The 57285-nt window shown below is 50.4% G+C and overlaps 2 protein-coding genes across 5 annotated transcripts in view; one reads left to right on the top strand and one right to left on the bottom strand.

Moving 5' to 3' along the window:
• Positions 1-5950: 5950 nt before the first annotated feature.
• SMOX (spermine oxidase) lies at positions 5951-47754 on the top strand. 4 transcript variants are annotated; one of them, XM_029916185.1, is made up of 8 exons: positions 5951-6124; positions 24374-24607; positions 28177-28334; positions 32585-32758; positions 32921-33680; positions 34185-34345; positions 36171-36260; positions 36710-37194. In XM_029916185.1, exons 2-8 carry the CDS (start codon positions 24400-24402, stop codon positions 36845-36847), a joined length of 1689 nt encoding a protein of 562 aa, XP_029772045.1. In that variant the 5' UTR covers positions 5951-6124; positions 24374-24399; the 3' UTR covers positions 36848-37194. The 4 variants fall into 4 exon arrangements, with proteins under 4 accessions (XP_029772045.1, XP_029772044.1, XP_029772047.1 ...); XM_029916184.1 differs by having other exon boundaries at positions 5952-6124; positions 28108-28334; XM_029916187.1 differs by lacking the exons at positions 36171-36260; positions 36710-37194 and adding an exon at positions 47438-47754 and having other exon boundaries at positions 5952-6124; positions 28108-28334.
• Positions 47755-56878: 9124 nt separating this feature from the next.
• ADRA1D (adrenoceptor alpha 1D) overlaps positions 56879-57285 on the bottom strand; it is a gene marked incomplete at its 5' end in the record, with an annotated part of 18036 nt that continues 17629 nt past the window's right edge. The window contains one exon of the mRNA XM_029917919.1: positions 56879-57285. This exon is cut by the window's right edge and continues 7 nt beyond it. Coding sequence (XP_029773779.1) covers positions 56908-57285 — 378 coding nt within the window.

The following is a 57285-nucleotide window of genomic DNA, read 5'->3' as shown; positions in this document are numbered from 1 at the left end:
CCTCCGGGCTGCGTGTAGCTGGGGAGAGCTCCGGGCGTCCGCCGGGCGCGCTCGGTGGGCGCAGACAAAGCCTGGCGCGGGCGCCCCGCGGCGACTCGGGCGGTCCGGGGGTTGGGCGCTGGGGACCGAAGAGAAAGCGCCGGGGCGACGGTCGGGACTCCGGGAGAGGCTGGGCCGCCCTCCCTCCGGCTGTCGGGGTGGTCTCGGGGGTGGGGGGCAGGTAGGGCGGGGAGCAGCTCTCTCCAGAGGACCAAATGGGGAGCCAGGCTGGGAAAGGGGTAGGGTGTGTTGAGGGCTCACTTTGGGGGAGGGGCTGGGGGAAGCCACTGCCTTGGGGGTTGGGGACTGGAGCTCTGGTAGGGCAGGTGAAGGGCCGGTGGACCCCCTCAGAGCTAGCGCTAGGAAGAGGCACAGCCCCGACTCGATAAGTGCAGGCTTGCACGAATGGGAAGATGTGCCCACAGGTTGTTTGCAGAACCTGCTGGTAGCGACACATTCCGTGCCAGTCCGTGGGGGGCAACTTGGTGTTTGGAGCAAGCAGCAAAAAACGGCAGGTGCCCCAGGGGTCGTTGGAGTGGGCACGAATGGAAGGTTGAGTAGGCGTGCATGGGAAAGTGTGTGCAGTGAAGGCCCCACGTTTGCTTCCCCCGTTTGCTTGTTGGGTGGGGGGGGGGCGGAGGAGGAAGGGCCCCAGTTCCCGCCACAGGCCGATGCCTCTACTTTGGCCCCAAGGTGTTCTGCTCTCTGTCCCACACTCACCGATTACTTCCCCTCTTTTCAGTGTTAGAAGTGGCTTCCTTTCCCCTGGATTCATAACAGGATAAGAACATGCCTTAACACCCTCCTCCCCTCATTTATAGCTGCTGCTTCTTTCTTTTCTTTTTTCTTTTTCCTTCCTTCCTTCCTTCCTTCCTTCCTTCCTTCCTTCCTTCCTTCCTTCCTTCCTTCCTTTTCTTCTTCTTCTCCTCCTCCTCCTCCTTTATGCCTTCATCCTCATTCTCCGTCAGCTAGAGATCTACTTCTTTACTTTTCACAGCAGAACTTTTGCAAAGAGCTATCTGCACTTGCTTTTCTGGAGCACATCCCTCTGGGCCTCCAGCCCACCTGAATGACCTTCTGTCCTACCACTTTACCTCAAACTACCCCAGTCAAGGTCTCCAGTGATTTCCATGCCCCCACAAGCAGGTATTCCTTGACCTCCCCCCACTCCCCCAGTCTTGTTGATATTCTCTCCTTCTAGAACCAGTATCCTCTCTTGACTTCTGGTTTTCTTCCTTCCTCCCTGGCTAACCCTTCCTTAGTCGTCTTTGGGGGCAACTCTTTTGCTCAGTTCTAAAGGTTGGGGGATCTCCGGGCTTTGTCCTCATGCCCACCTCTCTCCTGACTCCCTACTATTTACCTATCTTCCAAGCCCTCATTCTTTCTTCTGAATTCTAAAACCAAGCATTAATTTGTAAATCCACTGATCTTAAATGTGCATCATTTTTCTTCTCATGATTTTAAGTAGAGGATTTTGTCACCAGTCCCAGCTTTTCTAGCTAGTCACTCTTCTGATGATTTAGGGTATCCTGGATGTCTCATAGATATGAAAACTTCATATGGATGACCCAGAACCCTGACTGCACTCCCCAAATGTGACCCTTCCCATCTCTAAACAGCCCATAACTCACCTACCTTTTTTTTTTTTAATGTTTTATTTATTTTTGAGAGAGAGAGAGAGACAGCATGAGCAGGGGAGGGGTCAGAGAGAGAGGGAGACACAGGATCTGAAGACAAGCTCCAGGCTCTGAGCTGTCAGCACAGAGCCTGACCTGGGGCTCAAACCCATAAACTGTGAGATCATGACCTGAGCCGGAGTCGGATGCTCAACCGACTGAGCCACCCAGGAGCTCCACTCACCTACCTTTAAAGGCAGGACAGATGGCACCAGGGAGGCCTCCCTTTGCCTCCCTCCCCACATCCAGTGAAAAAGCAAGTCCTTTTGGCTCTTTCTGCAAACAGGCCTGTTCTTCATGCTTTGACCTCACTGCTATGGCCCCAGGCTATTGCCCCGGGCCAAGCTGCCTTTTGTGTCTTGTTCAGGTGCTGTAGTAACTGCTACCTGCTTTCCCCAAATTCGCACTTGCCTACCTCGAATCTATTTTAACAGAACAGTACCAATGATTTAGAAAAATAGTGATTACATAATCACATTCCTCTACAACCCTTGATAGCTCCCTATTGCCGTTGGAATAAAATTTCAAAGCTTTCCTATCAGACCCTCCATGATCTGGCCACTGCTGACTTCTTCCAGCCTTATCCTGACAATTGTCCCCTTTGCATTCTTCCTGATAGCCACATCTGAATCACTTCTGCCCCCTGGAAACCCTAAGCTTTTTCCTTCCCTGGGCCTTTGCTTGTGTAGCTTCCTCTGCCTGTAATGTTCATCCAAGGATTTCTACTGGGCTGGCTCTGCTCCTTCTTATTTTCAGGTCTCAACTTAAATATGCCTTCACAGTCTTGGTAGAGGCCACCTCTCTGTTCCCCTGTAATTTGTCATAGCACCTTCTTTCCTTTCTTCATTATATTTATCACAGTCCATACTATTTGTTGCAGTTATCTGTTTACTTTGTCTGGCTTCTCAAGGGCTGGACCTTGACTGAGTGGCCCACTGCTGTATCTAGAGCATCCAGCCCAGCTCCTGGCTGACTCTCAGGAAATCTTGAGCCAGGTGGGAAGGTCAGGGCTGGGTTAGGAAGAGAGACATGGGTATTGCAGTCAGTGCAGGAGCCCCCTTCAAACCTCAAGTGACCCCAAAGATTTGTATTTTCTTTCCACAAAAGCAGCTGTAGAAAGTGCTGTAAAAATTGGAGAGGGCCAGTGGGGTGCGAAGAAGGGAAATGGGGGAGGTACAAGCAGCTTGCAAGCAGACCTGTCTGCCTAGAGAAGATTGGGCAGGTCTGGGGGGTGTGGACTTGGTGTGGGTGGTGGTGGGTTGGGCATAAATGATTTTCTTTGCTCTCTTTGGTGGAAATCCAGGCTGGGTCCACAGAGGGCTCTGTGTGCGTGCATGCGTGTGTGTGTGTGTGTGTGTGTGTGTGTGTGTGTGTGTGTGTGTATTCTCTAACTTGGGAGATAGGGGCGATCTGGGCAGCCAGAGATTTATTTCAGGCCTATCCCTTGGGTGCCTGCTGGGTGCCCAGCCCTGGAGGGCAGGGAGTTGGAAGAAGAAACTGGAGCTGAGCATCTTTCTATAGACCCTTGTCTCTCCACCCACAGCTCTCTTCTCTGCACAAAGGAGCCAGCTGAGAATTAAATTGTGTGGCTGGTGATCTCAGAATGGAGAGCTTAGAGCTAGGGGAGCTCAGATATGGAAGGGCCCTGGATAGGGGGACTGGCGATAGGGCAAGGGACACTGTGAGAGGAACAATGGAATAGAGGCTGAGAGTTCAGATCTAAGGTCAGGCTGACATGCCTAAGAAAGGTCTTGAACTGGAATAGGTGGGAGCAAGGAGAATGTCCTGGGTGGGAAAAATCAAGCAGAGGCCAAGGGGCTGGGCCAGGGCCCTGGTACACTCACTGGGTGCCACACGATGGCCTAAAGACTTTGTCAGTGTTAACTCCTTTATTCCTCTTAACAGCTCTATGAGGTAGGTCTTATTCCCATTTTACAGATGGAACACTGAGCCATGATCATATAACTTGGTAGTGACAGAGTGAGGATTTGAACCCAGGCAGTGTGGCTGCAGAGTCCGTTCTCTAAACCACTCTGCTGTGCCACTTCTCCCCTGCCCCCTCAGATCCACGCCAGCTGAAGGCTTCTTAGCACACAAGTGCTTTTGCCTGACTCCAGGATGCCTGGTCTTGGAGGCTGGGGAGGGAGGAAAGAAGCCATACCTTCTAAGGTAGAAGGGGTCCTCACTCAGAGTGGGCAACTGAGGTCCTCTGCTTCATGCCCCATTTTTTTTTCTTCTCGGAGGGGCTCCAGGCCAAGCAGTTGGGTGTCATGCATGTTGTGGTTTTGGGGTGCTGGGGAGGTCAAGTACTTCTGGTACAAAAAGAGCTCCTTGGTTGGGAGGCCATTAGAATGTCACCCCTCTGGGTTAAGAATGGCCCTTTCTCCTCTTCATCTGCCTCTGGAGAGTTCAGGAGGTCAGGAGGGGGCTCTGCAGACAACCTGCCTGTTTTGGATTGCTTTAGAATGTTGTGAGGTGGAGTTTCGGACTTGGCCTTGGGGAGTGTGGAAGGATGTTTGAGTAGTGCCGGGTTGAATGTGGGAGCGGGGCTGGCGGAACAGAGAAAGGGGACCCAAATAGAGCTTATTCCACATCACCGTTGGTCCTGTCCTTGCCTCCTTTTGTCTCTCTATAAAATGGGATTGGAGAGACTTTTTCTTTGCTCCCCAGAGGTCTCAGAAGCTGGCAACTCCTGAGGTTGCATGCCTGAGTGGCTTTGCAGACCTGGCATAAAGGAGTGAGGACTTCCCAGGAGGTACCAGCCCCCAGGAACTGGGCCAGGAAGGAGGGAGGCAGGCGGTGGGTGTGGCAGCCCTGTCCTTCGAGGCTTTCCTGTTTGGTCATGAGGACGCCTCTGGGCAGGTCGCTTGGCTTCCCTGGGGCCTGGCTGGCCGACCATGCAGGGATGGAGTCTCTTTGCTCCAAGTTCTGAGCCCCACAGTTTAAGGAACCTGCTCATCTATCTCAGCAGATCCTTCCAGTCCCCCAGGAAGAGAGGGAGGCAGAGTTGGTGGCATTCTTTTCATTTTGGGAAACTGAGGCACAGAGGAAGCACATTGCTGCTAGAAGCTCACAAGCCCATGGGTCTTGGGAGTGCCCCTTCTCTGGCAGGGAGACTGGTCCATGCTGAGTCCTTGTCTGCTGAGTTAAGCTGAAGGCTGTGGCAGAGCCTGAGGCTGTCAGGCTGAAGCTGAGGGTGGATTCCCACCTGGGTGCTAGACCTTGTTACCCGTGGTCTGTGCCTGTGTCCCAGCCTGGTGCTGAAAGCCACTGGAAACACAAGACAAGATCCCTACTCTGTAGGAAATGAGCAAGCCATGCCAGATATGATGCAAGGAGGTACTGTTCTCCTGAGGTGGCTTTTAGAGGGTCTCCAAATCCTGGGCAGCATTAACCAACAGAGGAGGGGATGACCTTCCCAGGGTGGAGGGGGAGCCCAAGCTTGGAGTACTGGGTTGAGGCCAGGTCAGGGAAGGCCTTAACTACCAAGCTGCTGAGTCTAGACCTGATTCACTAGGCCCTGGGGAGCCATTGAAGGTTATAGGCCTTGGGTACAAGGACTTGATTAGACCAGTGGTCTATAAAAGTGCTTCTCAAACTCTAATATACACATAGATTTACATGGGCATCTTGTTATAATGTAGGCCTAATTCAGTAAGTCTGGGCCAGGGCCTGAGACTCTGCATTTCCCACACGCTCCCGGAGGGTGCAAACCTGCTGGTCCATGGCCCACCTCTGTGTGGTGAGGGTTGAGACTGGGGACTCTGGGGCCCAGGCCAGTAAGGTACAGGGACAGGTGCATGTCAGGTAGGATCATGCTGGCTCCCGTGGACTGTGTCGTGGGAGGTGAGGGGAGTATGTAGAGGGTGTGGGATGTGGGGGCCACTCTGCTGGGAGGTGGGGCTGGGTGACGGGCCTCTGGGAGTCTGGGTCTCAGAATGGTGACAGAGGTCTGAGACCTTTGATTTTCAGAGCGCCCGACTGTGTAGAACTCTCAAGACCACGAGAGGGTGTCCTTGATGACTGGGCCAAGGCAGGGTGACACACAGCCGGGACATGGGGCATCTTATCTTTGCCCACAGCTGAGCCCAGCCCTGTGGGCAGCCAATCTGGGGTGAGCACTCTTCCTGCAGCGAGGGTGGGGCCGAGAAGATTGGGGAGACAGCTGACTCCAGCCCAAACATGCCCTCTTCTCCTAAAAGTGCCCAAAGTCACCCCAGCCACTAAGCTGTCACCCCCAGTGTGTGCCGCATCCCTTACTTCTGGCCTGTGTGAGTCCTTGCAGCTGCCACCGATGGTTACGTGAGCCACTGTGGGGGCCTTATCCCACTTGGGCCGCCTCCCGCCTACCAGGAAGTGGGGAGGCCTGGATGCTTCTCTCTGCGCTGCCCTGGACTGGGCCACTACAGGCAAGTGTCTGCTGCCCTCTGAGGCCCTAGTTTTCTGTAAACTGAAGGACCTGATCCCCTCCCTGGGGAGCAGGGGGGAGGGTGACAGGATTTGCTGGGTGGGAACTGCATCTTCTCAGAGTGGCAGCTTAATGCGTTTTAATTTTGGTTTAATATTGAAACTCCATGGTAATGATGGAGTAGATTAAGTAATTTGCCCAGAAGAACTGTCCGGTCTGCTTTGGGGATTTCCCAAGGCCTCTTGCTCCCTGGGCCCTACATAGCCTGGTGGGGTGGGGGGTGGGGTGGTATATTAGGGCCCCAGTCAGATGGGGTCCCTCCAGATGCTGGCAGGAGTAGGCAGTCACCTCACCCAGAGGAAGGTGGCAAGGAGAGACACTGAGGACAGTGCCAAGAGAGGCTCTCAGTCTGAGTTCCCCAAATGTCCCATCAATGTCCTAAAAGGATACCCCCCCTGCAGTCCCTGCTCCTGTGCCCTCTGTTGTGCCAGGCTGTTCTGAAGAGGTGGGAGGGGCAGCATTTCACAAAGACTGTTCTGTGAAACCTCAAGGGTTTGGGGACAGATAAGGGGAGTATCTGTCTAATTCACTCCGTCAGCCTATGGGAGATTCAGAATGCACTGAAGAGAATTAAACGTTCTGACAAGTCCTTCAGAAAAAGAAACCTTTTAGTGTTTTCTAAACTGATTTGACCATGAAAATTTTTCGGGGGAGAAGGTGTCCTAATAATATGTTCCACTGGCCAGGAAAACACCCGGTGGGAAGGGCTCATGTGGAAAGATGCTGCTCCATAAAAGACCACAAACATGGGTGATGGGTGGGCCCAGAAGTGCCAGATAGTGAAGGAAGGATGGATGAGTAGCTTCCTGGAGGAAGTGGGCTCGGTGGGATGGGAACTATTTGGACAGTCAGTGGCAGAAAAGGGCACTGCAGAGGGAGGATTGGTCTGAAGGGGACGTGGGCCCAGAGTCAGCCCTGCTTCACTTCACCAGGTGCTTGAGGAAGGGGTCTGGGATGACCTGTGTGGTGCCTAGGACCCAATGGTAGCCAGGCCAGGGTCTGTGATACTGGGAGGACCACTTCCCCACCCCCTCCCCTGCCATCTCCTTGCTCTACAAGATCTCCTAGCCTTTCACCTTGGAGGGGGGAATCGTGATCTCTGGGCAAGAAGTCAAACTGCTCTGTGCCTCAGTTTCTTCACTTGGACCATGGGGATGATATTACCTGCCTTGTAGGGCCATTGTGACACTCAAATACTGGCTGGCTGCTCTTTGTGTGATTGACATGGCTGTAGGCAGTGTCCCCAGGGAAGGGGACTGTTGCCAGGGACATGAAGAGTCACAAAGGCCACCAGAAAGCCGGGTGAGGCTTAGGGTGGGGTCCTGATGAGACAGGAGGAGTAATCTGTAGAGGGGAAGAAAGAGGAAGGGTGAGGGTAGCACGGACCTGCTTCTTGGAGGAGAGGCTGGCAGGGTGGGGAGACTTTGACAGAATGAGCTTTCACAGGCCCCTGTCTGGGTGTGGGACTCAGACCACCCAGCAGGTGCATGTAGGGGCACTGAGGGCAGGGGGTGTCAGGGACCTGCCCCCTGGGGCCATCAAAGTCTTTGAGCAGCGCACTGGTTGAATCAGAACAGTGCTTTAGTGTGAAATATGGCGTGGGTGTGCAGGGATGGTGGGGTGGCGGTGCGGGACCCCCTTCAAATACACACATTGGATTTCCTCACAGAATAGCTGGGTCCCTTTGAGGCTCAAAGCACAGGGAGGGGTGGGGTTGCTTATGTGACCCTTATAGACCTGTGACCCTTTGACCTTTATCCTCAGATTCTCAGAGCTCTGAGTCACTTTCCCAAAAGGTTAAGAATCTCACCGCGTTGCTTTCCTAGAAGGGGTGTTGCAAGTGTAGAAGGGGGAAGGGGAGGGTCCCTCGTGCCCTTCCTTTCCCTCTCCCCTCCCCGGTGACTGGTGGGGATTGTCACTGAGGCTACCCCGCTCTGCCCCTTGCCACACCTCATTTCCTCTGAAGTGTGAGGACTCTTTGTTCAGGAACTCAGGTGGAGGAGATGGGGTGTGGCCGCTCACACACACAGTGACCCAGGAGAAGTCGCTGTAATGGCGCACTGGGGCGCACAGGCTGTGATGACGTGCTGGGGGCGTGGTGTGCGTGCTGGCAGAGGGTGCTGGGTGCGCTTTCTTGCTTGGCCCAGCTCCAGGCTCTTGTCCTTCTTTGTCCCGTCTCTTTCTTCCTCAAACAGGCGGGCACCGGGGCTTTTTCTGCTCCCTCTACGTCAGAGACTGAGAGGGACAGAAGATGAAGAAAAGGGTTCAGGTTCAGCCAGAGCAGGGTGGCCTAGCTGGGGGGAGGGGAAGGGAGGGGAGGACCCCCGTCCCCCTCAGTCTAGAGTCCTTTATCCGCTAATTGCTTCTTGGAGGAGAATGTTAAGCAAAGTGTGATTTAAGGCTGGAAGAAGAAGCGCTTGGAAATGTATTGTTATTTATTAGAAAACAGAAGAAAGAAGCTAGCTACTCTCTGCCAACTTTGTGCCAGGCCCTGGTGGACCCATATTTCCTGTCCCCTCCACATGACCGTGCCAGGCATGAGCTATTGCCCCATTTCACAGATGGAGATACTGGCCGTGCCAGCAAATGGCGTGACTGGGTCTCAAAGCCAAGGTCCCAGGACATCTGGTGTGATGCCCTATCTTTACCTCACGGCCCCCACAGAGACTGTCCCCCAGGCCTTCCCCCGTGCCTCTCTACCCACTACCATTTTTCCTCCAAGCCAGCACAGCCCTCCAAATGCCAGACCCCAGGGAGGAGGGGCTGATGGGTCCTTCTTTTGGACTGGCCCAAAACGAAGAGACCTCAGGTCAGCTAGATTTTAAGGTGACTTGTGGGGCATCTGGGTGGCTCAGATTGTTAAATGGCCGACTCTTGATTTCAACTCAGGTCGTGATCTCACAGTTTGTGAGATCGAGCCCTGAGTCTGGCTCTGTGCTGACAGTGTGGAGCCTGCTTGGGATTCTCTCTCTTCCTTTCTCTCTCCCCTTCTCCCAACTTGAATAAAAAAACTTAAAAAAAGATGACTCAAGCAGGAGAAACTTAGGATCACCAAATGGGCAAACATCCTTGGAAAAATTTTTAAACGAGGTTTTTAAATGTTAAATACACAGATGCCTTTTAATCTTTTTTACTTTAGAAAATTAACAAAATCATACACAATGCAAACTTTTGAGTTAATCTGAAAGTTATCTCAAGAAAAGACAATGAAATTGACTCATTTCTTGGTTTTAAAAAGTAAAGGGCTGCCTGCGTGGCTCAGTTAGTTAGGTGTCTGACTTTGGCTCAGGTCATGATCTCATGGTTTGTGGGTTCGAACCCTGCATCGTGCTCTGTGCTGACAGCTAGCTCAGAGCCTGGAGCCTGTCTTCAGATTCTGTGTCTCCCTCTCTCTCTGACCCTCCCCTGCTCACACTGTCTCCCTATCTCTCCCTCTCTCTCTCTCTCTCTCTCTCAAAAATAAACATTAAAAAAAAAAGTAAAGCCTGAGCATTAATATCTTACTAAGCGATTTTTGGAGCAGCAGGTTGTGGAACCTCTCTGAACCTTAGTTTCCTCCTCTGTGGAATAGAGATATTGGTGTGAGGATTAATCGATATATTCCACATGAAATGCTCAGCACTGCGTTCTCTACTTCACATGCGCTCAGCAAAAAATAGTGATAATGATGACAGAATAATAAGAATAGACATTCCTTGATTTCAAAAGCTGATGAGTTATTAAGTCTGTCTTTGAACTCAACAAAGGGACTTGAAGAATATGTTTATTGTCCAAGCTCAGCATCTTAACTCCGTAGGTGTTTTATGGATGAAGTCATGGGCTCAGGGCCCACGAGTCCATTTTGAAATGAACACGACTGGCTTTTCTGGGGCAGGGGTGAGGGTGGGGGTCCTGCCTCAGGGTTGAACTTTATGGAGCGCCCTTGAGTGGGTGATCCTGTGTTAAGACTTGTTAGGAGAGCACAGTTAAACTACTCTGACGTTACCAGGAGGGCACTGTCTTGGACCAGTGAGAAAAGAGGTGACTGTCTAGAGGGAAATATGAGTTTCACCTTTTCTTAGAGTTTTCTGTTGTGTGGGCAAAAGCATTTAGAACACCATCCCTGGACCGGGACAGGTGTTGATGGAAGACAGGTGTTCATGGAAGGGCAAAGGGCTGTGGCTGGCATAGCGTAGTGCCTGGCAAGCCTTAGGCCAAGCCTCACGGGGTAGGGAGGCTAGGGTGGCTGCAGTGAACCCCACGACACCTTGGCCAGGTGGTGGCCTCCCAGCAGCAGCTCAGGTTTTGGCAGTGCAGCTGGGCTGAGCCGCCAGGCTTGGGGACACCTCCGGCCAGCTCTGAGTGCCTGGCACAATGTGCTCAGTATCAGCCTGTGGGGAGGTCAGACAGAAGTGCCAAGCTGAGGGCAGCCTTCAGGCCTGCTGTCCTGGGAGGTGGAGTGGGAGCCCGGGAACCCAGCACGCAGTGGGCAGAAAGAGATGAGCTCAGTGTCCTGACGCCCTGCTCTGCCCCTCACTCTCTCTGGGTGGCCTTCAATCCATCTGGGAACCTTTGAGAGCCTGTTTCCTCATCTGTGAGATGGGCAGCAGGGTGAGTATTAAAGGATTCAGAGAATGTAAAGTCCCCCGCATGGGGCCTGGCACACCAAGGGCTCGGTAAATAGAAGTCTGCTGCAGAGTGTCTGGAGGCTGGGTTTTTTGAGGATGTTTTCCTTCTTTTCCTTTTGCAAATGGTACGTGTGCCACCTTTGCCCTGTGATAAGCTGTGGTGCCTGGGGGCCGTAGGAGCGGGAGCTTTGCCAGAAAAGAGTTTACAGCGGAGGGGACCGAGTCAGTGCTGGGCATTCCATGGCCCCCTACAAACCTTGCCCGGACCTGGCCTTGGACAGCTCAACTCTGCCATCCCGGGGCTGCCCAGTCTCTTTGTGGGCGGGGTGTCGTGGGCCAGGCAGCGTGGGGACCCGGTGGTGGCTCCGGAGAGGATGGGCTTGCCGGAGACGGAGACCTCCCTCCTCCCGGGGCTTGGAGCTGCAGCACAGACGGGCTTTGTGCAGTCACGAGGGGCCGGCCAGGGGGCACTGTGCCCGGGCTGAGCTTGTCTCACAGCCTCAGCTCTTGTCAGTGGTTTTGAAAGAGTCCGTGGAAAGTGCTGACTGGGCTGTCCTCCTTCACCCCAGAACCGAGGCTGCGGCTCCTGGCAGGGAGAAGGGAGAAGCCCCGTGGGGAAGCCACCTCCTCCACCGCCAGCTCACGCCTGCCTCCCGGGCTTCAAGTGCCCCAGCCGCAGAACACAGAATGGGCGGATCTCCACGAGGGGACACTAGGCCCTGGTCAGGGGACTGCTGCTCCGGGCAGTGGTAGCCCCCCGGGCCCTCCCCCTGCCTGAGAATCCTGCACTGAGTTCTCCGGCCTCTGTTTCTCATCCTTGCTCCCCACAGGCTTGTCGTGAAGGGGAGAGGGGACAACTAGTTGACACGGAACTTGTCAGGGTTGGCCATGTAATGACTGGTCGCCCAAGTCATCCTGATCCTGCCCTTGCCCTCACCCCCACATCCTGTCATCCAGCAAGTCCCCAGGAGGTCACCATAGCACTCTCATCCTCTGATCCCCTCCTGCCTGTCACTTCCTCTGTTCCAATGTCACCTTATCAGCCAGACTTCCCTGACCTCACCACACAGAGCAGCTGTGTCTCCGCTCACCCTGCTTTTCTTTTGTTTGGTGGCACTTGTCACCCCTGACCTGTTAGATCGTCTGGGGGGTTGGGTGGCAGAGGCCTCTGGCTCTTCCACAGAGTAGCACTCACCAAACATTTGTGTTGTGGTAGTTCTTATGGTTTCTACTGGGGTAAAGTATACATAACATAATATTTACCGTCTTCACCAGTTTGTAAGTGTACAGCTTAGTGGCGTTAAGTACATTCACATTGTTTTGCTACCATCCTCACTATCTCCAGATTTTTCTTTTAATGTTTCAAAACTGAAACTCTTCCCATTAAACACTAACTCCCCACCCCCACCCCCACCCCCTGGCAACCACCATCCTACCTCATGTCCACGGATTCGACCACCCGAGGTCCCTCATATAAGTGGAGTCATGTACTAGTTGTCCCTTTTTTTTTAAGGTTTATTTATGTTCGAGAGAAAGTGTGAGTGGAGGAGGGGCAGAGAGTGAGATAGAGAGTCCCAAGCAGGCTCCACACTATCAGCATGGAGCCCGACAAGGGGCTCGAACCCAGAAACTGTGAGATCATGACCTGAGCTGAAGTTGGAAGCTTAACCTACTGAGCCACCCAGGTGCCCCATGGTAATTGTCCTTTGTGACTGGCTTATTTCACTTAACATAATGTCCTCAAGGTTCATCTATGCTGTAGCAGGTGTCAGAATGTCCTTCCTGTTTTTTAGGGCTGAATAATACTCCATTGTATGCATATACTTTATTTTGTTTATCCATCTGTCCATGGACATTTGGGTGGCTTCCACCTTTTGGCTGTTGTGAATAACGCTTCAATGGACACGAGTGTCCAAATATGTCTTTAAGACCCTGCTTTCAGTTCTGTCACATATGTACCCAGCAGTGGAATTGCTGGATCACATTGTAACCTTATATTTAGTTTTTAAAGGAACCGCCACGGTTTCCACAGCAGTCACACCATTTTATATTTCTACCTGTAGCACACAAGGGTTCCAATGTCTTCACATCCTCACCAACACTTGTTTGTTTGTTGTTTGTTTGTTGTTTGTTTTTCTTTCTTTTTTTTTTTTTGATAGTAGCCATCCTAATGGTTATGAGGACAAAACATTTTAGAATGAATGAATGAATGAAGTCTGTCCCTTGCTTCCTCCCATCCCCATTTTGGCCCCTGCCCCCTTGGGTCTCAGTTTCTCTCCTACCTTGTGTCTGCTTATCTCTAGCGTCTTCCCCATTGGCTACACCCTAGCCCTGGAACATGCCCCCCTGTTTTAAAATGCACCTAAGACTTCCCATCACCCCCTCCCCTCCCTGCCATGTCCTGGGCCCACCTGGACATCTCAGTGCTCTCGCCCTGCACTATCTGGGTCTGCAAGGCCTGTATTGTTTGCTGAGTGAGTGTGTGACTGTCCTGCTCCTTTCTCTGGAGAGTTGGGATGCCGCCTGTGGAGTCTTGTGCCCTCTGGGGAGTCGGGGCCATCCTGTCCCTTTTCCTTGGTGCCATGGGCAAGCTTTCCTGTGTGGCCAACTCACCTGGGGAAGCTCAGGGGTACCTGTCATGCCTGCAGAGTGGCTTAGGTGGTGGCGGCTTCATCTGCAGAGGAAGGTCAGGTGAGTGTGGCCACGTGGGGCCAGGGGCTCCCTGGCTGGGCCAGCAGCTTGGGGGATGAGACCAGGAGGGAGGGAAAAGTGATGCTGAGAGTTGATCTCGGAAGCAGTCCCTCTGAGCCTTTGCCTTTCTCCTGCTGGAGCTCATTTCTCAGGGCTCCCCTGGAGATCTTCTCTGACTCCTTTCCCTGCTCTCGTTCGATGCCTGGCCCATCCTGTCCCCAATTCACCATCCCAGCTCTTATCACATCATGTTGTACCTTCTCTCTTTAATGCACTGCTGTGTTCTCCCAGGGGCTAATGCAGTGCCAGGCAGGGCTGCATGTGGGGGGAGAGAAAACATCTAAATCTCTCTGAAGACTTCTGACGAAGAGCTTAGGACTCATGAGAAAGCAGAACAGATATGAGGGTAATTACCATTTCCTAGATGGAAAGAGAAGAAATAGAGTCTTCCCCATAATCACTGAGAGCTAGACCCTGTCCTGCACACCCTCCCACCTCCACCAAGAGTCTGATTTAAATGACCCAGCACGAGGGCTGGCCATTTGTAAAAATCTCCAGGTTGAGTCTGATATGCTGGTTAGGTAGAAGTACCTGTCTTGTGGGCTTGTAAATCATGGGACCTCGGCCAGCCTCTCTTTTTACTCTGCCACAGCCCTGTTCAGAAACAAGGGAGCTCGGATCCTAAGTAGAATGGGGAGTTTGCCTGGGGGTCTCTACCTTGGGGGTTCTCTGGGGAGATAGAATTGCTGACTGTAGTTAGTTACCTATTGCTGTAACAAACAACCCTCAGATGTCATAGTTTAAAAGAGCAATAAACGTTTATTATCCTCAGAGTTTCTGTGGATCAGGAACTTAGTGTAAGTTTAGGAATCAGCAGTTTAGGTGGGTGTTTCTGGCTCGAGGTCTCTCAGGAGTTGGAATCAAGATGTCATTTGGGACCACACTCATCCGAAGGCTTGACTGGGCTGGAGGGTCTGCTTCCTGGTGGTTCACTCCCAGCTTGGCAAGATGCTTTAACTGGTGGTAGGATCCAGTCTCTTGCCTCACGGGCCTCTTGATAGGATTTCCGGACTGTCTTCACAAGGTGGTGACCAGCTTCCCTGCGGGTAAGCAGTCCAAGAGAGCAAGGTACAAGCAACAGTGTGTTTTCTGACCCAGTTTCAGAAATCATGCTCTGTACTTTCTATGATATCCTGTTGGTTACACAGATCAGCTTGGGAGCAGATTACATTAGGGCACAAGTAGTAGGAGACAAGGGTCATCGAGGGGCATCTTAGGGGCTGGCGACCACATGGATTGTCCTTTTGTTGTACTTACAGCCTCACAGGCCTTGCCTGGGAGGTCCAAGCACCCTCAGGGAGTGAGAAGGCCCTTCTCCCATTCTTCTGTTCCTCCCCTGTCATCAGACCATGGCAGCATCCCTGTGGGGTTGGACGATTCTCTCTGAGGCCTGGAGGTCTTGCTCTGGAGTTATCCTGTGGGAAGGTCTGAGACTTCTCTACTGGCTCAACATCCCCACCACATTTGGTCTCCTGGCCCAGGCCTGCCTGGTGACCCTGATTAGTACACACATGGGCCTGTAGAAAAACAAATATAAGACCCATTGCTGCTACATGCTTGGTTCTGGGCTATTTTGCACTGAGTAAAATAGCCTAGTATTTTGCACACTCAACCCTGTGAGGCAGGCACTCTTTTTTTTTTTTAATGTTTATTTATTTTTGAGAGAGCACAAGCAGGGGAGGGTCAGAGAGAGGGGGATAGAAGATCCAAAGTGGGCTCTTTGCTGACAGGCCGACAGCAGCAATCCTGATGCGGGGCTCGAACTCATGAACCACGAGATCATGACCTGAGCCCAGGTTGGACCCTCAACCGACTGAGCCTCCCAGGTGTTTTGAGGCAGGTACTCTTTATCCTTATTGGTCTAGGTCACTCATCTAATATGTGGTAAAGATTCAAACCACTGGTTTTAAAAAACAAGTGATCTGATCCCAGGGAGAACCTGTATGAAAACCATAATGCTATAACGTGTCCTCAAAGGAGGGGACTATTTATCAAGCTAGGTCATCAAGTGAACTATAAGGAAGTGTGTTTTTGTGATTAGGTGTGTGTGTGTGTGTGTGTGTGTGTGCACACTCGCACACAAGTGAGAAAGAGTCAGAGAGTAGGGGATGAAGAAAGGGAAGGGGGAAAGAGAGAGGGAGGTAAGTGTTTCTTTCTGGGGTTCCCCAAGGGCCACAATGATTTGGGTACCTCAGAACAGGGCTAGTGCCTTGGTCTTGAGGCTCATTTTCTCTCAAGTTCAGCCCTTGTAGGAGAACTTCCTCCCAGCATGTCACTGTGAGCACCATCTCCCTTCAGCCCTCCTCTGCCCACAGCCTGCTCTGCTATCACCAAGGGTAGCCCCACACCAGCATGGTCCCTAGGACAGTGATCAGTTCTGTGGTCTCTTATACATGTGTAGTTGATGGCTTCCTGGAGGGAGATTCAGAGTTTGGGTGTCAGGTCCTGCTAGGTGGGAGGAAATCCAGTCTATGGGGTCGTATCTTGAGGGCTGCTGAAGCGAGCCAAGTGAGACCTGTGCCTTAGTCCTAAAGGACTTTTCTGGGTGACTCTGGAGGCTGGCTAATAGGGTCTGAGGTCAGGGCTGGCCTCACTCAGGGCAGGGGTGATTATGCCCATTTTATTATTCCCATTTTACAGATGGGAAAAGTGAGGCTCAAGTGCTAATGGATTCTCCCAAGGCCTTACTGGTTGGGGGCAGAACCTGCTGTCTGGGTAACTTCATCTCCTCCAGGAGCATCTAGGAGTGGCATAGTCCGCATCTCAGACCCCTGACCTCTCCTTGGGCTGAGGGGGTATGGGGTTTGCTTGCATCTGGAAGCTCTGGGACCTGAGGGGAAGAGTGTGGGCCCTGCTGGCATGAAGGTGGCTGCCTCCCTGGCCAGAGAGGATGTCTTCCTTCGTGCGGTCATGCACATGTGAACCTGGGGCATGGGGGTGGGGAGCAAGGGTTGGAGACCAAAGCTGAGCTGGTCGGGCTGGCCCAGACTCGGAGAGGTTCACAGCCGAGAGGTTAGAAGCAGTCATGACTGCCCCCTGATCTGATCCATGGTGCTCGGGGTGGGATCTCTAGGTGGAGTGTGGGACAGAGCTGTTTCAGTGTGACTGTGGTGGCAGGAATGTGGTCCTGGGCTCTGCCCTGGCCCATCTCTACCTCTGTTGCTCCCTGGGTACAGTCATGGAGGCTGCCAGCTGAGGTTTATGCCCATCAGAAACATTCTGCCCTTTTGCTGGCTTCCTTCCAAGCTTGCATCCCCTCCTCCACCCCAGCAAGGCTTCTAGCCTGGGCTGGGTTATCTTCAAGGGCTGTCTCTGTAGGCGGCTATAAACTGGTCCTGGAACCATCCTCCTGGGTCCATCCTGCCTTGCGGAGGGAGCATGAGGGGAAGTAGGGGTGAGGCCACAAAGCTTACCTATCCAGGAATGCCTCTCCCTCCTGCCCGCCAGTGCCTGTATGGGCTGTGCCATTGGCTCTGTCCCCCATATACCAGTCGAGGGCTGCTTCTCGATGCAGTATAGGCTCCTCGCTTCTCCAAAAAGGCTCACAAAGACTTTTGAAGGTGTGCTTTTAGGGACTTGACTTTATGCATCTAGTTGCGAGGAAGAAATGTGGGTAACAAAGACATGGTGCTGGGAGAGAAGTCTAAGTGCCAGGAAGGAAGAACAGGCCCCCAGAGTCCCTTCCCCATGTGGGCCTGTGGCAGCCAGAGTATCCTGCTGGTGGGTGGGCTCTGTGGAATGAGGTTCCCATGCCTTGTCCCTTCTATGAGCTTGGGGTTGCCTAATGACCATCGTCTCTGATACCTGACCCTCTGGAACCGGGTCGAATGTAGGCTGACTCAGAGTTGGGGCCAATCAAACACAGGCTGTCCATGCACCCTGATTGATGCCAGGGATAAGGTCTGGTCTGATACTAGGGTTGCAGCCATTTACTGAGGCCTGGGTCTGAGCTTAGATGGCTGACTGGGGTTCTTGTATAAGTGAGGTGGAGTCCTGGGCCCCAGGAGAAGCCACTGGGCCTCTCATCTCTGTACTGGTTTCTTCAGGGGTCGTCTTCCCTCTCCCACTCTACCAGAGGTGGCCCTGGCAGGTAGCCACACCTTCTGTCTGTGCTGTCTTATTTAATCCTCCCAGCTGTCCTACCAGGTAGCGGTCCCTATGCCCATTTTACAGATGGGAAAGCTGGAAGACTCAAGGAGGTAGTTAAGCATCAGTTGGGGCTTAAACCAGTGTGTCTAGGAGGTGGGGTACCAATGTTGTGTCTTTGGGCTAAGTTCAGAGGTGTTGGCCGGCTGGGACCCAGAGAAGGGAAGACACTTGTCTAGGTCACCTGGTAAGGAAAAGACTGAGCTGGGGTCGAACCCAGGTGTCTGGGCGCCCAGGCTGCCCCTGCCCTGTCCCCATGCTTATACCCTCTCACTGCCCACCCTCATACCCCTGTGGCTGGCCAGGCTTCACCCAGCAGCCCAGTGTCTTTCACTTCCTGGCAGGCTGGCCTGGGCGAGGAGGGCTGGGGAGGGTCTGGCTGGGAGGAGTTCGGGCCCAGCCCCTCCCTGGGGTTGAGGAATGGGAGGGGCCTCTCATGCAGACACAGAGCCCCTTTGTCTAGGCGGCTGTGCAAAGCAGCTGGTCTGGGATTTCTGGGCATTTTTTACATTTGAAGAATAATTGCATTGTCTGGGGGGCCCAGGAGAATCCAAATCCCTCCCCAGACCTGCCAGGCAATCCAAAGAGATTCCCCTGGAATCTCTGGATGAGGCCCCCCCGGCTTCCCTCCTCCTCCCTCCCATCTGTTAGGAGCCTGAAGCAGAGAGGGGTCCCTCCAGGGAAACCGAGGTAGGGCGGCTGCCCTTGGGCACTAGGAGTATCTCTTTGGAGGAAAGACTTGTAAGTCGCCAAAGTTGGTTAGGGGAGAGCGCAGGTGGCCCCCAGAGCCCTGGGTAGGGCTCCTGTGAGCAAGCATGGGGCTTAGAGGAAGGAGAAGACCCCTGGCGGGAAGCCCAAGGGCCCATTCTGGAGCATTCTGGAGCACTTCAGCTGAAGGAGTCTGCACCCTAAAGGGTGAGGTGAGGTGAGCCAGGTGGGGTAGCTGCCTTGGCCATATTCTTCTCCTCTGGGAAATGGGTCATTCAGAATGAGGAAAGACCTCGAGAAAAGGATAGGAGGCAGACACATTTGAGAGTAGCCTGTGTTCAGAGGGGAGCCAAGGATGGGGAGAGTGTTTTGTTTCTTGTGAAGGGTGACTTTGGAAGGGGGAGAGGGGAGCACCTAGGAAGCTGGCCCTTTGTGGCAGTGTTTTTGTTATGGTGGCTGCTGTTGGGGAGGGAAGTGACTTGCTGACTGAAGTGAGCTGAAGTGGACTCCAGCCGTGAGGAGGAAGGGGTGCCCAACACTGAGCTGGGCTGCTGACCCTTCCTTGGAGTTCACTCCCAGGGCTTGGGGAGGGAGTCCCAGTGTAGCCAGGGACCACGCCCTGCTCAGTGACTGGTGGGCTGCTGCCTCAATTCTGACTGATAGACAATAGGATTTCCTGGGGTGAGATGTCTATGCTTTGGGAACAGAAGAAGAAGAGGGAGATGGGGACATGGGGGATAATTGCAGAGCCCATCCAGTGCAAGGAGCTCACCTTTCCAGGATGTCTGTTGCTTCAAGAAAGGTCAGTGGGAGCGGGCCTTGCTGATGCGCCCAACAACATCCAACCGTTCAGTCATACAGCTGCCCAGCCAACGCTTCGCACAAGGGTGTGTGCGTCAAGAGAACCCAGAGCTGGCTTCTCTGAAACATGTGAGGAGGGATGTTTCCTATGGGCCTTTATGTGGGCAGTGCTGGGGATCCCAAGCCTTCGGTGAAGTTGGGGTATGTGTGTATGTTTGGGGGCATCAGAGTGAGAATTGAAGCCAGAAAGGTCAGCTGGGTCCAGAGTGCAGAGGGTTGACATGCCAAGGCCGTCCTTAAGCCTGGTGCGTGGTTAGTGCGCAGTGCATGGCTGGGTTACGTTCCTGGCCTATGAGAGGCCTGGGGGGAACGTCACTGAGGGTAGAGGCAGCAGTGATTCTGGCTGTGGGGTTCACCTGGCTTGAAGTGATGGCTAAGAGCAGGTTGTCCGCTAAGGGTGCATTCAGCTTTGAGCCTTGGGACCGGTTGGCAGTCGTGTGGTTTTAACCATGATGGGGAAGCACAAGAAGATGCGTGGTGCCCTCCCCCCCTGCCCCACTCAGTACTGGGCATTTCCAAGAAGCCAGGACTAAAGTACATCTCTGGTATTTGATGATTGGAGGTGCTTCTTGGAGGGTAAATTTGAGGGTGATGATGAAACTCGTGGGGATGTTGAGAGCAGGTGGGGTGGGAAAGTGGCAGTGGACAACCTGCTTAGCTGCCCGTGCCCATTTCTGTCGCCTGGCTTTCTGGTCTTCAACCCTCTTTCTTGGGTGACCCTGCCAAAGGGACAGGGCCTTCCTTGCCTCTTTTCCTCTCTTCTGCTGCTGCCGTCTTTCCAGACTGGCTCCTTGGGACAGGTTCAGTCTGGGCCATGGGCAGTAGGGGGAAGTGATGGCTGGAAGGCCAGAGTAGAGCGCAGGAGGGGGCTGTGGGGCATCTCGAGTGGCGGTGGGACACTCATGCCATGGCCGGTCTGATTTCTTGAAGTTACCAGGCTTTGGCCTGTTGGGTACACGGGAGCCCCAGGCTCCCACCCTCCTTTTGCCACGGAAGCAGGAGCAAGAAGACAAGTGTCTGTTACCCTGTGCCTCCCTCCTCCCCCTCCGTCTCCCTCCTTCTCCCTGCCTGGCTGAGCCAGCACTTTTTTCTTCTCTCCTTTATCTGCTCAAAAAGTACAGGGTGTTCTGTTTCTCCTGTGCATACAGATCAAGGAGCGGATGTTATTTATTTATTTCCCAAAGGCGAGAGAAGGATAGGCAGGCACCGAGGAGCATTAAATGATTCTGCTTCTCCAGTAAGCTGTGTTCTCATACAATTAAAAAAAAAAAAAAGCTGAAAGGAAAAGATGCCACAAACCAACAGAAAACAAGTTGCTTCTCTCCCTCTCTTCTCCACCCTGGCTGGAGATAACAGGGCATGGGAAGGCCCAGTTCAGCGTTCAGCTGAGGGCCTGGCACAGAGCAGGCGCCCCTGCACGTGATTTTCTCTGTCCCTTTCAGTTTGGACCCCAGGGTGTGTTGGCTCCGTGAGTCGATACAGGGGCCATGGGGCAGATTCCTCAGCTCTCTGCCTTCCGTGAGCCCTGGGTCTGGCTTCTCTGCCCCATCTGGGACAAGGCCCGTAGAAGGAACTGGACCGTGGGATTTGTTTGGGGGATCACGGGTGCAGGTGACCCATATGGCCCTTGCTTACTGACTTTCACCCGTGCTGTCTGAGTTCAAGGTCTCTGATACACTGGGAACTCAGGGTTCTTTCTGTGTTCGTTTGAAAGGCAAGCTGCCCACCTGCCTTTCCCACCAGGCATTTCGGAGCCCCCACCCCGAGGCACTCTGCTCAGATTTTAGTTACAGAACTTTAAAAATGATTTTCACACTTGAGGCTCTTGAAAATATTGTCAGTCTTGCCACATCCATATGAGGCCTTATTTGACTGTCACAACAATGTAGTGGGGACTAGCTGGCCACTTCTGAGGAGAGCCAGAAGTTCAGGTAGCTGGCCAGGGAGGCGTTGCACCTCTCCCCCACCGGGTTTTCAGCTGGTGCGTGGGGGTCCCAAGGAAACTAGGGGTTTTGTGAAGAAACATCAGAGGGCAGTGGGACCCTCCAGTTTTAACCCAGTCACACCCTGGACCCCACAGGAACTTTTCAAGAAGGGGTTGCACTAATCATGTTTGAGAATTGCAGCCACCCCTTTACTGTATAAGCAAGGTGGTTTTGGAGGGTGGCCCCGGCTGCTGGGGGTGCGGATGGAGCCAGAAGCCCAGCATGCAGGCAGCTCCACCCCCCCCCCCCCCCCCCCCCCCCCCCCCCCCGCAATCCTGGGGATGAGGCATGCAGGCGGGGCAGGCGGTAGCTCCCCATCGCATCCAGGGGTGCGGGGCAGGTGGTGTAGAGCATCCTGTGTATTTACCAACCCGACACCAGCCCGCGTCTCCTCGGCGACCCTTCCTCCCACCGGCCGCCCTGGCCACTGGGTGCAGGCAGCCACACCCTCCCCTCTAAATTTAGTCCACCGGAAGGAGAACCTGGGGGAAGGGAGGGTGGAAGTGGGCAGGGAGGAAAGGACCCGAGCCGCTGGGACCCCGTGCTCCCCGACGGCCAAAGGAACCTCACTGGAGGGAGTGGGGAGGCACAGGAGAGGCCAGGAAACTGGAGGGAGGAGGAAAGGCAGAGCTTGAGCGGGTTCTTCTGGAAGGGGGCGGGGAGCCCCGGCCTCCCGCGGAGACTTGGCCTCCGAGTGCTCTGGGCCGTGGGCGCCACCTTCTGGCCGTCTAGGGAGCCGCTCGGGCACCGAGGCGGTCAGCGGGTGCGGGGAATTGGGAGGCGGGAGTGGGGGGAACACCCCGGTCCAAGCCCAGGTGTCCGGCTGTGGCGTCGGCTGGCCGGCGGAGTGGGTGGCGGGAGGCATGAGGAGCAGCTTCTCAGCCTCAGCGTATTTAGAAAAAGATCCTTTTGCTAAGCCTGTGTATGATAAAGAGATGTTGGGGGACGGGGCGGGGAGGTGCCGTTCCAGGAGGGACGGAAGCCTTAGTGGTCAGACCAGATGTGAGAAGTCTGTATGTAGTTCGTTCGTTTGTTCGTTCTTTCTTTCTTTACCCCTCTTTCTTTATTTCTTTGTTTCTCTTTTCTTCATTCCTCTCTCTTTCTCTCTGTTTCTTTTTCTCTTTTGTCTCTTTCTCTTTCCTCCCTCCCGTTCTTTCCTTCTTCTCTCTGTCTCTCCCTGTTTTTTTCTTTCTTTCTTTTAATTTCTTTCTCTGTCTCTTTCTCTTGTCTCTTACTCTCTCCTTCTTCCCACCCTTCCTTCCTCCATCCCTCCCTCTCTTCCTTTCTTCCTCCCTCTCTCCCTCCCCCTCTTTATTTTTTGTCCTCTTTTCCTTCCTCCTTACCCCCTTCCTTCCTTCCTTTCCTTTCTTTTTTTCCTCTCTCCCTCCCTCCCTTGCCAGGAATGAATATCTGAATGGTTACTGAGGTGCACACACATATGTAAAACAAATGACATAAATCCTTCCAGTCCAAGGCTTGGATCTTTATACTGTGTAGCCACTATTCAGAGTAAAATGCATATTCCTTCCACCCCAGAAAGTTCCCTCCTGACTGTTTTCAGTTACTCCTCCCCCTGGTTTCTCTTCTGTTACCACAGATTCATTTTACCTCCCCATGAGCTTCACGTAAGTGGAGTCATACAATATGTACTTTTTCTCTCCGGCCTCTTTCCTTCAATGCAGTGTTGGTGGGGGGGTGGGTGCCAATAGTTTGGTTCTGTTTATTGTGGAAGAATATGTATGAACATGCTGCACACAGTACAGTGTATTTATCCATTCTCCTGTGGTTGGACTTTTAGGTTGCTTCTGTTGTCTTGGCTCTTATAAATAAAGCTGTTATGAACATTCCTTAGCATGTCTATTTGGTGGAATGTGTCCTGCTTCTCTTGGGCGTGTTCTGGGGGGTGGGACTGCTGTGTCATTGGAAGGGTGATATTGAGCTTTACTAGGTTTGGGAGACAGTTGTTTTATGTCCCCTGCACTGCACTGCCCGGCAACCACCTTCCAGCCACCCTTTCTCCCCTGTTGTTACTCGGTTCTGCTACTGAAACCTTAGCAAAGACAACTGGAATCCAAGTTGCTTGGGTCAGGGAGGGAGCAGAGACAGGATGAGAGCCGAGTGGCCCCGTGGGATGGCCCACCAGCACCTTGGAGCGCTCGCGGTCACTCTGGGAATAGATGGTAGCCTCTCCCAGCACTGGGGCGACTCAGGGACCCCCCTTGGCCGCCTGGCCATCAGCTCCCTAGCCTGGCGTCTCTGAACAAGCTGGCTTAGTGTAACTGTCAATTTGATGTCTGGCCTCTGGTGCCATGGGTCCTCACAGTCCACCGTTTCCTGGGCTCCTCGCTGCTTTGCGGTGACTGAGGGGCTGGGTGACTGGGGGAAAACAACCAGAGAAGTACCCGGAATAGCAGAGGCTTGTCTGATACCGGCCTCGTGGCACTTTCCGGGGGGAGGGCGGGACTGTGTCCTGCCCACCAAATTGCCACTTCGTTTACACTGTGAAAGACTAACAGAAAGCTAGAGGAGGAGAGAAGGGGCAAAGGAGAAAGAGTGCCAGGGAAGAGCCATGCATGGGAGGGAAAGTAGAGGGTCCAACACTGTGTGTGCAAGTATCCTGAGGTCTGTGCAAGCATCTTGGAGTCTGTGTGAGCATCCTGAAGTCTGTGTGAGTATCCAGGGGTCTGTGTGAGCATCCTGTGGTCTGTGCGGGCTTCTGGGGTTGGTGTGAGCTGGACCACAGCAGCCTGTGGGGTGAGCAGTGTCAATAGTTTTCCTGGATCTGGTCTTTTTCGGTCTTCCCCTTCCTGGCTGGCTCTTGCCTCAGCCTTGGGGAATAGGCAGTGCCTAGCAGGTTTGGGATGGGATTGACGGATCTCAGGGGCTTAGGTTGGGCTCCCTGCAGTCCTGCTTGCCGGTGGGGGCCCACAGTGCATCTTTTCTACCCCTTTCTTTCCCTCTGTCTGTCCTCCCTGCTGCATCCTCTGGAGATGGCTCCTCTTGTCCTGTTCTCGGGAAGAGCAGGAGGGCTCAAGGTTCCCTCCTTGAGGGAAGAGCTCCTGAGTGTCCCGCAGGTCAGGTGGGAAGTGAAGGCAGAGCAGGTAAGCTGTGACCCCCCCCCACTGCCTGCAGGTTCCTAGGAGGCCAGTGCGGACGGTATGCAAAGTTGTGAATCCAGTGGCGACAGTGCGGATGACCCTCTCAGTCGTGGCCTGCGGAGAAGGGGACAGCCTCGTGTGGTGGTGATCGGCGCCGGCTTGGCTGGCCTGGCTGCGGCCAAAGCACTTCTGGAGCAGGGCTTCACGGATGTCACTGTGCTCGAGGCTTCCAGCTGCATCGGAGGCCGCGTGCAGAGCGTGAAACTCGGTAAGTGTCCCCCGCCCCCCCACGCCAAGGCCACCTTTTGTCCTTCCGTGCTATGGCCCTGCCTGAAATCACATTATTTTGGTTTTTCCCTGGGGTAAGAGTTCCATCATTTATGCTACCTGCCAGAAAACTTCCTTTGCCCTCCGAGCAACCCTCTGAGGTGGGCAGGACGGGGTTCTGGCCTTCGTGTTTGGAACATGACCTAGAGTTCAAGTGTTTAGGAAGGAAAGGACAGCCGGACCAAACTGTCTAGGCAGTGGGTGGACCAGTTTCTACTTCACAAGAAGAGGAATTCTGTAAGTTTCTATTAGTCATTACGTCTTGAGTGTGAATTAATATATCATGACTGAGAGCTAGTCCTGGGACAGTAGGAGCTCAGGGCAGCAGAGTGGTTGGGACTCGGGGCTCCCTAGTAGGTAATGGGCAGATCTTAGCATTGCCAGCAAAGGCAATCTGTCCAGGTTGCAGAGTAATGAGGATGCTGGAGAAAGCAGCCAGGAAGAGGCTTTCCCCAGGACTGGGCAGATTTTACCAGGGGTGGGGAATGCCGGAAATGCAGCTGGAGGTCAGCACTTCCTGGCCAGGGGTTCTCACCAGTGAGAGAGGCTGAGTGGGTAGGGACCACACTCCTTGGCCTCCTCCGGAGGATTTTGTGTCTCTGTCTGTTCCCACATGGGGTAGCAAGGCCATGCATTTGATCATAGTGAGAGTCTTCTAGAACATTTCCTGGAAGGCCTGTGTGAGGTGGCGTCCATCTTATGTTGGCACACACAGGACTGTGTGTTGGCAGCGAGGATGAAAGTGCCATCCAGGGCACTCAGAAACCTGGGCACAGCCAGCAGGGGAGCCCTGGGACTCTTCACTTGACCTCTGATTGGCTGGCCAGGAGCCTTAAGGAAGGGGCGGCTCCAGCTATGGTTCTTGAGTCTTGATGAGATATTCAGTGTATGACAGAAGATGAGGACAAATGGCCTTGTCTCAGTGGTAGCTGACAGCTGACGGCATGGTACAGGCGGCGAGGTGAAGAGAAGGGGCTGCAGGCGGCTGAGAGGAAGTGTGATCTGGTGACCTGTTGGTGGTGGGAGCCTTCCTGAGTTGGGGGAGCTTGGGCAGATTCAGGTGATGGGGAGAGTTGGGTGGGTAGTAAAAGGGGCAGCATGTGTGGAGTGGTGTCTGTGATGAAGGCAGTCTCTGCTAGGAGTGGGGAGAGCATGCCCTGGGGAGGGCAGATTTGCGTGTGTTGTGTGTGTGGTCATATGAGGCGGGAAGCCCAGGCGGACATGCTGCTGTGTGAGGTGGTAACTCTGGACCTCAGTGGTAGGAGCAGGTGTTGGGGCTCCGGGGACTCTGTGTGTAGATGGCACTGGTGCCCTTTGCTGCAGGGGTGTCACAGGATCATAGTGACAGCATACCTGGTAGGAGAGGGCAGGAAATAGCCTTAGACGAGGGCCTGCTCAGCCCACCTCCTTGCAGAGCTTGGGGAAAGGGGTGGGATGCTGAACTTGCTGCTGACCTCAAGCTCCTCGCCTCATTCCTACTTTTGCCAAGTGTCAATCCAGGAAGGGTGCTGCCCCATGCCTAGATGTCACTGCCCAGTGGCCGTATGATTTGGTGCTCCCTGGCGTGTCCTGGGGAGGGTCCAGGCTCCTCCTTGAGGTGCTGGCCCTCTTCTTCTTCTGGGACCTCAAAGCAGGCAAGACACTTAGGGGAGCCCCAAGCCTAAGGAATTAATGGAGGGTTAGTAATAAATACCCTCAATGCCCACTAGGAACCCCCTGGAGGTACGGCACTGGGGTTTTAGTTTTCTGTGCCATCAGGTCTGCCCACGTTTCCTGGACAAAGGGACATACACATTCCTGAATCTTCTTCCAAAGACCTAAGGAAATTCTGTCTCGCTGACTATAGCTTAAGGTTGTTTGCATTGGCACATACATATATACAGGGCTATTTTTAGTAACTAGTGGTTTAATTTAAAAGGGGGGTGCACAAAAACAGAATGGCTGGTTGCTGGGATGAGGGGTGATACTGTTGTCTGTTACAGCATATCATACAACTATTGCTGTGTAACCAATCACCCCAAAATAGTGGCTTACAACAGCACCATTTTATTTGCTTAAATTCCCTGAGTCAGGAATCTGGGCAGGACTCAGCTAGGTGGTTCATTCACTGATCTTGCCTGGGATCTCCCACTCAAATGCAACCATCTGGTGGCTTGACTGGGGCTGGTTTGTTTAAGACAACCTTACCCATTTGTCTGGTGGTTGGCACTGGCTTTTTGGCTGGCCCACATATCTCTAGCAGGGTAAACTTCTCTATGGTGGTCACATTTTAAGAGCGTGAAAGTGGAAGCCACGAGATCTCTTGAGGGTTGGGCTCCAAAGCCACAAACATCACTTTTGCTGCATTCTGTTAATCAAAGCAAGTCACAGGACCAGCCCAGATTCAGGGGGCGGGGAAATAGTCTCCACCTATTGATGGGAAGGCTGGCAAGGTCACGTTGCAAAGGGCTGTGTATACAAGGACAGGAGGAATTATTGTGATGATCTTGGCAAAAAACTTACCACACATGATATCTTGACTCAGTCCTCCAAAACAAAGGAAAACACCAAAAAATGTTCCTCTCTCTTCTCCTTTCTTTGTTTCAACTTCCTTGGCAGCTACACAGGGAAGGAGACAATGTGTCACCATCCCCGCAGCATCAGAAGATGAGACTGAGGCCCAGGCACAGAGGCAGCTTGCCTCAGAGCATCTGGTACCTTGGCTGTGGATGGGGTGGTAGAACCAGCACCAGCCTTAGCCCTGCCCCAACTTGGGTTCAGGAGTTGCCCCCTGCCCTCATCAGACTCCCGGATTCTGCCACCCAAGGTTCTTCTGCTTTAGGATGAGAGAGTTTAGTTTTCTCTGGAAAGTCTATTTGAGACTGCCTTCAGGAGGAATGTTTGCTCTCTCCTCTGCCTCAGACTGAGTTAGGAAGGGGGGGCCACTTTTTGTCTGGGATCAGGGCTTAGACTCTGGGGCCACTGGAGAATGTTGAGGAATTGGAGTAAGGTCAGATGAGGACCTTGGGCCAGAGGACCTCAGGTAACCTCACTCCCCTCGCTGGGCCCACTGTATTCTCGGGTGCCCACAGAGTCTCTCCTGAGAGAGAGTCATCAATGCAAAAGGAGGGCTCAGGGTCTGGTGTTCTGTTAGACGAAGGTGGGATGGAAGAGCAGAGCCTTCTACCTAGTCCAGTGAAGTGACTCTGGGGCAAATCACAAAGTCATTCAGGGTGGCAGTTATCTCAGCTGTAAAGTGGAATCCATTTTGTGCCACATGTAGTTTCCCCTGGGAACTTTTCACTGAAGACTTGGATTGGCTGCCAGACAAGGACCTAATTCCCTTCCTGCTCTATTGAGGGGATAGAAGGATCCTCTTGGAAGAAGAAGGCTGAGGGCAGTGTTCTGGCCCTCTCTGAAGAAGTCCTTGCTCCTCTAAGGGCCTGTTGTTGTCACTGTCAGGACACGCCACCTTTGAGTTGGGAGCCACCTGGATCCATGGCTCCCATGGGAATCCCATCTATCATCTAGCAGAAGCCAATGGCCTCCTGGAAGAGACGACTGATGGGGAGCGCAGCGTGGGCCGCATCAGCCTCTACTCCAAGAATGGCGTGGCCTGCTACCTCACCAACCATGGCCGCAGGATCCCCAAGGACGTGGTTGAGGAATTCAGCGATTTATACAACGAGGTAAAGTGTTAGCAGGGCAGCTGGGCACATGGGTGTGGGAGGCATGGGAGTACACTGGCAGTGTGGGTGGAGTTGAATGACTTTCTGGAGTCTTCTGTGATCCCAGTTATGTCTTTGGACACTCTCTGGGCCCTGTATTTGGGAAAGCAGGACAATTTGAGGACAGAATGAAGATTGTGAGTGGAGAAGTAGTAGGTAAGAGGTCACTGATACAGATGATTACATATTTCTTCAGAAAAGCCTTAAGCATCTTTTATTAGATTTATTCCTAAGTACTTGGGTGGTGATTGTTGGCTATTGCTTTTGGTTATTCTTCTAAGTAGTAATTTTTAAAAACTTTATTTTCTTGGGCACCTTGGTGACTCAGTTGGTTAAGTGTCCAGCTTCTACTCAGGTCGTGCACTCAATGATCATGAGATCAAGCCCCACATTGGGATCCATACTGACAGTGCGGAGCCTGCTTGGGACTCTCTCTCTTTCTCCCTTGCCCCACTTGCACTCTTTTTCTCTTTCAAAATAAATAAATAAACTTAAAAAATAAAAAAACAAAAAACCCCTTTCTTCTCTATATTTTCCAGTATACAGAACTATAACTGATTACTCTATATTGATTTTAGCTACCTTGATGAAGTGTTATTTTAATGGTAATCTTATGTCTGTTAATGTGTTATTTTAATTTATATTCTAATAATATTTTAGAATTTTATGTATATAATACTATACAAAAATGAGAGTTTTTTCTTTCCTTCGAATCTTCCAACCAGCATTGTGCCATAGAACTTTCTACAGTAATGGAGATGTTTTAGATCGACACTATCCAGTAGGGTAATCGCTAACTACCTGTGACTTTGAGCTCTTGAAATGTAGCTAGTAAAACTGAGGAGCTAAATATTTAACTTAACTTAATTTTAAATTGCCACAAGTATCTAGTGATACTGTAGTGGACAGCGCAGCCTAAGACCACTTATTTTTTTTCTTGCTGTATCGCACTGGATAGTGTCTCCAGTATAGTGTTGGATAGAAGCGGCAAGGACACACATCCTTGTCTTATTCAGGTTTTTAAAAAAACTTCCATAGGAGCACCTGTGTGGCTCAGTCAGTTAAGCGTCTGACTTTGGTTCAGGTCATGGTCTCACAGTTTATGAGTTCAAGCCCCATATTGGGTAGGCTTGAGCCCTGCTGCGGGTGAGCTTGAGCCCCACCTCAGGATTCTCTCTCTCTCTCTCTCTCTCTCTCTCTCTCTCTCTCTGCTCCTCTCTCACTTGTGTGCTCTCTCTCTCTCTCTCAAAAAAAAGTTCATGTTTTTAGTATCTTTCAGGGGTGCTGTGAACTGCACTTAACAGGCAAGGTAGCACGTAGGTCTTGCCTTCTGATTGCTTACCATTTGTAGTACAATGACCCTTCACTCCAGGTCAGTAAGTTGGTCAGAAAGCAACTATTGTACATTTTTGGGCTCTTGGGTGTGGAAAAGGAGAAATGACTCTTGCTTTGTGGATAGTTCTTGCTCCATGGAGGGCAGGCATGCTGTGACTTACATGTGAGTACCCACAAGGTATGAGTAGTCCCAGACTGAATTGTTAATGAGCAGGTAAAACCTAGTATTCTTCAAAGTAGACCTTCCTGGTCTACTGGGAATTAGTCACGTCCTGAAATCCAGGTTATTGTGAGTGCTTTCAGAATGGATGCCTCTTGAGAATGACTTTCAGGGTCCATGACTTACTTATTTTCTTATATAAACTTAAAAGTAGATCATCAGCTTCTGCTTGTGGGTTTGACCTTTGAAAGCTAAGAGTGTGACTTGTGGAGAGTAGGATGGATAAAATGGGTTACCAATCTGAGTGGTGATTCTTTGGGTCAGAAGGAGGAGGTGTTAACCGTGAGGAAAGTGATTGATTTCTTTGTGTGGTTCTTAACCAAAGCTGGAGACCATTCTGAAGAGGTGTGCTCTAAGCATATGAAGCCCTACCTGAGGGTGTTTTCACAATAAATATGCAGTTTCCTGCCAGAGGTGACTCTGAAGGGCTACTCATTTGAATCTGTTATACTTGTTAACAAATAAATATGCCCTAGTGTCATATAGAGCTTAGTCCTGGGAGCAAGACTACTTTGATTCAAATACTAGTTCTACTATTTCTTAGCTATGTAGTCCTGAGCAAGTTGTTGAGGCTTTCCTTACCTGTAAAACAGACATAGTTAAACCTACTTCAGAAAGTCATGAGGATTAAATGAGATCCTGATGAAAAGCGCTTAATGAGAATTGGGCTGAATGTTATGAGCTGTTACAGGCCTGTGCCTTTACCCTTGGTCACACTGGGAAGATGTAATTTAATCCAGGACAGAAGACTGTACCCATAGGACAAACCGTGTGCAGTTAGGGCTGTCCCAGTTGGTGGTGGACACAAAGAATCATGTTTAGAGGGACTAAATTTATCGCTCCTCAGCTGCACATTCTGGTCTTTTGTCAACATAAGCTAAAGACTGGCTACCATGTTGCTTATCACCTAAGGACGAAAACCCGGGGAGGAGGACACACACTGAAAGCCTGACTCCTTGGCTGTGGTTCTGGGTGAGGAATTTGCTGAGGACTCCAGTTAAGGCCACGTGCCCAGCATCTTGTGACTGTAGGGAGGAAAAGTGAACAATTTGACTCATTTTCTTCTTTAGATCGTATACAACAGAGACATGTTTAATTCATGTGTCTATCTCATGTGGAGGTTTTCCCTGAGTGGCAATGTCACCTTCCTTCCTCTACCCTGCAGCCTCAGGGCCTCTACCAGGGCCAGGTTACAGGGCAGACATCATTCCCATGAATGTGTGCTGACCAATTTCAAACTCACTTTAGGAAGGGAAACACCACTAATCGGCACCAGCCACAGATGTTTGGCCCAGGAGCCCATCTGTTGCCAGGGACTTGGGAGGGAGAGTGGGCGTGTGCTCATGCTCACTGCCCTTCAGTGATACCAGGGTCCAGAGTCCTTGACGTGACTCTTCATGCCCCACCCCTGCCTGTCTTTCCAAAATCATTTCTTGTAACTTGCCCTTTTCTCACTGCCCCCTTTAGCAACGCTGAGCCACTTACATTCTCTCTCCCCTCCCTCATTTTTGAGTATGCTGTTCCTTCTTCCTGAAATGCTTTTCCTCTCTCTCTCATTGCCAGCTGTTTAAGGTCATCTGGGTTGATCTCAAAACCCCTGGGTTCTTTCCCGTCACAGCGCATCCTGTAGAAACAGCCCAGTTATAAGATCTCCCCCATCTGAGTGAAGGCAGGGGCTCAGGGCTGTGTCTGTCTTGCTCACCATTACAATCTGTGTTTGGCACAGCCCCGTAGAAGTTTGTTGAGTGAATGTTGGGGCTCAGAACTTGCCCTCTGGAGAGGCCATGCCTGGCCCTGGACTGGCTTACTTTCTTCAGGGACACCTGCCCAGTGTTTGGTGGGAGTTATATGCCTGGCAAGCAGAGAGTAATAGGACCTTGCTCTAACTGTTTGTGGCTTTCTGTTGATAAAGTCTGGGTTGGAGTTCTTGCCAAAATATGCCTGTGAAATGTATTTTCATTCTTTGGTACACTGAAGCCTCCTTCCCCTCCACATGTTCTGCCTTAGCATGGTCATCTTGCTTAAATAAGTCTGGGTTCTGCAGTAAAGAGGGCACATGGTGTGGACCCAAGCAGGGCCAGGGAGGGCCTCTTGGGAGGTCAGGTTTCAGGGCTCCTTCTGCTCCCTTCCCCCCAAACACTGGCCAGGCAATAGTTCCAGACTGCCCTCCTGGGAGAGGGTGAAGCAGGTACTCCTGGGCAGGAGTGGCAGGGAGAGGCTTTGGGCATTTGGTTCTTGGAAAAGGGAAATGTGTGCAGACCTGTGTTCTCAGTGGATGGTCTGCTTGGCCACATAGTGCCCTTGAGGGGGGTGGCTCCTTTCCCACCAGGCCCCAAACATTTTACTTTGTTTTCAGCAAGGGCCCTTCAGGAGAGCCTCCAGGGCTCCCTCCTCTGCTCATAGACCCAGGGGGCCTTAGATGGTGATCTGGAGGAGGTAAGCCAGCTGCCCAGAGCAGCTTGCCAGCCCTGACCCTTGGCCCTGTTGGTGCAGCCTGAGTGCAGCACCGCATGCCACACTGATGCACCAAGGATGAAGCTCAGAACCTCCAGGAGCACCTGGAACGTGGGGACTTTTGAGTTGGGGCCTTTTGGTCTGAGATGGAGGGAGGTGTGATGAGGGGTGTGTTTTCAGTGTCCTGGTGTCTCTCTGGCAGGTCTATAACATGACCCAGGAGTTCTTCCGGCATGGTAAACCAGTCAATGCTGAGAGTCAGAACAGTGTAGGGGTGTTCACCCGGGAGGAGGTGCGCAACCGCATCAGGGATGACCCTGACGACCCGGAGGCCACCAAGTGCCTGAAGCTCGCCATGATCCAGCAGTACCTGAAGGTACCCTTGTCCTCCCAGAACTTTGTTGAGTGCACGTGGCAGAGGGAGGAAGACCGATTATGGGGCATCTGGGTCCAAGGAGGGCGGGGCTGCTCTGAGGTCCTGTTCAGACCCCTGCCCGGCCCTGGTGGTCATCCTGCTCCTCTCTGGCTCTTCCCACAGGTGGAGAGCTGTGAGAGTAGCTCACACAGCATGGACGATGTGTCCCTGAGTGCCTTTGGGGAGTGGACCGAGATCCCCGGGGCTCACCACATCATCCCCTCGGGCTTCATGCGGGTTGTGGAGCTGCTGGCCGAGGGCATCCCCGCCCATGTCATCCAGCTGGGGAAACCGGTCCGTTGTGTGCACTGGGACCAGGCCTCGGCCCGCCCCCGGGGCCCTGAGATTGAGCCCCGGGGCGAGGGTGACCATAACCACGATGCGGGAGAGGGCGGCCAGGGGGGAGAGGAGCCCCTGGGGGATGAGCGGGATGAGGACGAGCGGTGGCCGGTGCTAGTGGAGTGTGAGGACTGCGAGGTGATCCCGGCGGATCACGTGATCGTGACCGTGTCGCTGGGCGTGCTCAAGAGGCAGTACCCTAGCTTCTTCCGGCCAGGCCTGCCCGCCGAGAAGGTGGCTGCCATCCACCGCCTGGGCATTGGCACCACCGACAAGATCTTTCTGGAATTCGAGGAGCCCTTCTGGGGCCCCGAGTGCAACAGCATACAGTTTGTGTGGGAGGACGAGGCGGAGAGTGGCCCCCTCACCTACTCGCCGGAGCTCTGGTACCGCAAGATCTGCGGCTTCGATGTCCTCTACCCGCCCGAGCGCTACGGCCACGTGCTGAGCGGCTGGATCTGCGGGGAGGAGGCCCTCGTCATGGAGAAGTGCGATGACGAGGCGGTGGCTGAGATCTGCACGGAGATGCTGCGGCAGTTCACAGGTGTGCCCCCGCCCCGCCGGCTGCACCGCCCTCCGTGGGTGCAGCTGAGGGGCGTGCCCACCGGGGGAGCCGCCCCCAAACTCCTGTGGAACTTGAACTGCTCAAAGCCATGGGGGCTGTTTCTTCTCTCTAAGGGCTGATTGTAAAACCTCAGGTATCACCCCTGAACCTCAGATTGCCCATTTCCTGCCCATACTGTCCTGCTATGAGATGGATTTGTGTTTCATTGTCTGATTCTTTTAGTTGAACTTTTTTCATATAGGAAATTGGGGGGCCCAGAGAGATGAGCTGTTTTGCTGGGGGGGGGGGTCCACAGGGAGGCACTGAAAGGTAAACAGCTAGAGCCCCCAACCTCCGTACGTCTTCGTGTGTCCTCCATGCCTACCAGCAGGGGCCTGGCCTTGCAGCCGGGGAGGTGGAGCGCCAGTTGTCCTCTCAGGGGTGTCTTCTGTGTGCAGCCGTTTATTATCTTCCTTCCCCTTGGCTCTTCCGACTTCCCAACAGGGAACCCCAACATTCCAAAACCTCGGCGAATCCTGCGCTCGGCCTGGGGCAGCAACCCCTACTTCCGAGGCTCCTATTCGTACACGCGGGTGGGCTCTAGCGGGGCAGATGTGGAGAAGCTGGCCACGCCCCTGCCGTATGCGGAGAGCTCCAAGTTGGCGGTGAGCGGGGTGCAGGGTGAGGAGGCCCTGGGGGGTGGGGGCAGGGATATTGTGTGTGGGTTTGGTTGGGGGGGTGGGGGAGGGTGGTGTTCACCGAGGAGTGACAAGATGAGGCAGATGGAGTAGCTGCTGTGAGGAAGGGGATGATGGGGGAGAAAGCAAGGTCATGTGCACTTAACATCTGGAAGAAAAGTTGGAAGCAAATTGAGATATTAAAAACTTTCTTGAGGTTGTAAAAGCTGAGCCCTTTCGTGTTATGCTCTAGCCATTAGCGGCATTTAATTGAAATTAATTATGATTTAAATTAATACATTAAAGATTCAGTTCCTTGGTTGCACTGGCCACATTTCAAGTTTGACAGCCACCTGTGGCTAGTGGCTGCGGTGTCGATTGGGTAGTCATAGAACATTTCTGTCGCCATGGAAAGTTCTCTTGGACAACACTGATTCAGTAGAAGTAAGTTTCCCCAATATGTTTTACTTACCTTTCCCCCCTAATAAGTTTCAGAAAATAAAATTGAGAATACCGACCATCCCTCAAGTTATATCAACTATCTTATAAATGATAGAGAAAAATAATGAATCTTAGAGAAAAAAATTGTATATACTTCTGTACATATAAAGTGGACTTCAGGTTTCCCCTACCCAGCATCCACATACAAAAAATGTTAAAACCCCAGCAGAATTATATTTAAAACAATTCTTTGGTGGAATTGGTGAAGATATGCAGCATGTGTTGGGCACGCCCTGGTTGTGCTCAGCGGGAGAGAAGAAAAGGTTCTTACTGAGGCTACTGCCATCCTCCTGAAGAGCAAACCTCTTGTCACCTACATCAAGTCAGGACTAGTGCATCTAGCAAAAAGTGAAACAACACGAAAAGAGCTGGGGCCCAAAGCAGACAGAGTTTACTCCTATCACACAGAGACAGAGGGAGATTTAGAGGTAGGTATCCGGACCCAGTGCCATTGGCGCCTGGCTCCATCTTCAAGGCCACCATGTGGTTCTAGAGGGCTGTGAGGCTGCCCCTCTCAGGGCCATGACAGGCAGACAAGGCAAAAGAGAGAACCCCCTGGGGCTGAGTCAAGTGCCTCTAAACAACCATGCACTTGAAGCTGATTGGCCAGAACTTAGTCACATGCCTGTAGCAGCTGCTAAAGAGATTGGGATGCATCATTTTTGTTCTGGATGGCAATGAACCCAGTTAAAAATCAGGGCTTTGTTACTGAGGAGAAAGAAGAGAATGGATGTAGGAGTAGGCAGCTTGCCTTCTGCCACAGTAAGCCTACCCCCACCCGCTATGTCTATGGGCTCCTTGTTGGTGGGTTAAAGCTTCACTACTCAAAGTGAGGGGTCTGTGGACCAGCAGCATCAGCGTCATGTGGGAGTGTGTTAGAAATGCAGACCTGCTGAATTAAAACCTACATTTTGTCAGGATCCCCAGTTGGTGCCTTTGCACATTCAGTTTGAGACACAGTGGGACAGAGTCCAAACTCAAACTTGGAATGTAGGCACTCATAGTTTGCCGGGACCCCACCTACACAGCTTGCTTTCTTGAGGTTGAGCCCCGGCTGTACCAAAACTCTCACTGTCCCTTGCTTTGGTGCATTTTTGCCCTCATTTATCCTTCTTCTTGAAATGTCTTTTGCCTGTTTGTTTACCTAGCATCTTCTGAGAAGCAGCCCAAAGGTCCTGTCCTCTGGGAAGCTTTGTGTGATCCCCGTCACAGGAGGCCTCTTTTCTGGGCTCTCAGCACCTTGCCCAAACACCCATCAAATAACACATGATGCTGTTTAGTAATTGGGTTTCGTGTCTGGCTTCCCCACCAGCAAGGAAGCTCCTCAAAGCAGCAGCCCGGTCACCTTTTATCTTCCAAGTGCTCAGAACAGTCCCTGGACCCTAATAGGGGCTCCATAAAGGTTTGTTAAATTACCGCCTAACTTTATTGAGTGCTTATGTTCTTCCAGGTTCTAAGTGCTTTAGATACATTATTTCAGTTAATCCCTACAGCCACCATCAGAAGTAGGTGGTTTAAACCCATTTTGCAGATGAGAAAATCAAGGCTTAGGAAGGTTAAACCACTTGCCCTGAGTTCACTAGTAAGAGGCACAATGAGCCTCTGAGACTGCATTTCCAGGACTCCTAGCAGCCTCAGAGCAGAAAGAACTGAGGCCTGGATGTCTGGGGAAGGAGCAGGGGAAGGTGGCCAGGTGGGATGGGCAACTCCTCATCCTGCGGAAGCAGCAATACCTGCATCTCAGGTGCCTGCTCTCTGATTTGTAGTGTGGACGAGGGTTTCCTGGGGCAGACAGGTAGCCTCCTCGCCTTTCTTGCTCTTCCCCCCTCACTTCCCCATCCCCTGGCCCAGCCCATGCAGGTGCTGTTCTCGGGTGAGGCCACTCACCGCAAGTACTACTCCACCACCCATGGTGCTCTGCTCTCTGGCCAGCGCGAGGCTGCCCGTCTCATCGAGATGTACCGGGACCTCTTCCAGCAGGGGACCTGAGGGCCCTCTTCACTCCCGAGCGCATTCCTTAAAGAGCCACTAACTCATGACTGCCAGCCCTGCCCCTTGCTGCTGTGTGCTCCTAATTTCCTAATCCACAATAGAATGGATTTATACCTTTCATAGAGCTAGACGCCCTGACTGGCTTCAGATCTGGTCCTGTAGCTTTTCCTTTTCTCTGTGCTGGGTGGTGACCAGGGTGGGGCCCGTTGATTTACCTCTGTGCTCTGACCTCCGACCTCTGACTTCCCTGTGCCTCCCCTCCCCTCCTGCCTTGTTATTGTAAGTGCCTTCAATACTTTGCATTTTGGGATAATAAAAGAGGCTTGCCCTTCCTGTGCCCCTCAGCTTGTCTCTTCCATTTACCTCAGCCTCTTATGTGTGTGTCAGTAGTTTTTGTTAGCATATCTTCTTTGAGTGAGGGGACGGTGGGAGGGCTATGGCCTGGCTGTGCCCCCAGAAGGTAGGGTGTCTGCCTTACTGGAAGGGGTATCCCCTCACCTCAATCTGTTTGTGGTTGTTTGCCTTCCTGCCGGAGAGACCCCTCAGGGATAAGGGCTCCTCACTACTTGGCTCTGCCCCTTCAGGATGGGCCTGTGTCTGCCCACTGGCCCTTTACTGGACTTCTCAGAGCCCTACTGGGTGGCATGGCCACATGGAGCGAAGGTGAGTTCCATGGGAGGGGACATCTGTTGTGGCTCCATGCCAACCTCAGATGTATTAATTATTAGTCAGTGTCACCTGGCTCTGGGGCCCTAGGTCTGGCCTTTGAGGTGGCTGCTGTTGACTTCTGGGAAGTGGATAGCGTGGCTATTTTTTTGATATTCCTAAGTATTGCCCACCTGCTGTATGCCAAGGGCCTACTACTTCTTGGGGGGGGTGTCTTTTCTGCTTTTTTTTTTGCTGGGCAAAAGCACACACGTGCATATACATAAGTAACTTATACAGGTGTGCACACACACACTCACCTGTGTGCACACACACATACATACACATATGCATACGCACACACACATTACATACACTCACTCCTACACAGATACAGCACCCCACACACTTATACCTACACACAGCTACATTTACACACACATGCACAGAACCTTGAAGAACATTTAGTCATTTTCTTCCTCTAGATTGCTAATGATAGAGCTTGAATTGTATAGACTTGGGGGATTTGGGTGGAGGAGGAAGTTGTGAAAATCCAGGTCCCCATGCACCTGCCCCTCCGCCCTGGTCTAACTGCGTGGGCACTTAGGCTGGGCTCGCCTCTCAGAAGTTTAAGGCATTGTCCCTGACGGGACTCTACGTCCCGTTCCTCATTGCCTCAGGTTATGATGGAGATGTCCAACATGTAGAGACACCTACGCACACCTACCTCATTTTTCCTTCTGCACCCATTGAACACCCTCCCTGCATGTACACCCACTGCACCCACACAGCTTCCAGGTGTCCTCGCATCACCAAGGCTGGTCCCCCTGGAGTTTAGGTCAGGGGTTCATAATCATCTGACACATAGCTCAAAAAATTGTAACTATATAAGAATTACAAGAGGGGCTATAGGTGTAGTTCAAGCTCAAAGTCATGAAAGGATCTGTGGAAACATCTCCCTCCACACTTGTTCCCAGTACCATTGCGGCTACCCACGACGCACGTATTAGCGCCTTGTGTATCCATTTCTGGTATGTCAGCATAAAGACGGGCCCTTCTCTATCCTTTTTACACCAAAGTGACCAAGTATTCATCCTGTCCTGCATTTTGCTTGTTTTAGTTAACATAATGTGTCTTGGAGATCAGTCCATAACAACACCTCAACACACCTTGTAAATTTGGGACTTGCTTTGGTCAAGGGGTGTGTCTCCCTCCTGGCCCAGAGTTGCTTTGCAGGAAGCATCCTTTCTGTTAACTTCGCCTTGGGAGGCACTGACCCCGTGTGCACCCACCCCGTGTCCTGGATTTTCCCCACTAACTGTGGTGGCATGGGTAGCAGTGGCCTGTCACAAAAGCACAGGGGAGGGAAGCAATAGGCAGATTCTCAGGATCACCGGCAGGGGAATTTTAGAGGACTCCATGAGGGTCAAAGGGCTAGACATGTTTACTCTGTGATTAAATGTTGGGGAGCTTCAGGTGTGGGCAAGGGGGAGGGAGGGAGGGAGGGAATAGTCACTTAGAGCTGGCCACTTGCCAGGCAGGGTGTTCGTTGTCAGTGCTGAGTGCATGGGTCTTTTAATTTGATATGGATGCTAACTCAGGCTGGAGAGGGTGATTTATTCCCACGGGGAGTCAAATCCTACAGGAGTTAAGTAATGGCATCCGAGGTCATTGAGGTTTGACTCCACATTGCAGGCTCACTGTATTTATTGAGCCGTGTAAAGAGGAGGCTGGTGCCACACACAAAAAAAAAAAAAAAAGAAAAGAAAAAGAAATCTGAGGCCATTGCTGGAGAGGGTGGACATGGGCAAGCCACACTGGGAGACTATGTGGCAGATTCTACTAAAACTGGCATGCGCCTGCGCAAGGGATAGGAATGCATATGCCCGCCAAACGTATGTACCAGAATGTTCATAGCAACATAGTTTGCAATAGCTAAAAACCAGAAGCAGCTAGATGTCCCCCCATAGTAAAGCAGGGGAAATGTACTACACACAATGGAATACTACGTACCAATAGAAAAACATAAGCCGACATTTGCGATGTTGATTAATTTCAAAAACATTATGTTGAGTGAAAGTAGCCAGTCACAAGGCTATATGCTGTATGATTTTTATCTATGAAGTTCAAGAACCTATAAAACTGTTGTGTTAGAGATGAGGGGACAGGGCAGTGCCTGGGCGGGAGTATGGGGGTGTTTTCCAGTTAAAGAAATGTTCCATATCTTTAAAAAAATTTTTTTATGTCTTTATTTTGAGAAACAGAGAACAAGCTGGGGAGGGACAGAGAGACAGGGAGCACAGAATCTGAAGCAGGCTCCAGGCTCTGAGCTGTCAGCACAGAGCTGGATGCGGAGCTCGAACCCACGGACTGAGAGATCATGACCTGAGCTGAAGTCAGACCCTTAACCAACTGAGCCACCTAGACACCCCAGAAATGTTCCATATCTTGACCTGGGTGGTAGTTGCATGGATGTATACATTCGTAAAAATGCATTGTGTTATATACACTGACGGTTTATGCACTTTTCTCTGTGTGTGTGTGTGTGTGTGTGTGTGTGTGTGTGTGTGTGTGATGTTAACTCAATTTACAAAGTTTAAAAGAGTCTGAGGACACCCTTCCCCCCACCCTCCCATCTCAAAATACACAGTTGTGTTGACCCAGTGAATTTCCTCCTTGCAGCAGATAAAGGGAGGAAGGACCTACTTACGTCTCTCCTGGCTGCCTGGTGATAAGGACTGGCCTTGTGTTTACTAGTATGTCAATATTTATCAGACTCCTTGCCTATGTCCCGTCCCCTCCTCTGGGCACCCCCAGCTGTGTGAGGGAGGTGGGGACTGTTTCACAGCAGGGGACATCGAGGTTCCCAGGTCAATGTGGGATTGTGGAAGGCCATGCAACCTGCGGGGGGATGCCATCTGAGGGGGAAGGAACAGCCCTGGGGGGAAGGTGGGGACAGGTGCGGGAGGATGGCCCTGAAGAGTTTGCCAGAGCCTTCCAGGGTGCCGCCTCCCTATCAAATAATCACATAATGTGGGTAGCATTTATGACTGGCAGCTTCAAAAACAGATTTGAGGTAGGGGCGCCTGGGTGGCTCGGTTAGTTAAACGTCCAACTTCGGCTCAGGTCATGATCTCTCAGTTCACGAGTTCTAGTGCCCTGTCGGGCTCTGTGCTGACAGCTAAGCGCCTGGAACCTGCTTCAAACTGTGTGCCTCCCTCTCTCTCTGCCTCTCCCCTGCTCGTAGTCTGTCTGTCTCTATCAAAAATAAATAAAACATTAAAAAAATATTTGAGTCAGATAAAAGCAAGGGCCATTCAGAAGCAAGACAGACTAGATGTGTCAGGAACACGGGATGAATTCCTGCTGTGACTAGGTCTCTGAAGCAGCCTTGGCATTGATTGAACCTCAAAGGACTCTATCAGGGGTGGCAAATGTGACATGTTCGGGCCAACACCCACGTCAACGCCTGCTCTGCAGTTCCTGTCACCTATAGAAAAGTCACTTGAGGGGAAATTTCTTTTCTGGCGTCGGATTCAAATAGGATGGCTGCATGGTGACTTGTGCTGTGGGCATCGGTGACTCCATGAGCAAGCTATTCAGTTGTGGGTGTGTGGAAATCTTGGAAATGTTCCCTCAAGGGGCCTGGGATACTCGGCAGGTGCTGTGTCTTTCCACCTTTGCTGCTATGGGACAGGTTAGCAGGTAGCTCCTACTTCATGGGAGACACTTGGAATGTCTGCACTGCGCACAGAGGTAGGAGAGAAGCGTTTCTGGTTTGAGTCTCCTCGTATTTATTTACTTGGGCCTGTTGAGAAGAGCCCAAGGGTAAGCCCAAGGTGCAGAGTGAGGGGGTTCTAGAGAACTGCCTGCCTAATTAATGGTCTGACAAACATAATGGTGGAGTTACACGCGGCCGTGTTTTCTCATAATGATGGGCTGTGCCGTTTGTTGAGGCTGCTCTTGATTTGTGCAGGGTAATCTGATCTCAACAGAACAGAAGAATTGTGGCCCTACCAGTGACATCCAGGAGATCTAAGCACATGGTAGGCATTTAACGTAAGAAAGGAAGGGATTGGTGACAGCCCTGCTGTTGAACGGGAGATGTGGGGACAAAAGCTGTTCTCGCCTCTCATGATTCTGGCAGTGGTTGTTGGACCCTGATTTTGCAGGTGTGTTCAAAACCTGGCTCTCTGGTAGGGGGTACAAAATGTCAGGCACGTTTTATTTCAGTGAGCGCAGTATTTGAGCAATTTTGAGGCAACCCTTTTGGATTTCCCTTGTCTGTTCTCCCCTTCAACCTCTGAACCCCCGTCTCCTTGCTGTCAACAGACAATGTCTCCCAATGTGTCCTTCATAGACTCACTAGAAGCCTCCAGAGGCAACTTCCTTGTCAGATCTACAAATAATGAATCTTCACATCCATCCTTATAGGGACCGCCCCTAACCCCCCCCCCCCAAAGGAAGTGCGAGACCCTCCACTTGTACATCTCATATTCCAAACTCAGGGAACTTGTCTCATCTTTTCCTCTCCCCCTTCTCTCTACTCCATCCTTCCCACCCACATTTCAAGACGCCCCTGTCTTTCCATCACTCTCTCCTCTTCCTACCGCCTTCCCTTTGTCTTCCTTTCGTGCTAGCGTTTCTACACTTGTTCTCTGCATTCTTACTATCCTTACCTTAGCAGTTGTTGGTGGGGATCCTTAGGTTTGAGAGAGAGACACACGGGAAGGGCTGGGTTGGCTCCCCTTCTTACTAAGGCTAGGAGAGGTGGGGAGGAAGGATCCCTGTGGACTCCAGGGTCTTTTGAAGCCAGAACGACCTCATGGTTTGAAGCACGTCCTCTGGCGCCATCTGCTGGCCATATGGGACTACAGCCCTCTTGCTGCAGGGAGAACACGTGTGTCCTGTATTCTCTGTCGGCTTTTCTGAATTCAACAACAGAGAAACCTCCCAACAAATCACCGAAAATACCTTTAATTTACATCGAATAAGTGGATAAAATAACATTGTAACTTATTCTGGACTATCATTTATTTTTCATTCTTAACAGTAAAAAGAGACCTTGTTGGTCCCAAGATGAGATGTTTTGCTCTCCTCCCTCCCTCCCTCCTTCCTTCCATAATCATCCCGTTCTCTTCCTTTTCTCTACCAGACTTTTAGTGCTTTCCTTTTGTATGCCAGCCTCAAAAAATATTTAATTATGCTTTAATAAATATATTCACTAAAATGAATGAATGAATGAATAAGAAATGTGAACTTACTTTGTTTCCCAAACAAATAAAAGTTGGACTGTGTGACTTAAATTCTTTTACATTTATTGAGTTTGTATTATGGTCCAGCATATGGTCTCTCTTGGTACATGATCTTTGGGGCTTGCAAAGGATGTGTTTTCTGCTGTTGTTGAATGGAGTGTTATACGGATGTTGATTATATTTTGTTGGTTGATGGTATTATTGAGTTCTTCTATATCCTTGCTGATTTTCTATATAGTTCTAGCAACTGTTGAGAGAATTGTGTTGAAATACAATTATGTTTTTATTTATACTTTCAGTTCTATCAGGTTTTTTTGTGGTATCAATAGACTATTTTAGAACAGTTTCAGACGTAAGAAGTAAATATATAGAGTCCTCTTGCCTAACCATTTTCCCTATTATTAACATTTTTTCATTAAAATTGTAGGTTTGTTACAACTAATGAACCAATGATGGTACATTATTATTAACAAAAGTCTATAGTTGATTCATATTTCCTTAGTTTTTACCTAATGTCCTTTTTCTGTTCCAGAATTCCACCCAGGATACTATGTTATATTTAGTTGTCATGTTTCCTGACGTTCCTCTTGGTTGTGACATTTTCTCAGACTCTCCTTAGTTTTGATGACCTTACTAATTTTGAGGAGCGCAGAGCCAGGGATATTAGACCACTGCCTCTCTATTGGAATTTGTCTGATGCTTTTCTCAAGACTAGACTGGGGTTTTGGTTTGAGGGAGAAAAACCCCAGAAGTCAAGTGCCATTCTGTGTCATCATGTCAAGGGTACATACTGTCAACATGACTTTGGACTGTTGATAGGAGCCATGCTCACTGGCTCAGGTTGTGTTTGTCAGGTTTCTGCACTGGAAGCCAGTCTTTCCCTCCTTTCCATGCTCTACTCTTTGGAAGGAAGTTACTTTTTGCAGCAACGAGTAAGGAGTTATGCTCCCTTCCTTTAGAGTATCTACTGTAATTTATTTAGGATTCTTTTGCACAGGAGCACTGTCCCTCTCCCCTTTATTAATTTATTCAAGTATTTATATGTATCAGAATGGATTCATGGGTATTGATTTTATACTTTGGATTGTCCAGTACTACTTAATCTTGTTATTATATTGTTCCAGCTTTGATCATTGGGAAATCTTCCAGTGGACTCCTATGTCCCTTTCACATACCCCCGTCAATGTGTATGTGTGGCTTTTTCTTCTTTTTTTGGAGCACTTCTTTACTTTCTGGCACTACAAGATATTCTAGGCTCATCCTGTGTATGTCTGGCCCTAGTCATAGAAATAGACATTTCTTACGTTTTGTTTTTGTTGTTGTTTTTTGTTTGTTTGTTTGTTTTTGAGAGACAGAGAGACAGCATGAGCAGGGGAGGGTCAGAGAGAGAGGGAGGCACAGAATCTGAAGCATGCTCCAGGCTCTGAGCGAGCTGTCAGCACAGAGCCTGACGCGGGGCTCGAACCTACGAACTGTGAGATCATGACCTGAGCCAAAGCCAGATGCTTAACTGACTGAGCCACCCAGGTGCCCCAGAAACAGACATTTCTGTATAGCATCCTAACCCTTTTGCTAGGGGCGCCTGGGTGGCTCAGTTGGTTAAACATCTAACTCAGGTCATGATCTTGCAGTTTTTGAGTTTGAGCCCTGCATTGGACTCTGCACTGACAGTGCAGAGCCTGCCTGGGATTCTCTCTCCCTCTGTGTCTGCCCTTCTCCACCCTCAAAATAAATAAACTTAAAAAAAAAAAGAAACCACGGTTTGGGCAGTAGGTGTGGTTGTTGCTATGGAGGTATAATTGCTTCTAGACTCTCTTGGTTGACAGAGCTGTGTGTCTACTCACCTGTGTATATGCATATCTATGAATATTTTTAAATGGACTATCTGTATCTGCATTGGTGTGAGTTCTTACTGATGTCTCCACCACCGCAGGGACCTCTCCCATGCCCTTTGTTCTGAAGGACTTCCTCACTGGCTGTAGGATTCTGATCGGCAGCTCTTTCCTTTCAGTACTTAAATGCTGTGAAAGCCGCTGTCTTTAGAATTGTGTTTCCCTCTAAGAACATGTCATTTCTCCCTTGCTTCTCTCAAGATTTTCTCCCAAGTTGCCAAAACTTTAGGGCTCAGCATCCACGTAATCCCCTTTAATGAGCTTTCTGCTGATCTTACTGTCTTATCCTTAACTCCCTGCCCCTTCTAGAAGTAAATTTCTGTCTTCTGAATTCCCAAAGCACTTGTTTGCTTTTTGACGTCACCATCGCACCTGCCTTGTTTGCCAATAATGTGACTGCGTGTCTTAGGTGGTTCACAGTGATTGCATCTTCATATTCCCATAGCATCCAAGTATTTAATAAGTGCACAAAAAATTTATTCAGTGGATGAAGGTAATAATATAATTGATGTAAAATTCTCAGATCTATTAAAAGTTTATTTAGTATTTACTTTGAGAGAGAAAGCACAAGCGGGGAGGAGCAGAGAGAGGGAGAGGGAGAAAGGGAGACTCCCAAGCAGGTTCTGCCCTGTCAGCGTTGAATCCAATGTGGGGCTCGAACTCACGAACCATGAGATCATGACCTGAGTGGAAGTTGGATGTTTAACTAACTGAGCCACCCAGGCATGCCCCAACATTTTCAGATTTTTAAAAATTAATTTTTAGTGACACAGGTACTTGTGAAAATATTCTAAAAATAAAGGAACTTTACAGATGAAGCTAGAGTTTCCTGTAATCATTTCCTTAATTCTGATTCCCCACCTTAAGAATTGGTATTTCTCCTACCAAAATATAAAGATACATTTCTACATACATGATATGTGACTGCAAATTATATAGTATTTGTATATACATGTATTTTTGGATAAGTGGAATTGCCCTGTGCATGTTCTTTCTTTTTTTTAAAATTTATTTTAATGTTCATTTATTTTTGAGAAAGAGAGACAGAGCATGAGTCGGGGAGGGGTAAAGAGAGAGGGAGACACAGAATCTGAGCTGTCAGCACAGAGCCTGATGCAGGGCTTGAACTCATGAATGGTGAGACCATAACCTGGCTGAAAGTTGGGTGCTTAACTGACTGAGCCACCCAGGTGCCCCCATATTCTCTTTCCATTAGCTTTTTGTTCACCCAACAAAAGGAGAACTATCTGCTGAAATTATGTATCTCATATATTCCTTATTTAAGTATCAACTTTGCCAAGGATGGGCATTTTCTTATTTCTAGTTATTTATTATTATAAAGAATGCTGTGATCACCATAGACAATGACTCTGTGCACACATATAAAGGTCCCTGCATCATGGGACATAACCATTTTCAGTTTTGGAAGACACACCAAATTACCCTGAAAAGAGGTTTACCAAATTTACACTCACACAAATGCAGTATGTGAGCACTTATATGTATGCAATTTGCCATCAATGTAATGAAAAAATTTCCTTCCTTCCTTCCTTCCTTCCTTCCTTCCTTCCTTCCTTCCTTCCTTCCTTCCTTCCTTCCTTCCTTCCTTCCACCAGGTAGGTAAAACCAGATGTCTCATTTTTGTTTTAATGGCATGTCCCAACGAGTAATATTTTTTCTTATTATTTTTAGACATGCCCCCCCCAGGGGTTGTCTATCCTATCCCTTGGACCACATTTCTGGTATTTTCTTGGTGGTTTGTAGGAGTTTAAAAAAATGTATTTAAGGATAATAGTCTTTTTGTCCATGATACAAATTGCAAATATTTTCTTCCAGTCAGCTGCATTGTTTATGGGATCTTTTGACATAGAGAAACTTTAAATTTAGAAAGAACAGACTTTTATCAATCTTTTCTTTTGTGGTGTTTTTTGTAACCTATTTAAGAATGTGCATTTTTATCCCAAGCCATAAAGATAGTATTCTGTGTTTTTTAAAATAGTTTTTAAACTTGTATATTATGTACTTAGATATTTGGTGGACTTGTGGCATGAAGCAGGGATCAGCTGGTCACGCTGATATTTCTTGTTGGGGGGTCCCCCTTTTCCCCACTGATATGAAATGCCATCAAATGATTATCGCTGGGAATGGATAGGCTCTTCCCGAACAGTGGTTTATACTTGGCTAAATTCAAACTCTTTTATTAGCTTCAATTATTTATCAGTGACTTTTCTTGGGTTTTCTGGGTAGGAGATCATATTACTTGCGAAATTTGATCATCCTGTTTCTTTACAGTCAGTGTACCTGTTGTGTCTTTTTCTCTTTTCTTATTGCATTAAGTGTAGCTTATGGCACAATGTTGAGTAAAGGAGTGATGAGGGGATCATGGCCATGTTCCAAACTTTAATGGGAATTCTTCTGAAGTTTCCAAGTATGCTGTTTGCTTTTGGTTTCCGGTGGGTACCTCTTATCAGGTTAAGGAAATTCCCTTCTAGATCTAGTTTGTAACTGCTTTATTATGAGTGAATATTGAATTTTATCAAATGCTTTTTTGGTATCCATTGAGATTATCATAGGGGTTTTCTCCTGTTATCTGTTAATGTGTTAATTACATTAATATTTCTGAAGTTTTCCTTAAATTCTGGGAACAGTCTTTAGCTTGGTGTATTAGTCAGCTTAAGCTAAATTCTGCTCTGGTAACAAACAATCCCTGAATCTTAGTGAATTGCTACAGATGTTTATTTCTTGCTCATGTCATATGAGCACTAAGGATTGATTTCATGTCTTCTTAATTCTAGGGCCCACGTTGATGGAGCATCTCATGGTAGATGGAAAAGAGAGATACTGGAACATCTTAACATTTCTACTCAGAAGTGGCATATATTATTTCTATTCACATTTCATTGGTCGAAGCAAATCAGTGGCTGAACTTGCTTGCTGTCAGTGAATAGGCATATAATCTTCCTACAGAACAGTACTCACCAGGTTGGGGCAGCAAATGTTTTTGTAATTATAATACAATCTATCATACTGGTCATGATATGTTATTATTTTAATATGCTTCTGGATTTCACGTGCAAATATTTATTTATTTAGGCTTTTGCATCTATGTTTACAAGTGACCTAAGATTTTTTTTTTTTGTCTTAGATTTTCCAGGGCTTTTCTTTCTTCCCCTCTTGGGCCTTTTAAAATAATTTGGGCAGCTTTACATCCTTTTACTGTGTGCATTAGAAAAGTGTGTATAGAACATTAAATATCTATTTCCTGGAGATTTAAAGAACTTACTTGCAAAACTGGTTGGACTTGATTTTTTTGGTAGTAGAACTTTGATGTTTTAATTTCTTTTATGATTAACATTCTGTTAAAATTTCCTGCTTTTTGGGGGAAGATGCTATTTGACACTTTATATTTTCTTAGAAAGCCAGCCATTTCATGATGGTTTAAACATTTACTGCTTTAAAATTGTTCGCAGTATCCTCTCTGACTTTAGTTGTATCCCCTTTTTGTTTCAGATTTATTCTTTTTTATTGTGTTTATGTTGACTGGGCTTTTTCAAAGGGTACTGATTTAAAAGAAGAATTCATTCATGTTTGGTAATATCTGCTTCTGGCCTTTATGCCTGCATGATATCCTACTTAGCTTAGAAAACCATCATTTCTCTTTGTAACTCTTTTCTTCAAAACATATGTACAATAGGATCTCATTTGCTTCTCACAAAAAATGTGAGCCCCAAGTGACAGACAAGGAAACCTAGGGCTTGGGATGCTGAAGTCCTTGCTCTATGCCACACGAGTGGGCGTTCCAGTCTGGACCAGTGTTTGTTCTAGCTCAGGGCAAGAACTAGATTGGTGTTGCCACTGTGGTAGAGGATAACAAAAGTTCTTCACTCTTCCTCGTGACCCTATGCTTTGCCATATGACTTTGCATCTCCTCCCACTAAAGAAGTTACTATGGGTTGAATTATGTCCCCCACAAATTCATATTTTGACATCCTAACCCAGCTGCTTGTGATAGATTAGAAGATTATTCAGTAAATATTCAGTCATTTTCCTTTCCCTCTGGGAGCAGAGGTTTTTTTTTTTTTCCCCCTGCACAATCACTTCAGGCTTGGCCATCTGACTTGTTTCACCCAGTGGAGTATGAACAGACATGATGTGATATGAGCAGAAGTTTTAAACATGCTTGCACAGTTGGGTTTCACTTTGTGTACTTGCCATTTGTCATGGGAAGAACGTACCCCCATTAGCTGATGTTTTCTAGAGAATATGGAGAAAAAGGGAATAGATATGAGTCCATAGAAGATTGGAACCAAACCTAGGACCTGCACACAGACACATAAACAAGAAATACAGATGCTTGCTCTTGTAACCTGTGAATTTACGGGTGGTTTGTTTTACGGCATTATCATGGCAATAGCTGACTGATACACCTCTCTTTGGGGAGTCACTAAGCCCAAAAGGGATATTTCTAGGCACTGGTAATAGAACAAGAAGTGGGCCCACAGATGGGGGAGCCACCCAGGGTACAAGGGTGACTAAGGCCTGCAAAGGGGCCTGGCAGGAATGGGCCAAGGGATTCAGTTCCCCAGAGGATGCATTTCATGGCTTGACTCTGGCTCTTTTAGTTCTGACCTACCAGACTGAAAAGAGATCTTCTCTCCCAGACTACCCAGTTCTCAGCTAATGAGGAAGAACTTTATTCTAAAAATTCAGAGCTGATGGCTACTCATCTTCCATCAAATGGAACATCTAAGAAGCTCTGCTATCCTACTCTGATTTCAGGTCCCTTCTGACCTCAGACCCAGAAGCCTGCAGAGTGCAATGAGCAGGAAGTCTTTGCTGAATTTGAAAATGGTTGACTGATGTCCTTACTTTACAGATCTGTTTTGAATTTCTAGCCTCTTTTTGGGTCCTTGTTGGTGTTTTAAAGGGCTTGACAGGATGCCACTGTAAGTTGGAAGTACCTGTCCTTGATTAATAAGGACACCAAGGATGTGTATGACTTTCAGTAGTAAAGTCAGGAGAAAATTTGTGTACAGACAACCTGAGTCAACCTTATAGAGATAGTGTCGGAGTTGGAAATGTGGATTTGGGACATGGACGTTCCTATGGATGGCGACAGGGAAAGAAAAGAAACCCGAGACTAGAACTTTAGAGTATGCTTAAATGTAGAGGGAGATAGAAGAGGGGCAGGAAAAAACAACTTTCCTGAGTTTTTAGGGACTCCTAACAAGGTAGGCAGGTCTAGATGGTAGCTTGGGAATGCTGAGTGTGGGTGTGGACATGGAAATGCCATCTGGGGAATTTCTAGAATCTACCTGTTTTGTCTTTCATCTTCATCCCTGTGGCCAGTGGCCACAGCACTATCATCTCCTGTCCGGATTACTGCAGTCACCTCTCTTAATTGATCTCCTGCTTCTGCTCTGGTCCTTCTTTTTCTTTTCTATCCCAACACAACAGTCAGAGTGACCCTGTTCACCTCGAGTCCAATGCTGTCTCTTCTTTCCTCAAGCCCTTGTAAGGCACCACATGACTCGCCTTTCCCCACCTGGAAGCCTGGGGTCCTGCCGTGGTTTACGCAGCCCTGTGCACTTTGGCACTCATCGCCTACTACGTCTGGTACCTTAGCTCCTGCTCCCCTCCTTTGCCTGATATGTTCTGCCGACTCAGGCTTCCTCGCTAACCTTTGGATGCCCCAGGTTCCCTTCTCAGTCAGGACTTTTGCACCTGCTGCTCTCTCTGCCTAGAATGCTCTTTCCCAGAGATCTGCATAGCTCACTCCTTTATCATCTTCAGGCCTTTTCTCATACATCATCTTCTACCCGAGGACTTCCCTGGGCACCTGATCTAAAAGGACGATCTCCCATCCTCAGCACTGCTATCCCCTTCCCTCTTATATTTCTTTTGCTTGTCACCATCTATTGTATATTTTGTTTATGTTGTTTATTACCGATCACTCCTATCTCTCCTGAAATAAGGACTCTGTGGAGGCAGACATTTTTTTCTTTTGTACACTGATGTCTCCCCATCTACTGGGCAAATAAGTAGGTGCTCAGCAAATATTATCAAATACATGCATAGTTCAGTGACTATTGCCTGGCCATTTGTTATTGGCTGGTGGGTACTAGCTGGTTGAAATGCATCAGAGGGCATGTGGGCCCCACCTGTGCAGTTCACATCTGGGGCTAGAGGAGCACCAATCACCTGATCTGTAAGGGGTCCAGGCATTTGACGCTTGTAGGCCGACAAGGATGACCATAAGATGTTCCCTGAGAGGTGGTTTCTGAGGGTTCCAGACTGAAATGGGTCCATGATGGATGAGATTGGAGACAGGTAAAGTGAACTTAAAGGAACAGAGAAAGACAAAAGGGGGGGAATGAAGCATGAGTCATTTGGATGGGTGCTTGGAGAGGAATGTATCATGGAAACAGATGCAGAGTGCACAAGGAGGTGAATGTGTGAATGAGAGACGGAGCCCTATGCCTGTTGCACTAAATCAACAACTCTTCCTATCAACTTCCCTGCTCAGCCTCTGAATGCACTAGGGGACTTTCAGACCACAGCTTGGCTTCCCATCAAGTTCATCTGTCATCACAAGGACACTGGCTTGTAAATATATAGCCATATTTTTCCATTAAAAATGAGCACATTGGTCTTGGGCTTATGAACTTTATGTCCTAGTGAGTTAGGTTGTCTGTGTCAGATTACAGGAGACTAGTAACTGTGGAGCCCTAACTGGATCCATTTTCTATCCTTGGACCAGCACCTGGGCTGGGGGCAAGTTCATTGAGCAAACTTAATATCCCACTGAGCCTTTGGAGACACAGCCAGTGCTGATACTTCCTGGTATCTCCCTTTCTGTTTCATCGGTCTCTTTCCACATCCTACACATTTGGTCAGTCTGGGAAGATGTCCTCAAGGCTGAAGGCTTCCAGAAAAACCCTTTGTGTCAGGTTCCTAGTTAGCGGGGGAACTCCTCCCTTCTGCTGTTGCAGATTAGACACGTGGATGCAGGCTTGAAACGCACTGACTGGCACAGGCAGCAGGCACTGAGACCGGCTTGCTCAATAGCAATTCTTTGCTGCTTCCTACTGCCAGAATCCTGATTTTTGTTCAGGACAGCAGTGGGGGGCTGTGATCCTCGTTGCTGAAAAGCAAGTGTTGGCAAACTTCTGTAAAGGGCAAGTTAGTAACATTTAGGCTTTGTGAGCCAAGAGGAAACTTCCATGTAATTTTCTCACCATGACATATTCTTTTAACCACCTCACTACCCCCTCCATTTAAACATGTAAAACTCTGTCTTAGGCTGTGGGCTGAATGTAGACATCTGCTCCCAAGCATCCGACCTATTTCGACTTTACTGGTCCCCCTTGCATGGTGGTTCTAGGCCTTGGTTCTGGCCCATAAGACCTGAATGGAGGTGTGCTAGGGGAAAGGTTTGGGGGAAAGCTTTTATTATCTTGATTAAAGCAGACTTTTCTCCTTTTGTCTCTGTCTTGAATAAGAATGTGGATGATGGAAGCACTGATCATGATTAGGCAACCAGGAAGATGTAAGTCAGCACAGCAGAGATTAGAAGGCAAAGGCAGAGAGAGCTTGTGTCTGCAACAGACAATGCCAACCACCCCCACCCTGTAACTTGTCAGGTGAGACAGATGATACCCCATGTTTAAGCAGCTATCCATCAGCATCCTTATTACTTGCAGTTGCATTCTTCACCTTTTCAGCATGTTAGAGATGTCCGTGGCTGTCTGCCCCTGGCCCATCTGGGAGCATCACTCCACTCACGGACACTGGTACCTAGACAGCTGTGTTTTATACCACGTGACATGACCCACTCCATCTCCCTGCCCAGCTGATCAGACTTGACCCCAAATTAGCCCATCCATAAACCAGCCAGTGACCTCTGACCTCTGTGGCTGGGCCCAAGAGTTGAGTGGGACCAATCTGCACCCCTGTCAGGAACAGGAATGGGGACGCCTTCTTTGGTTTCTGTCAGGACAGAAAGAGGTAGACACAGCGGTATGGTGGAGTCATGGGAATGACGTACCCCTGGAGGGAACACCCACAGATGTCATGGGGGAGGTCCCTGGGACTGCCTCCAATGCATCCCTCCCTCCAGCTCCCAGTTCTGAGAGCTCAGGCTGCTGTAGCAACCCCCCCCCCACTTCGTCCCCCAGTTCCTGGATTTCTTCTGGATTCCAAATGCATCCTGCATTTTCCAGCTTAGTTCTTTCCCAGACCAGAACAATTTGAGAATGTAGGCGGGGGTCCCCATTCAGCATATCTTTTGTTTCCCTGCTCCAGCCTAGGGGGTGGGTGGGGGAAAGGAAGACAGCCAGCCCTTCTGCCCAACACCACCTGGGTCCACAGGGCTCCCCAGAGAGCTGTCTGAGCAGAGGCTGCGGGGGAGCCGTTTAGCCTTTACAAGCATCTGGTTTTGTGCTTCGCTGGAGCCACAAGAAGAAGAAAAAAAAAAAAAGAAATTCTTTCCAAGTAGACGGTGAACATGTAAGTCCCTGGGGGTATAACAGGATGGAAATAGAAAACAGGGTCAGAAGGGCACCGAGGAGTTGGGGCTTTGACAGGTCATGAAGGGAGGGCAACCAAGGTCTCAAACCTTTTGCCAGGACCTGTCGGCACCCGGAGCAGGAGGCACTAAAGACTTGGGATGGGGCTCCAGGTGGAGGGTTGGGCAGGTCGGAAGGCACATGGAGCAGGTGTTCCTGCGGAAGTCGAGGGCACAGCTGGCTGCCTGGCTGGGGGAGGACACAGGCTCCAGCCTTGTGAGGATGGGTGGAACCAGTGGGGGTGAGGGTCTTGCAAAGACAGTGATGTTGAGCATTAGGTGGGCAATGGACAGTGTCCCAGGGAAGGGTCAGCTGGTCAGCTCCATCAATCCAGGATTTAATGAGCAGTTCTGGAGGCAGCCCTCTCCGTACACAGGGGTATAGATTCTAGCAGTGGGTTTGAAGCCAGAATGACCTCAGTGCAAGCTGTTAGGGAAGCTGAGGGACATGTGGGGGTTAGTTTGGGGCAGGGGATCTGGAAAGATCTTGGGAAGAAGGTGGGTGGGCTCAAGGCTTCCAGGAGCCTGCAGCCTCAGCACCATGGGCCTTGTCATGCCCCACATGGAGTTGAGGAGATGGCCCTGCAGGAGGCAAGTGGCCTGGTATTTGGGGTGTCTGGGATCCGCCCAGTGGGCGGGTGAACACATCTGGAGCTACAGACAAACTCTTGGGAGCCATTTATGTACAAGTGGTCACTGAGATCATTTGGGATGGATGAGAACGTGTGGAGAGTTGAGAAGAGGAAGAAGAAAACCTTGGGGGACATAAAATGGCAGAGAGAGGCGCCTGCGCAGGAGGCAGGGAGAGAGTGTGGTCAGGGAACCAGAAGAGATCCCAGGGGCGTGGCTTGGGCAGGGAGAAGAACATTTCAGCCACCAGTGTGGACTGTGGCAGACGGAGGGAGGAGGTCGGGGGAAATGAGACGTCCCAGGTGACTTGCAAAAGCAGCTCTGGGGGATGGTGGGGACAGAGGTCCCTGAAAGAGTGTGGGAAGCAAGGCAAGATGGGTGGCAAGAGCCCAGCTCAAATGGGAAGGGCGGACAGACTGGACTGGGGCCTGGAGTGGGAAGCAGAAATGAGACTTTCTAAGGATGGTGGGGGCAAAGGGCTTAGGCAGATGCCAGTGTCTTTGGAGGCTCCTTCTGTCTCTGTCCCATCTCACAGGGCCATCCATTTCTCACTCACGAACTCCCTCAACGCCTCACCCCATTTCTTGAAGATTGTGTGCAGGAACTCTTATTCCCATTCTAATCAGTACTGAGAGTCTTCCCACTCTCTTAGCCACCTTGACCTTTCCTAGGGGTTCCTGAAGGTGACGGCCTCATTTCTATATGTACTGAAGAGACTGTAGCTCTCATCAGATGACCTTTGGCATGTCCTGACACCAAGGTCAGCAACTTAGTGCTTTACTGATGAGGAGAACTGGGTCTGGGGTGCCCTTGATATGGCACAGCCTTTCTGGGGGCTTTGCAGATCTCCCCGATCTCCTGAAGGCTTGGTAGGGGGGTATAGGAAGAAACAGCTGTGTGCAGAGGGCCTCTGTGCCCAGGAGGTGGGAGGGACATGTGGGAGTTAGTTTGGGGCAGGGGATCTGGAAAGATCAGACAGTTTTGCTGATTAATCATTGTGCCTAGAGAAAGTGCAGGGCAAGCCGGCAGCCCCACCTGCCTGCCTGCCTACCGGGTTATCCATGACAGGGCAGGGGGACCCCCTAAAATTACCCTTATGAAGTCTCCCTCCTCAACCTGCCTCCTTGTCCCCCCCTGTTGGCCTCCTGTGGGCTTAACTGCCCTGGCATGTTAGAGCCCACATTCATGCTTGGTGACCCCCCCCTGCTATTGAACCCCCCTGCTTGGGAGCCCAATGTTCAATTCTTTGACAGTGGGGTCTGCCCCTTTGTGACCCCTGATCTGAGGGATGGCCCCCACCTCTGTGAGAAAATAGCAAGGGCTGTCCCCCAGTGTTCCCAGCTTCAGGGTGGCCAGTGTGCTGTCAAGTGGGCCCTCCTCGGGGCCTGCAGCACGTTCCCAGCACCCACCTTAAACTGCCTTTCCTGTGCCTTTGGGGGATGCCAGGCCTGAAGGTCTAGAACCTATTATAGACCCACACTATGAAATGTCTGCTCCTGAGCCCCAAAATTGGCTGTCTTTTTACCTTATAAAATTGGGGTGAGGGGTCTAAAATTGTGGTGGCCTTTCACACAGACTACTTCCTCAATACAGGTTGGAAACTTCTGGCTCAAACTACTGGTCTGCGTGGGCCCCAGGAACTGGCTCTTCCAGTTTTAGAACGTCCCCTCTCCAGACACCCTGGGGTATCACCTAACCTGCTTTCCAAAGGACCACAGTCCCCACCCGACTCTGGTTGTGTGTATGTGGTTGATATTATCCAGCAGAGACTAAATTACCTGCAGTCTCGTGAGAATGGGACAAGTGTTGGACATTTCACTGAAAGCTAACAAGCATGGTTCCTAGGTAGGTAGGTGTTCTCTCACTCACCATGCATACTTATCTACATGACTCGTATATTTTTTCATGTAATGTGGCCAATTAACTAATGGCCACCTTCCTCACTGAGGCCCTCGGAGCATCACAGATGTATCTGGGGAGACTGACAAAGCGAAAATTTATGTTTATGATTACTGTTTGATTCCCAAGACTAATCATGTGAATTTTAAAAGCCACCAAACTCCTGAGTCCTTTGGTCATGCTGAAAGTCCCAGAGGACAGCAGCCATCAGTTGAAGAGATCCTTAGATTGAAATCAGAAAGGTGAATGCAGACCCGATCTATCCTGTTGTGGAACTTTAGAACTTGAGGGATTTTAGAAAAAAAAAAAAAAACAAAAAACAGTAGTTCTTTATGGGTTACAAGCTAAAGAGGGACAGTTTGCACAGTTTGGACAAAATAGAAGTACTCTTACCAATAAATATGTCTCAAAATGACAAATAAAGCTCTCCCCATTTGATGGCTCCAGATCCCTGCAAGAAGTGATGGGCACAGGCACTATGTACAGAGTGTAAACAGTAAGGCCCTGGAGCATAATGAGGGGCAGGGCCAGGTGACGGGGTACGCATGGAGGAGCCTCTGTGGGGAGTGGGTCCTTGGATAAATACAACAGGCTTGTGGGATGGCCATCCAAGGTGCCACCAAAGCTGCTTGGTGGTGTTGGCAGGTCCACTGCGTTCCTCCAGTCGGCAGTAAGGAGAAATTGTGTCCATTGAGAAGCCCTGGCCCCATGGACTTTTTCCCTAGGGGAGGGCGTTGGAGATAGCCAAGCAGGGCCTCTGTGCCCCTTCCTCCCCAAGAGGAAGAGGGGGCAGGCCTGCCCAGCCATACTTGTGGCCTTCAACCCGGGTTCGGAGCATGGATGGAACAGTGTTTCTCAAACGGGACTGGGAGAAAATGGACCCTTGGAGCCCGCAGCCCCTTCCTCTTAAAGGAGGAGCTCCAGGCACCTGTGTCAGGAACGGGCCATAACTTTTCAACTTTCAAGGGCCTTACCCAGCCTCAGTTCCTCAGGGAGGCCAGTGAGCAGCTGCCCTGATCAATGTCCTGGTGCCTGATCCCGCCCGGCCTCTTGAACAAAGCCAGCCTCCCTCACTGCCCTCCCTGCCTCCTCCCCGCCCTCTCCCCAGCCCCTTTCATTCACCCCCCCCCCACCCGCCCCCCGCACACTCCAGGGCCTAGCTCTGGGTCCTTAAATATCAGTCTCCCGGAGGTTGCTGTAGTCGGCCAATTCGTAGGCCTGGCTGGTGGCGCCGTCGGCCACATCGTGAGGGACTCCTAGGGACACCGCCTCCACCTCCGCACGCAGGGGGCTGGCGGCCTCTGCGCGCTGCGCGCTCCCGGCGCGGATCTTGTGCGACAGGCTGGAGACCTTGGCACGCAGCTGGGTGGTGGGTCTCCGGAACGGCCCGAGCAGCCTCCACTCGCGGAAGGAGCAGGGCGACTTTCGACGACCGGCGACAGGAGCCTGCATCTCGGGCGTGCCTGGGGAGTCGGGGGCGGAGGGGGCGGTGAGGGCCAGCGGGGCTCCCGGAGGCGCGGCGCCCGAGCCCGGAGCGCAGTCGGGGCG

The sequence above is a fragment of the Suricata suricatta genome, chromosome 12 (assembly GCF_006229205.1).
Source record: "Suricata suricatta isolate VVHF042 chromosome 12, meerkat_22Aug2017_6uvM2_HiC, whole genome shotgun sequence".
Classification (NCBI taxonomy): domain Eukaryota; kingdom Metazoa; phylum Chordata; class Mammalia; order Carnivora; family Herpestidae; genus Suricata; species Suricata suricatta.
This window is presented reverse-complemented; position numbering and strand designations above follow the sequence as displayed.

Bases quoted from the DNA above. Each gene is read 5' to 3' on its own strand.
- SMOX (XM_029916184.1), top strand. From the start codon at position 24,400: ATGCAAAGTTGTGAATCCAGTGGCGACAGTGCGGATGACCCTCTCAGT. The intron at 32,759-32,920 runs GTACCCTTGTCC...CTCTTCCCACAG, and splicing joins TGATCCAGCAGTACCTGAAG to GTGGAGAGCTGTGAGAGTAG. The intron at 33,681-34,184 runs GTGTGCCCCCGC...ACTTCCCAACAG, and splicing joins GATGCTGCGGCAGTTCACAG to GGAACCCCAACATTCCAAAA.